The 61,716-nt window shown below is 32.2% G+C and overlaps 2 protein-coding genes across 3 annotated transcripts in view; one reads left to right on the top strand and one right to left on the bottom strand.

Annotated features, from left to right (window-relative positions):
• Nucleotides 1–3,960, top strand: part of aasdhppt (aminoadipate-semialdehyde dehydrogenase-phosphopantetheinyl transferase) — a 9,398-nt gene extending 5,438 nt beyond the window's left edge. For both annotated transcript variants that reach the window (XM_051130257.1, XM_051130256.1), the window contains exons 5-7: nucleotides 505–663; nucleotides 2,712–2,780; nucleotides 2,853–3,960. In XM_051130257.1, coding sequence (XP_050986214.1) covers nucleotides 505–663; nucleotides 2,712–2,780; nucleotides 2,853–3,017 — 393 coding nt within the window. In that variant the 3' untranslated portion in view covers nucleotides 3,018–3,960. The remainder of the gene's footprint in view (nucleotides 1–504; nucleotides 664–2,711; nucleotides 2,781–2,852) is intronic.
• A 17,029-nt stretch (nucleotides 3,961–20,989) lies between these two features.
• Nucleotides 20,990–60,399, bottom strand: gucy1a2 (guanylate cyclase 1, soluble, alpha 2). Its single transcript, XM_051130149.1, has 9 exons — nucleotides 59,687–60,399; nucleotides 55,372–55,433; nucleotides 53,804–53,919; nucleotides 50,604–51,424; nucleotides 35,878–36,033; nucleotides 34,334–34,663; nucleotides 31,717–31,860; nucleotides 24,730–24,884; nucleotides 20,990–22,931 (listed from the first exon to the last, which is right to left on the bottom strand). The coding sequence occupies exons 1-9, from the start codon at nucleotides 59,921–59,923 to the stop codon at nucleotides 22,721–22,723; spliced, it is 2,232 nt and encodes a 743-aa protein (XP_050986106.1). The 5' UTR covers nucleotides 59,924–60,399; the 3' UTR covers nucleotides 20,990–22,720.
• Between the last annotated feature and the right edge of the window lie 1,317 nt (nucleotides 60,400–61,716).

Below are 61,716 nucleotides of genomic sequence, written 5' to 3'. Positions count from 1 at the left end.
CATTATGTATTATTTTTTTATGTTATTCATAACACTAATATATGATAATACATAACTAAAAAGAATCATTTTATAAATATAATTATTCATAATTATTATTAATAATATGCTTTAAGAAATTATAACATTAATTGTATTTTTTTAAATTAAATTAAAAGTTTAAATCATTAAAAGTTATTAGTTTTACTTTATTCTTTATTATATATTAACTTTTTTATTTATATATTTACAATACTACTTTATTATTTTAAAAGCTAAAATAAGGTGGAGGGAATGGTGTTTGCTGTGCATAACCAGTCTCGAAAGTGATGCTGTCCTCACTTTTAGCCCATATAGCTAAGTAAACATTATTTTGTACACTGTTTTTCCTTGCATACTGCATACTTGTTTCTCATACTATTTTAGTATGAAATATACACACTCTAAATTATTTAAGCATTTCATTCTAAATATATATCCAGAGGCCTGATTACCTCTGATTGGTCCGTTTGTCTGTCCGTCAAGGCGCTGAAGGAGAGCTTCATCAAAGCGATTGGCACAGGGTTGGGCTTCGACCTGCAGAGGGTGGAGTTTCACATCTCGCCCAATCAGATGCGAGAGGGGCAGGTGTACCGGCAGACGCGAATGTACCTGGATGATGAAGAAGAGGACTGGACGTTTGAGGTGTGCGTTCACAATATGCAAGCATTATTAACTAGTCATTCAGCAAATGGATTCATCCTTTCAGTCCATGAGAGGACACATATGACCTGTTTGGGTGTGAAACCCAGATACAGTGGATGTGAGGCTAAAGATGTGTGTGCGAATGTGTGCGTTTCTCATGGTCTCAGTGTGGAGCCCTGCAGTGCTGCTTCATCTCTGTGTCTGTCAGAGCGTGTGAACGTGACACAGATCACAGGCGCCTTCTTGCTTCCTAGATAGAGCTCACATTCTTCATTCCTCTGGACTTTTAAGGAAAAAAGTTAGAGTTATTCAGTAGCAGGGGAAAAGAACAGATTTCTGAGAAAAAGTCAGAATTGTGAGTTGCAAAGTCCAAACTCTGAGTTTATATGTGAAAAAAAGGATCGATATTTAAAAAATTCACAATTACCTTTTTTATTCCTTAACCGAAACAGGCTTCCCTTATATGTATAGGCATATATTTAAAATATATATTTACATATTTATATTTAAATGTAACATTTTTTTCCAATTTAATACTAATTAGTTAATACCATAAATTGTAATAATTTCATTATATAATTGGAAACCTGTTTCCACCACAGAATAAAAAATAAAATCTATATTTATTTTTTGAATATATAATCTAAAATTTATACATGATAGCCCTATACAATGGTTATTTGTTCAATAAATGTTATTTTTTTTAATTTAGTATTATTATTATTATTATTAATATTTTTTTACAAAAATTACTTGTTTTGGCTTGATGTTAAGCAAATTGATGATGTTCAATAAATTATTATATTAATTAACAATTTTTAGAATTTCTTTTTATTATTATTTTTTTTTAAAGAAAAATTGTTTGGCTTAACGTGAAGCATACTGGTGATGTTTAATGTTCACTAAATTATTACATTAATTAATAGTCATTTTTAGAATTTCTTTTTATTATTAATATTGTTTTTACCTTTTTTTTTAAATAAACTTATTTTTGTGTTTGGCTTGACATGAAGCATATTGATGTTTGATGTTCAGTAAATTATTACATTAATTAACAGTTAAATTTTTTAATTATTATTATTATTATTTTTTTTTTTTTTTTTTTGAAAACTTTTTACACTCTTTTAGGAAAAATATTTTGTTTTTGTCTTGATGTGAAGCATACTGGTGATGCTTAATGTTTAAAAAATTATGACAAATTAATAGTCATTTTTAGATTTTTTTATTATTATTATTATTATTAATTTAAGAAAAAGTTTTACCCTTTTTTTATATTTAAAAATACTTTTGTTTGTGGCTTGATGTGAAGCATACTGGTGAAAAAAAAAATCCTTTATTCTACTCTTTTCCCTTTCTAGCTGTACTTATCTGAACAATGCCTGTTATATGGTATTACAAGCACTTACTAAGCCATTTTGCCTCTTTAGGACAAATCGCTTGATGTATTCCCCATCTGTAAGTCGCTTTGGATAAAAGCGTCTGCTAAATGAATAAATGTAATGTTCAAAAAATTATGACATTAATTAATAGTAATTTTTAGAATTTCTTTTTATTATTAGTAATTTAAAAAATGTTTACTTTTTTTATAAACAGAATTATTTTTGTTTTTGACTTGATGTGAAGAATATTGCTAATGTTCAATAAATTATTATATTTATTATTAATAGTAATTTTTGAATTTATTTGTATTATTAATAATTTTTGTTAAAGAAAAGATTTACCCTTTTTTAGATTTTTTTTTTTTTTTTTGGACTTGATGTGAAGAATATTGGTGATGTTTAATGGTCAATAAAATGCTATATTAATAGTAATTTTTAGAATTTTTTTTAAATATATTTTTATAATAAATTTATTGTATTATTTTATTAAAAATATTAATAAATAATATAATATTATTTTTATAATATAATATTTTTTATATTATTATTATTACTATTATTATTACATATTTTTAAAATAATAATATATCGCCTAGCCCTGATACATGATAGCCCTATACATTTATTTTTATAAAATGTACTCATAATTAACTTTTTCCTGTTTTTCAGGAGAGCTTATTGGACAAAGACCATCACGTCGCTGTGGCTCTGGGAAAACCAGATATCAGCACGTTTGAAGTGAGTTGGACGATTTTCACATGATTTTAGGGGTCAACACAGTTCATGACATCATACTTACTTGTTTCATAGGAGGACGGAAGGACCATTTGTGAAGCTCCGCCCCTTTCGTTCACACTGTTGAGTTTCAGTGATCTGGTGTCTAAAGCCACGCCCCTTCTAGAGGAAGACCCCGCCTACTGGGACAGATTTCAGAACAAAAAGGAAGCGCCTTCAAGACAAAGTGAACAGCAGTGAATAAATTACGTTTATATACAACTACTTCGTTCTTTTGGGCTCGTTCCTGTTTTGAAGTATCTTTTGAACTTCCAACTCTAAAAAAAAATTACTGTTTTGAAGATTTACACAGGATGTTCATAAAAGTAAACTTGAACTATCTTTGAGACATGGATTTCATCAAACTGATTCATTACGGCAGACAAGCCAACTATTGATGTTTATGCAGCTGTTTTCCCTCCAAAATGATGTCACTTCCTGGAGGATGATGTCATCACGGAACGGTTTTAGTTTGTTAATGAGATACAAACTTTAAAGTTTTATTCGATCCGTTTTACAGTATGAAACCATGAAAATGTACTGCACAGGAATGACCCGTTTATGTAAGAGATGAGTTTATTTTCCCAACCTACACCTCCTAAAGTCTCTCTCTCGCTCTCTCTCGTTCCCTCCATCTGCCACCGTCTATTTTTACCAGCAGTCATTCAGCAGGCCATTAGCTCTGTGTGTTTGGAAGGTCCTGCTTTTAACAAATCTCTGCCGTTCGGACGCAGGTATGCGTTTCCGCTCCTGTTGTTTTCGCTCTTGCGCCGTTATTTCATTTGCGCGGTAAAGTCCCTCCCCTCGCGCTGATCGACAGGAGCTGCAGCCACACGGCTCGTGAGTTACTGAGTCTGTCCAAACTCGTACAGTAGAGTTTAAAAGAGCAAAGTCAATTACAGATCGGTCAAGGATGAACTCATCGAAATCGCAGATGGGATCCGGTTTAGATTAAACTCTGTACCTAGATGTAATTAGATTTTTTCGAAAGTAGGAAAAGCGAGACCAAACAGATTGTTGAGCGATGTACATTTCAAATTGAAATTTTAATATAAATGAGATTTCATAATGTAATTTAATAATGCACCATCCAATTAAAGTCTTTTGGCTGCACATGATTTGCATTTTCTTGAAGATATTTATGAACCAGACAGAATATATATATATATATATATATATATATATATATATTTTTTTTTTTTTTTTTTTTTTAAGAATTTTTTTTTTCTACCATTTTTTTAGAAGTAGAAATACTTCTAATATTCAACAAATTACATCAATTAATAGTAATTATTATAATTAATTTTTATTATTATTAATTATATTTTAAGAAAAATGTTTATTTTACTTTTTTAGAAATAGAAATCTTTTTTTTTTTTTTGACATGAAGCATATTGGCAATGTTCTATGTCCAAAAATTACTGTATTAATTAGTATTTTTTTTTTAATTTATTTAATATTAACTATATTTTAAGAAAAACGTTTTTACAATTTTTTTTTTAGAAGTAGAAATACCCTTTTTGGTTTGATGTGAAGCTTATTGGTGATGTTTAATATTTAACAAATTTTTACATTAATTAATAGTAATTCTTAGAATTTATTTTTATTATTAATAATTATTTTTTAAGAAAAAAAATGTTCAGTTTTTTTAGAAATATATATATATTTTTTTTTTTTTTGCCGTGAGGCATATTGCAATGTTCCACAGATTATTGTATTAATTAATAGTAATTTTTTAGAATTTCTGTTATTAATTCTATTTTAAGAAAAATGTTTTTACCATTTTTTTTTTAGAAGTAGAATACTTTTTTGGCTTGACGTGAAGCATATTGGTGATGTTTAATATTTAACAAATTTTTACATTACTTAATAGGAATTCTTAGAATTTATTTTTATTATAAATAATTCTATTTTAAGAAAACTGTATATTATACATTTTTTTAGATACAGAAATATCTGTTTTTTTGTTGTTTTGTTTTGTTTTTTTTTTTACTTACATGAAGCATATTGGCAGTGTTCCACGGATTATTGTATTAATGAGTAGTAATTTTTAGAATTTCTTTATTATTAATTATATTTTAAGAAAAATGTTTTGACCATTTTTTTTAGAAGTAGAAAAATGTTTTTGGCTTGATGTGAAGCATATTGGTGATGTTTAATAATAATAGGAATTCTTAGATTTTTTTTTTTTTTACTAATAAATATATTTTAAGGGAAAAAAAAAACTATTTTACCTTTTTTTTTAGAAATAAAAAATCTTTTTTTTTTTTTTTACCTGACATGAAGCATATTAGCAATGTTCCGCGGATTATTGTATTAATTAATAGTAATTTTTAGAATTTCTTCATTATTAATTATATTTTAAGAAATATGTTTTTTTACTTGATGTGAAGCATATTGACAATGTTCCACAGATTACTGTATTATTTAGTAGTAATTTGTAGAATTTATTTTAATTATTAATAATTATATTTTTATTTTTTTAGAAAGCAGAATTTTTTTTTTTTTTTTTTTTTTTTTGGCTTGTTTTTTTTATATGAAGCATATTGGTAATGTTTAATGTTCAATAAATTAATTAATAGAAATTGTATTTTTTTATTATTAAAAATTATATTATAAATGCAATAAATGTATATATTTTAAGAAAAAAAAATACCACTTTCTTTAGAAGTGAAAAAAGTGGTTGTTAGTGCATTTCTAAGTAGTTTCCAGTTAACAGAATAATTCGACTGTATGCTAAATATACTACTCAATGTGCATGCATATTGCCTATTTTACAACTTCAAATGTGGTTCACCAAACAGATTTTGATGCCAAAACTATACATTTAATAATAAAATATGGCCTGAAATTTTGCATAAATACAGTCCAGTTCAATGTTGAAACATGCATATGCGCATTTATCTGCACGTTGGGCTTTACATTCTCCTGAAATGTAAAGCATCAGCCAAACGCATCCTAAATCACACACTCATAAAGGAGCGTGTAACAGGAGAACAAACGAGAGCTGCATTAAAGAGAACAGCTCTCATCCTCTGAGAATTTCTGTGAAAGATTTATCATGGAGTCCTGAGTAATTTAAGATTGAGTGAGAGAGATGCATGTGTGTGTGTCTGTTTTCTGTCTGTTTGACAGAAAGTATTCCAAGGTCAAAGGTTAAAACAACAGTATCGCAGTCCCATGAGAACCAAACTCTAAAGGGGTTTGTTCTCTTCAGAAGGTCACAAGACAAAGAGCAACTACAGTCTGTGTGATTTACTGGTTCGCTCAACAGTCGATGTGTTCTGAACGAACGCCCGATTTCTGTTTGGTTTGTGTCGCTGTGGACTCAGGTGCTCTGCCATCACACAAACACAAGCTTCACTGTCCAAACTCTTCTCCCGGACGACTTCTGTCCATCCGCCAGTTTCCTGATTTACTGCGTTAATCACTATCGCTGTGATTTTCTCTACAGCCGTGATGGAGGCCCTGCGGGAGCCAAAATGGTGCTCAGACTCGCAGTGGCCACAGATGCCTTGCAGAAACACACGAACATGTGAAACTGCAGAACGTTTACAGCACAGATGGTTCAGATGAGAAGAGGGAATACAGTTTCATTAGATCTATAGATAGATAGATAGATAGATACATAGATGGATGGATGATATAGAGATAGATAGATAGACAGACATAACACACGATAGATAGATAGACAGATAGATGGATAGAGATAGAATGATAGATATAGATAGATAGATGGAGATAGACAGAACGATAGAACAATAGATAGAACGATAGACAGACAGATAGAACGATAGATAGACAGACAGATAGAACGATAGATAGATAGATGGATAGATAGATAGATAGAGAGACAGAAATAGAACGATAGATAGATATAGAAAGATAGATAGATATATAGAAAGATAGATAGATATAGAACGATAGATAGATAGATAGATAGATAGATAGATAGATAGACAGAGATAGAACGATAGATAGAACGATAGATAGATATAGAAAGATATATAGATAGATATAGAACGATAGATAGATAGATAGATAGATAGATAGATAGAGATAGACAGAACGATAGACAGAGATAGAACGATAGACAGATAGGTAGATAGAACGATAGATAGAACAATAGATAGAACGATAGATAGATAGATAGATAGATAGATAGATAGATAGATAGATAGAGATAGATTGATAATATAGATAGATATAGATAGATAGACAGAACACACGATAGATAGATAGATAGATAGATAGATAGATAGATATAGATAGATAGACAGAACACACGATAGATAGATATTATATAGATAGATAGATAATATTGGAACAATAGATATAGATATGTAGATAGAACGATAGAACGATAGATAGATAGAACAATAGATAGATAGATAGATAGATAGATAGACAGATAGATAGATAAATAGATAGACAGACAGGATTTCATTTTTGTAAAATATTGTGTTTCAGCAACCAGGAGTGTGTGTGAGAGAGAGAGAGAGAGAGAGAGAGAGAGAGAGAGAGAGAGAGAGAGAGTGAGTTGATTTTCTCACCCATCCTCCTCTATGACACACTCTCTCTCCTGTTACCACGGCAACCATCCCAGCACAGCCAGCTTTGCCATGGCAACAAGAACACGTGTGATACAGGCAGTCATCCGAGTTAATCTAATCAACATCACTGTCTGAGCAGAGAGAGAGAGAGAGAGAGAGACGCTAGCAGAGAATCCGCATCTGGATTATGAAACTGGATTTCTGAAACACCCCATCAGAGACGGATCACGCTCAGGACAGACCCGCCACGGCAGCCATGTGAGCCACATCCCAAATCACAGCTGTGCAGCTGTTTAGTCTGTAGTGTTTGTAGGGTGAACAGCACAGGTCACATGAAATGAATCAGTCTCCTCAGATTTTTGCTTCTATTTTGCTTCTATTTAAGCTTCTATTCTATTCTATTCTTAGATTTGAAAATATGGTGGCAGCTTTTTTCACAATTTAAAATGCCTCTATATCATCATACGGTAGCGGTTACAAAAGATTTCCCAGAGTTCAGTGGGAGAGCCCACATGCAAATCTCTGATGTGCTGCAATGTGACCAATAAAAGAGCTGACAGAAGATTTCAGTGACATCACAATGATGACATCACTGCATGAAAAGACTGACTCATTATGTGTTTATGTGCATAAACACACTAAAAATAACATCCAGACAGGGTCTCTTGGTGCTGCTGTGTGTGTGTGTGTGTGTGTGTGTGTGTGTGTGTTTACCTGTTTGTGAACAGGATCCCTGTTGCCATAGTAACAGTCAGGCCTTTTTAAAGTGTCACATTGAAACCAGTGTCACATCCCTGCATAGTAAATTCCACATCATCACTATGTGCAGCGTCACCGTAGAGATAAAGAACATCACCATGGTAACAAAAGAACATTGTAGGTTAAAACTGATTGTCCTGCATTCACACACTTAAAGGGCAAGAGAAGAGCAAATGAACGTTTCAGGTTGGAAAAAAAGCAGAAAAAGAGTAATAGACAGAATTAAATTTTGCATTTAAGTTCTGTTTTAGATCAGCATTAATAATGTACAAAATAGATTTGAATACAAGACATGTTAAACATTATAGTAATATACAGTAATGTTCAAAGTTTGGGGGCAGTAATTTTTTTTTTTATTAAAATTTTATTCACCAAGGACACATTAAATTAATCAGAAGTGACAGTAAATACATTTAATATATTTCTATTTCAAATAAATGCTGTTCTTTTGATTCAAAGGATCCTGAAAAATAAAATGTACATGTAACTAGATAAAAAAAATGGTCAAGACAAACTTTAAGAAAGTTTTTTAACAAACTTTTTCTCAGAAAGTTTGAAAAGTTTTAAAAAGTGTTAAGTTTGATGGTTTTCCATTTGAAATAGTTTGAAGTTTAAAGTAGTTAGGTTAAAGTTTGAATGCAGTCTTATAGATAGATAGCTAGACAGATACATAGATAATTAACAGTATGATTTTAACATTATTAGCAAGTTACTAGCATATTGCTAGTCTGTTTCTAGCATGATTAACATGTTACTAGCATGTTGCTAGCATGACTGGCAAGTTGTTAGCATGTTTTAGCATATTTAGCCAGTTGTTATCATGTTGCTAGCTTGTTTCTAGCATGATTAGCAGGTTGCTAGTATGACTGGCAAGTTCCTACCATGTTTTAGCATAATTAGCATGTTGCTAGTCTGTTTCTAGCACGATTAGCATGATCAGCATGATTAGCATGATTAGCATGTTGCATGTTGCTAGCATGATTGGCAAGTTGTTACCATATTTTAGCATAATTAACCAGTTGTTAGCATGTTGCTAGCATGTTTCTAGCATGATTAGCAGGTTGCTAGTATGATTCGCAATTCTTACCATGTTTTAGCATAATTAGCATGTTGCTAGTCTGTTTCTAGCACAATTAGCATGATCAGCATGATTAGCATGATTAGCATGTTGCATGTTGCTAGCATGATTGGCAAGTTGTTACCATATTTTAACATAATTAGCCAGTTGTTAGCATGTTGCTAACATGTTTCTAGCATGATAACCATGTTGCTAGCATGATTGGCAAGTTGTTAACATGTTTTTAGCATAATTAGCTAGTTGTTAGCATGTTGCTAGGATGATTGGCAAGTTGTTAACATGTTTTAGCATAATTAGCATGTTACTAGCATGTTGCTAGCATGATTGGCAAGTTGTTAACATGTTTTTAGCATAATTAGCTAGTTGTTAACATGTTGCTAGCATGATTGGCAAGTTGTTAGCATGTTTTAGCATAATTAGCAAGTTGTTAACATGTTAGTCTGTTTCTAGTATGATTAGCATGTTACTAGCATGTTGCTAGCATGATTAGCAAGTTATTAACATGTTGCTAGCATGATTGGCAAGTTGTTAGCATGTTTTAGCATAATTAACAAGTTGTTAACATGTTAGTCTGTTTCTAGTATGATTAGCATATTACTAGCATGTTGCTAGCATGATTAGCAAGTTATTAACATGTTGCTAGCATGATTGGCAAGTTGTTACCATATTTTAGCATAATTAGCCAGTTGTTAGCATGTTGCTAGCATGTTTCTAGCATGATTAGCATGTTGCTAGCATGATTGGCAAGTTGTTAACATGTTTTTAACATAATTAGCTAGTTGTTAGCATGTTGCTAGGATTATTGGCAAGTTGTTAGCATGTTTTAGCTTAATTAGCATGTTACTAGCATGTTGCTAGCATGATTGGCAAGTTGTTAACATGTTTTTAGCATAATTAGCTAGTTGTTAACATGTTGCTAGCATGATTGACAAGTTGTTAGCATGTTAGTCTGTTTCTAGTATGATTAGCATGTTACTAGCATGTTGCTAGCATGATTAGCATGTTACTAGCATGTTGCTAGCATGATTAACAAGTTGTTAACATGTTTTTAGCATAATTAGCTAGTTGTTAGCATGTTGCTAGGATGATTGGCAAGTTGTTAACATGTTTTAGCATAATTAACAAGTTGTTAGCATGTTTCTAGCATGATTGGCAAGTTGTTAGCATGTTTTAGCATAATTAGCAAGTTGTTAGCACGTTGTTAGTCTGTTTCTAACATGATTTTGTTACTAGCATGTTGCTAGCATGATTAGCATGTTACTAGCATGTTGCTAGCATGATTAGCAAGTTGTTAACATGTTTTTAGCATAATTAGCTAGTTGTTAGCATGTTGCTAGGATGATTGGCAAGTTGTTACCATGTTTTAGCATAATTAACAAGTTGTTAGCATGTTGCTAGCATGATTGACAAGTTGTTAACATGTTTTTAACATAATTAGCAAGTTGTTAGCATGTTGTTAGTCTGTTTCTAGCATGATTAGCATGTTACTAGCATGTTGCTAGCATGATTAGCAAGTTATTAACATGTTGCTAACATGATTGGCAAGTTGTTAGCATGTTTTAGCATAATTAGCAAGTTGTTAGCACGTTGTTAGTCTGTTTCTAACATGATTAGCCTGTTACTAGCATGTTGCTAGCATGATTAGCATGTTGCTAGCATGTTGCTAGCATGATTAGCAAGTTGTTAACATGTTTTTAGCATAATTAGCTAGTTGTTAGCATGTTGCTAGGATGATTGGCAAGTTGTTACCATGTTTTAGCATAATTAACAAGTTGTTAGCATGTTGCTAGCATGATTGACAAGTTGTTAACATGTTTTTAACATAATTAGCAAGTTGTTAGCATGTTGTTAGTCTGTTTCTAGCATGATTAGCATGTTACTAGCATGTTGCTAGCATGATTAGCAAGTTATTAACATGTTGCTAGCATGATTGGCAAGTTGTTAGCATATTTTAGCATAATTAGCAAGTTGTTAGCACGTTGTTAGTCTGTTTCTAACATGATTAGCCTGTTACTAGCATGTTGCTAGCATGATTAGCATGTTACTAGCATGTTGCTAGCATGATTAGCAAGTTCTTAACATGTTTTTAGCATAATTAGCTAGTTGTTAGCATGTTGCTAGGATGATTGGCAAGTTGTTACCATGTTTTAGCATAATTAACAAGTTGTTAGCATGTTGCTAGCATGATTGACAAGTTGTTAACATGTTTTTAACATAATTAGCAAGTTGTTAGCATGTTGTTAGTCTGTTTCTAGCATGATTAGCATGTTACTAGCATGTTGCTAGCATGATTAGCAAGTTATTAACATGTTGCTAGCATGATTGGCAAGTTGTTAGCATATTTTAGCATAATTAGCAAGTTGTTAGCACGTTGTTAGTCTGTTTCTAGCATGATTAGCCTGTTACTAGCATGTTGCTAGCATGATTAGCATGTTTTTAGCATAATTAGCATGTTGCTAGCATGTTTCAAGCATAATTAGCATGTTGCTAGCATGTTTCTAGCATGATTATCAAGTTGAATTAATAAAATGTAATAACTGTTTTCAACATTGATAATAATCAGAAATGTTTCTTGAGCAGCAAATCAGCATATTAGAATGATTTCTGGAGACTGGAGTAATGATGCTAAAAATTCAGCTTTGACCACATGAATAAATTACATTTTAACATATATTGACATAGAAAACACGTATTTTTAATAGTAAAATATTTCAAAATTTTACCGTTTTTACTGTATTTTTGTTTAAATAAATGCAGCCTTGGTGAGCAGAAAAGACTTCTTTCAAAAACATTTAAAAAATAAAATAACAGATCCCAGACTTTTGAAGAGTAGTTTAAGTCAATATACTCAAATTTAAGCTTAATCTCTTTAAAATAATACATTAAAATGACCCAAAATGTGAACAAATAAAATTAACAACAGTTGAACAAAGAGGTTTGAGCTGAATTCATTGCAGAAGAATTGTGTAAAGCAGGTAATGACACCACTAAGATGTGTTCACATGTGTCAGTGTGTCCTAATATTAACTCGGCAGCAAAAGAATAATTAGACACATCAATAGAGCTGCTGCAGTGTTTTCCCTCAGGTAATACAGTGTAATGCGTGTATGTGTTTCTCAAAGGATCGTTCACAGCAGCACACAGAAGAACAGCACAATGTCTGTTAATAAAAGCACTCCCAAAGAGCAAAGAAGATAATTATTTAATCAAGCAGGCCTTAATGATTAAATAATCATGACACGAGCAGGTCTAATGTCCATTACACTCGAGACAAACAATAAAACACACTCGCTGGAGTGAAATGAGTGCATGTTTGGGTGTGTTTTGATGAATGTCAGGGTTTTACAGTTGAAAAATGAAATGAATAGGAAATTAGCTGAAAATGTGCTCACCCTCAGGCCATTCAATTTGTAGATCAGTTTTTTTCTTTATCATATTAGGAGAAATTTAGCATTAAATCACTTGCTCACCAATGGATCCTCTGCAGTGAATGGGTGCCGTCAGAATTCAATCACTAGTTAGCAGTAAATCGGTTACCTTAGCTGAATATGTTCGTAGATTTGTGTTGGATGTTATCTTTGGAATGTAAATATTGATATTCCAGTTGTAAACATCATACTTTTTCGCTTTTTTAAAGTTTAAGTCATAAAACTAGCGAGGTAAGTCAGGTAGTACTGACAGTGTCGTGTAAACATGGCTGAACACGCGGGAAGCGGAGGAACAGACGAACCGAATCAGTTGAGCGAGTCATTTACGATGATTGATTCAAACTCGTGACTTCGATCATTCAGTTCAAGCGATTCACTAGCAAAGGCTACAGATCAGCAAAAGAGCCATTCATTTTCGAATTGTTATGATTTTAAAAAGGCACATACTTATTGGTGAAACAGAGCTTTTCGAAACTCTGAATCAGTTAAACCATTGCGTTACTGTTTTGAAGCGCCCGAATCGGATCGCGAATCGCAATTCATTTGATCAGAACGCGGATCGCGAATCATTAGATTTAGATTTGAACTTAGGAGCGGGTTCGTGAATCACTTCGCGAATAGAATAGAATCAATTGGTTTAGATTGGCACCCTATGATCGGGACTTGGTGCGGGTTCGCGAATCATTTGATTCAGATCGGTGACTTCAGAACGCGAATCGTGAATCATTTGATTTAGATCGGGACCCTATGATCAGGACTTGGTGCGGGTTCGCGAATCATTTGATTCAGATCGGTGACTTCAGAACGCGAATCGTGAATCATTTGATTTAGATCGGGACCCTATGATCAGGACTTGGTGCGGGTTCGCGAATCATTTGATTCAGATCGGTGACTTCAGAACGCGAATCGTGAATCATTTGATTTAGATCGGGACCCTATGATCGGGACTTGGTGCGGGTTCGCGAATCAGATCAGGGACCTTGGAACGCGAATCATTTGATTAAGATTTGAACTTCGGAGCGGGTTCGTGAATCATTTCGCGAATAGAATAGAATCAGTTGGTTTAGATTGGCACCCTATGATTGGGACTTGGTGCGGGTTCGCGAATCATTTGATTCAGATCGGTGACTTCAGAACGCGAATCATGAATCATTTGATTTAGATCGGGCCCCTATGATCGGGACTTGGTGTGGGTTCGTGAATCATTTGATTCAGATCAGTGACTTCAGAACGCGAATCGTGAATCATTTGATTTAGATCGGGACCCTATGATCGGGACTTAATGCGGGTTCGCGAATCAGATCAGGGACCTCGGAACGCGGATCGCGAATCATTTGATTAAGATTTGAGCTTCGGAGCGGGTTCGTGAATCATTTGATTCAGATTAATGACTTCGGAACGCGGATCGCAAATCATTTAATTTAGATCTGAACTTCGGAGTGGGTTCGCGAATCATTTCACGACTAGAATGATTCGCGAATCATTTGATTTAGATCAGGGACCTCGGAACATGAATCGCAAATCATTTGATTAAGATTTGAACTTCGGAGCGGGTTCGTGAATCATTTCGCGAATAGAATGATTCGCGATCCGCGAATCAATTGATTTAGATCGACACCCTATATGATCGTGTGTGGGTTCGCGAATCATTTCAGATCAATGACTTCGGAACGCGGATCACGATCCATTTGATTTAGATTTGAAATTCGGAGCGGGTTCGTGAATCTTTTGATTCGGATCGGAACCACAGCAGCTGTGGTTGCCAGATCCTCGCCGTAAAAAATAGGATGGCAGCATTTTACATTTTACAAACTGAATTTAAATTTACAAAACTATAATTCATTAACTAACAAATATACCGAAGTACTAAACCCTGATTTTTACTTATAATATATTGACATGAACCTTAAAAACACAGGCAGTTAGTCTATAATAAATATTATTTTCAGCTATTATATAATGATATTTCTATAATACAAATTATTTAAATATTATAATTATTTACATTTGTATATGAAAATACCTGAATATTATAAAACTGTACATTTAACCACATTTTACTGTCAAATTAAATAAAATGTCCCAGTAGATCTATTGCAGTTTTTCACCATATATAGTAAAATTATTTACCTTTAAACAATGATATTTTTATTTTCTTCCTATATTTTGAGCATTGTGAACAGTGAGCTTGCTCCATCATGTTTTTTTTTCTTTATCACTGTCCCTCCCGAAAGTGACAGAAAAAAAAAGTAAAAAAAAAAAAAAAAAATAAATAAAAATAAATTATATATGTATATATATATATAGAAGTCATGTAGGCCTATATTTTCGGGAGCTGCTGGGACAGTGATAAAGATCGACGGGTTGGCGACCACTGTTATAAACAATGTTATGGATAAACAATTTTGTGACGGCACCCATTCACTGCAGAGGATCCACTGGTAAGCAAGTGATGCAATGCTACATTTCTCCAAATCTGATGAAGAAACAAACTCATCTACATCTAGGATGGCCTATGGGTGAATACATTTTCAGGAAATGTTCATTTTTGGCTGACCTTCTCCTTTAAGACTGTTCATTCACACAGACAGAGAAAGGTCAGTGGTTTTGGTGTGCAGTACAGCAGACGGTGAAGCGCTTTGTTTACAGGTCACCATCACACTATCACCTTTTCCCGCGGCTTTTCATCACACTCACACACACACACACACATTGTCCGTCTTTCAGAAGACGTGGACACTCCAGCGCCTCCCTCGCCTTTTAGCACCATTTTGTTTCCTCTTCGGCTCAAGATGTGCGTCGATAATAGAAAAAGAGATGGAGAAAGAGAGAGAGAGAAAGAGGTGTTGTAAATGTAGGTTCTTTTAAGAGCCTGTGTCTTGAGGACGCATCCGAGAGGTTGTTATGTGCGCGCGCCTGGGGGAAGATGTCGCATTTCTGACAGGAAGCTGTTAATCCAGTAATTCGTTTTATTTTCCCCGCTATAATCCTGAGGGAGATCAAGCGCGTTCAACACGTGTCTCTGATCTTTCTCAGGGATGAAAATAGTTCAGAATTGGGAGCAACGAGCATGTGAAGGGTTTTTTTTTAGTGTATTCTGACACTCTGACCGAAGAGTTTCATTGCTTCAGCTGGAGGAAAAATACTCTTTCAGTCCTTACTTTCCCATGAGAGCTTCGAGAGATGATCATCATGGGAAATGAGACAATGGGATTTTGTATATCTAGAGACTTTTAAATAATATTTGTGTAGTTACTAGTACACTGTAAATAAACAAAAACAAACAAATTCTTAAATAAATAAATAAATAAATAAATAAATAAATATGTTTTATATTTATGGTAAAAAGAAAACACATCTGGTTCGTGAATCATTTCGCGAATAGAATGATTCGCGAATCATTTGTTTCAGATCAGGGACTTTGGAACACGAATCGCAAATCATTTGATTTCGATTTGACCTTCGGAGCGGGTTCGTGAATCTTTTGATTTAGATCAGAACCACATTAGCTGTGGTTGCCAGATCTTTTCCGTAAAAATAGGATGGCAAAATTTTAGTTTTTACAAATTGAATTTAAATTTACAAAAGTATATTTCATTAACTAATATACTGAAATACACAGGCGGTTAAATTAGATATTCTATTATTATATAGATAGGTTTTAGAATGTTACTAACATGATTGACATGTTACTAGTGTGTTGCTAGTATGATTAGCATGTTGCTAGCATGTTGCTAGCATGATTAAAATATTGCTAGTGTGTTATTAGCATGTTGCTAGCATGATTAGCAAGTTACTAGCATGTTGTTAGGATGTTTCTAGCCTGAATAGCCTGTTGCTAACATGTTCTAACATGATTAATAATTTACTGGCATGTTGCTAACATGTTTTCAGCATGATTAGCATTTTGATGATCTTCATGGGAAAATGAGGCAGTGGGATTTTGTATGTCCAGAGACTTTTAAATAATATTTGTATAGTTGCTAATACATTGTAAATAAACAAAAACAAACAAATTCTTAAATAAATACATTTCAAAAATCAGTGAAATATATGGTAAAAAGAAAAGACAACAGCTGTGGTTGCCAGATCTTTACCGTAAAAATAGGATGGCAACATTTTAGTTTTTACAAATATTATATTAATTCAAAAATATTAATTCATTTTTGATTTATTAAAAACAATAGAATTTTAAACTAAAATTTCTCATTATTTTAAAAGCAACATTTCAGCAGTTAAAGTAAATGTCTATAATACAAATTATTAAAAGTAAAATAAAATATGATTTCATATCAATTGTATATTATCAAAAAAATATTTTAAAAAAATTATAAAACTGTACATTTAGCCGTATTTTACTGTCAAATTACATTAAATGATGAAATGTCCCAGTAGATCTATTACAGTGTTTCCACCATATATAGTAAGATAATTTACCAGTAACCAATTAACAGGTTTTACCCCTTTTTACCACTTAAATTAAGATTTTATTTTAGTTAGTGGCTAGAACTAATTAATATTCCCAAGTACTGAAATTAGGTGCATAACATGCACCACCTAGTGATGGGCCAGATCAACCTAGCAACCGCATAGCAACGTGCTTATAATATTTAGAACACCTGGCAACCAAGAAACTGCATAGCAACACTTTTGCAGCCACTGGCAACATTGTAGCATCATGCATCTGACTCTTGCACTGGCAAACATCGCTCACAATCTCTTCAGAAAATGTAAAGCTTTGAGTAGATTTCAGTGGTTAGTAATTGTGTGATGGCTGATAGCAGCAGTAACTTAGTTTCTCAGAATATAAATGTGAGTATTACATAAACAGACAGACAGCGCTCGTTGTTCAATCAGCAGCTCAAACACACGCGGCCCGTCATCTGCCATGCTCTAATTATGCGCTTAATTCGATTGGCTGAATGTGATGATGTCAGAATGAATGAGTAATGAGCTGATTACCGTAGTAATGCTATTATGGGATGTTTCAGGAAGAGGAATACGGCTGTAATCAATTTATTCTATCACAGAACATGCCAGACTATTCTAGAACACGGCAGAACAGTCTAAACGCCAATGTGTTTTTGAAACTAAAGCGTGAACTAGTGAAACCATCTCATAAACAATAGACATCAGATGTGTTTACATATATGAGGTTTTTAGTATTATATGTTTTCAAATGAAGTGTTTATTTGCAAAAACAGATAACTCTGGGTTGTTTTTTTTTTTTCAAAAATTATGTTTTTTCATTGTGCATTGCTGTTAATCTCAATCAAACTGCAGTTGGGTTATTTGATACAAAGTAAAAATAACTAAAAAATGCAGCTAACTAACACAATAAAACACAAAAACATGATAACATAATGAAAAACATGATTTTTGTTATCTGTTTTTGCAAATAAACTCTTCAGATGTAGTTAGCTAAATGTACAGCTTTAGACGTAATAAATATATATATATACACTACCGTTCAAAAGTTTGGGGTCAGTACATTTTTATTGTTTCTTTTTTTTTTTTTTTAAGAAATTAATACTTTTATTCACCAAGGATGTATTAAGTTAATAATTAAAAGTTTATTAAAAGTTAATAATAAATAATTTACATTGTTATAAAATATTTAGATTTTGAATAAACACTGTACTTTTTAAACTTGTTATTCATGAAAGAATCCTGAAAAAAAAAAAAAAAAAAAAAAAAAAAAAAATCACAGGTTCTGTTGATATTATCCAACATTGATCATTCTAATAATAAATCCGCATATTAGAATGATTTCTGAAGGATCATGTGACACTTAAGACTGGAGTAACAGCTGATAAAAATTCAGCTTTTCATCACAGGAATAAATTCTATTTTAAAGTATGTTAAAATAAAAAACATTATTTTATATTGTAAAAATATTTTGCAATATTAGTTTTTTTTCTATATTTTTAATCAAATAAATGCAGCCTTGATGAGCATAAGAGACTTCTTTAAAGACTATTACAAGTCTTACTGACCCCAAACTTTTGAACGGTAGTGTATATATATATTCTGCCAATGTAATGTTATATATTTTAGTATTTAGCATTTTAAATAATTTTATAATATGAAGTAAAACCATACATATATTAAAAATACCATTTTCAATAAAATTTGTATATTATATAAATTATTTATTTACTTAATTATTATTTTACTTACATATTGTATTTATTATTTATATATTATAATTATAATTTTGTAGACAAGCTGTATTATAAAAATATTAACATATGTGAAAAATAAAAAGTCTAATTTTAAAAATAATTTTGCATTATAATTTTTAAAATACAAAATTTTTTATCAATCATTTTTAACAATTTTTAACTAGTTTTTAAATAGTTTCTAAATGCAGAATTATAGTATTTTTAATATTAAGTACTTGCAATGATTAAATATTGTTCAAGTATAAAAATATACATTAGAAATGTATATTTTTATATTTTATTTTAAATTTGTATTTTAGTATTTTAAATATTTTATAATAAAACAATCTAATAATTATACATATATATTAGTATAATTTTCTGTATATTATGATATAAATAAAGTGAAAATGTTAAGCTATTTGTCCTGGAAGCATGGATATGTTACAAACAATCACAAAAATCTTCCAAGTCTGAGCTCTGAGAGACTTAGTGGACAAATTGTTACCAAAAAATGAACTTGACAAACTCATCAGTGTTTCAGAAATCAGCTAGAAAGTCTCAACAAGCACCACAACCTTCCTCTCAGTGGCTCTCTGATTATGAAGTAATTGATGCAAGAAACAGTGACCCTGACCATTAATGCAAACAGAACAGCAGAAATTATTGTCTCCAAACAGGTTTCCACAAACACTCCTACCGTGTTTCCACAGTCCCATGTGCAATCCACCATCCAACCGATTTCTGATGCTGTTTTCATCCGTCTTCTGTGTTGCATTTGCACACACACACACACACACACACACACACACACACACACTCCTGTTCAGTTTCAATCAGTGTTAACTGTCAAAGTAGGCGTCGTCACTCAATCATTACTGCGATTGGGCGTTTCCTGGGTGGGTGTGGTCAGTAACAGTGTTTTATAGTAACAGGACACGCCCATTTGTCACCTCTAGGCCTCCATCAACACAATCTCACTTTGTATGAGAATTCAGATCAATGTTGTTCATTAATATTTTGCATATGCAATATAACCACATGCACTGACATAAATCTCCATCCTTTTGTAAATCACACCCAGCTCATCTGGCTAATGTGACCGTCCAAACACGCCCGCATGCAAATGAAGCCACTAATCAACAAGAACATTAGACATTTGTTCCTGTCAGTAGTATATCACTGGATGTCAACTAAAATAGTCAAATAAATTCACTTTTTGAAATCTAGGTGTGTGTGTGTGTTCTAATGGTAAACCACAGATTTTTAAATTGTATTTTGTTTTAAAAGATGCCTAATTCAACTTTAAAGTTATTTCAATTTACAATTGGTCTGTACTAGTGTAAATACATACATTGATAGTATTTTTATGAAATATAAATAATATTTTATACTACGTAACATAATTTTTCATACTCAAAACCCCAACATTTAGTGGCTGTTGAGATAATAATTTAATTAATATGAAAATAAACTGATAATTTATTCATTTAGAAAACACTTGGCCTGTTAGTTTAATAATTGTAATATATGTAACTCATAATCATAATAGGATTGTACTAGTCATATGCTCACCAAGGCTGGATTTATTTGATTAAAAAATACAGTAAAATCAGTAATAATGTGAAATATTATTACAATTTAAAATAAGTCTTTTCTATTTAAATATATAGTAGAATGTAATTTATTTCTGTGATCAAAGCTGAATTTTCAGCATCATTACTTCAGTCTTCAGTGTCACATGATCCTTCAGAAATCATTTTAATACGCTGATTTGCTGCTTAAAAAAGATTTATGATTATTTTCAATGTTGACAATACTTGTGCTGCCCAATATTTGTGAAAACTGTGATGCACTATTTTTCAGAATGCTTTGATGAATAGAAAGTTCAAAAGAATGGCATTTATTTGAAATTCCATAACTTTTGTAACATTCTAAAAGTCTTTACTGTCACTTTTAAACAATTTAATGCATCCTTGCTGAATAAAAGTATTAATTTCTTTCAAAAAAAAAAAAAAAATCTTTTGAACGATAATGTATATTCTTTACAGAGCATGATAACTCCATCCTCTCATTTAATTAATGAAAAAACAATTATTTTCGTGTTGTCGCATTGAATAAATAGTCATAAGGGGCCCTCATTTTTAGAAAAACAGCTATTTGAGCACTAACACAGCAGTCTGACACCATAAAACTTCAATGAATCAACTTTATTGGCATCCTGATAAAAATGACCGACACGTCAGGATGTGATCTTGAATTAATCAAATGTGACTGAAATGAATGATGACATTGTCACATACCTTCCTGTGAACTCAAACAGTATTCACACACACACACACAACCCGTTTCACACATCTGCCATCTGCAGCATGTGATTTCTGCTGCATAAAAGTGAGTCCTGATTTACGAGTTTGTCATTCAGCATCACTTGTGAATTGTTAAACGTGATTAAGAATGAATTATTGAGAGCTATTACAAAGTTTGCATGAAAATTACATTTCCATACAAATAATAATTAACCTACATGGTTCCCAAAGTGCATCTATAATCTAGATTTAGTACCTGAAACAAAACAGCATGTAATTTGCAGCCTACAGACATTTTTTTTCAAATAGAGTTTTGTATGACTTGCATCTAAAAAGCCTGTATTGCAAAATATAGTGTTGACTAAAGAAATAGTTCAGCCAAAAATGAACATTTGCTAAAAATGTGATCACCCTCAGGCCATCCAAGATGTAGATGAGTTTGTTTCTTCATCAGATTTGGAGAAATGCAGCATTGCATCACTTGCTCTCCAATGGCAAGCGAATGGGTGCCGTCAGAATGAGAGTCCAAACAGCTGATAAAAACATTTCAATAATCCACAAGTAATCCACAACACTCCAGTTCATCTATTAATGTCTTGTGAAGCCAGTCCAAAATAAATATATGGGTGGAATTTGATGTGAGAAGACAACAGGGACTCGCGATGGTTTGACGCTAAAGCGTCTTAATGATGGATTTGTTTCTTACAAACACGCAGCTTTTGGCTTCACAAGATGTTAACTGATGGACTGGAGTGGTGTGGATTGCTTGTGGATTATTGTGATGTTTTAATCAGCTGTTTGGACTCTCATTCTGACGGCACCCATTCACATCCATTGGTGAGTTAGTGATGGAATGCTGCATTTCTCCAAATTTGATGAAGAAACAAACTCATCCTAATCTTGGATGGACTCAAAATGAGTACATTTTCAGCAAGCATTAATTTTTTTGGCCGAACTATTTCTTTAAATTAGTTAACAGTGCACCTTTCGCACAGCTACGCCTTTTGCTACAAATATGGGAGCCAAAATGAAAACATGCCGCAGATGTGAGACGTGCAAAACAGCCTCGGTCTTTACACAAACTCACACACACAATCTAACAGCGGTTAATGATAGGACACACACACACACAAACACAAGGGATCTAACAATGGTTAATAGGATTCACACACACATAAAGGATTTAACAGTGGTTAATGGCGGCGTGTGTAAAATGGCAAAGATAAATGCATGTTTGTGGAGTGTGTGTTTATGTGTGTGTGTGTTTGGGAGGTAAAGGCACCAAAGTTATGCATGTGAAATCTATTACCTGCAATGTGTGTGTTGTCTGTAGTATTTGCATGTGTACACCATGTATGTTTGGCTATGCCGTTGAGCAGAAGGCTTTATTTTAAATATATATCTATATATATATATTTGTTTTTATTGTATTTTCAGAACACAATTATCCATGGCTCCTTTAAAGGGCGGGGCCAAGGGGCGGGGCCGTCCTCTCCACCCCCTCCGTGTCACGCCTCTGGGACGAAGCTCCGGTTCGAGAGGCGGGGCAACCAGTTGCCACAGGCAACACTAGTCTACAGGACGTGATGTCGTAGCGAATGGGCGGGGCCGTCTCAGAGGCTAGTCTCCCGTAGAAACATGGTCCCAATGTTATAGGACACTTTCCGGATGGGGGCGGAGCGAGTGCTGGTGAGAGAGGCGTGGCTCTGGGCTTTCCCCGCCTCCAGGAAATAGCAGATTCCCGGGATCTCTTTGGGGAAGTTGTCGGGAAGCTCCTGCCGGGAGCGAGGGATGAAGGTGAATGCGCGGTCATCACGCAGGAGTCTGAGAGGAAAAGCAAATGAAAAGGAATTAAATATACAAGATCTGATTCTGACAAAACCTCATTTGTAAAATCAAAACAAATTAAGTAAACAAAGCTTTTATTTTTATTCTATAAATGCAATAAATAAATAAATAAATTCTGTTTAGGTTTAGTCCATAGCAAGAATTCCTAACATTTTTTGTCAGCCAAACCCCTTTGACACAAAATATGTAAATCTTAAATCACATTTTAATTAATATTTTTATAACTTAATAAGGTGCATAATACACTATTATTATATAACAAAATTGTTTTTATATATAATTTTAAAATTATATTACAATATTTGTAACTTTGTAAAATTAAAAATATATATTATTTAATAATTAAAATAATCAGCAAAGTATATTTTAAGTTAATATTTCAATAATTCAATAAAGCATATTGTTATTATTATTAATAATAAAAATAATAATAATAATAAACTGTTTTTGTATCACTAATATTTTATAATACTTTTAACTATAAAAAATCAATCTTGAAGTATTTTTTTATATTTCAGTAATTCAATAAAGTATTTTATTATTATTATTACTATTATTAATACGAATAAAAATTAATTGTTTTTAAATCATTAATATTTTACAATACTTTTAACTATAAAAATCAAGATTAAAATATTATATAATTATGCAACTAAACTAATATATATATATATATATACACATATTTCTTGAAGTACATTTTTAATTTATATTTTAATATTATATTTTTATAAGTTAATATTTTAATAATTTAATAAACCATGTATTATTATTATTAGTAATTGTTTCTATATCATTATTATCATTGTAAAACACTTATACTTATAAAAAAACAAGACAAAATATATTATAATTATTTAATTATACAATTGTACTTTAAAATAAAAAATAATATTTGATAATTAAAATAATCAGCAAGGATTCCCAATCTTTTTTTTTCATCAGTTAAACCCTTTGCCATAAAATATTTTCTTGAAGTATATTTTAAGTTAATATTTCAATATTTAAAGCATATAATAATTGTATTATTATTACTACATTTTTTATAATTTTTTAATATAATCCAAACTCTAAAAATGAAGACAAAAATATATATACAAATATATATACAAATACAAAATATATATATACAAATCTGGAAAAATCCTGAAAATGTCCTCAAAATTGTTAAAATAAAGTGATCCTGGCATACGTTGCATTCCCAAATGCACGTTATTATAAGTGAAATGCAACAATTTTTTTCTGTTTATTGTGCAGTCCTATTTAATTTATTTTTTATTATTTAAATATTTACCAGCTATCCAACAATTCACAACCCCCTGAAAATCTCATATATAGTATGCATAGTCTATTGCAAGTTTATAGCATTCCCATTTAGACATGTAAATGTGTGTTTTATATGCATATACTAGTGCACATGTGTGGGTGTATGTGTGTGTAGGCATATATGTGTGCTTGATTATTCATTTGGAGTGTGTGTTTAATTGTGCACGTGTGTCGGTTTGCCTGTGCATGATTATTCATGTCGAGTGTTTGTGCATGTCTACAAACACAGGTACTCACTGGTGCATTTTCAAACGTGTGTGTGTGTGTGTGACAGCAGATCTTCAGAGCTGCACTTGACTGCAGAGTATCGTCCTTGACGATCTCGACTGAAGCAGGTTGCCATAGAAACAGGTGTGACTGTCTCCACTGCAGCAGAGTTACACATCAGCTGAGAACACTGGCTGCCGTTTATGTGTGTGTGTGTGTGTTTATGTGTGTGTTCTCTCACTGGTATGTAGTAGGGCTGACGTTGATGCAGCGCGGGTGACTGCCCGATTCAAACTTGCTGGCCAGCGTGACATTATTTCCAAACAGACAGTAGCGCGGCATCTTCACACCAACGACACCAGCCAGCACTGAGCCCGAGTGGATACCGATCCTCAGCTACACACACACACACACACACACACACACACACAGAGAGAGAGAGAGAGAGAGAGAGACAAGGGAAAAGATTATTTATACAGCACTTTATACAGCAGAGAACGACTTAAAGCAGCTTCACAGAAATAAAAAGGCAAAACAGTGTCGCAAAACACTCCAGTCTGAAAGAATTTGCAGCAATGAGCGACAAACATTGTGAAAAGAATATATATATATATATGAAGACTTTGGTTCCAAATATTTTACAAAATTGAGTTCCTGCCAAAATCAGTATTGTGTCTGGTATTGAAAAGGCAGTTTTTAATTTTATGCAAAATGCGATATCCGCTAATATATATATATATAATCAGTTAATATTAAGTGATTAACATTGTCTAATTTTTATATTTTCTATTCATCAAAGAATCCTGAGAAAAGTATCACTGGTTCGAAAAAACTATTAGGCAACACAACTGTTTCCAGCACTGATAATAAATCAGCATATTAGAATGATTTCTGAAAGATCATATTATTTCTAAATAATATTTCGTAATTAAGTCTCTTCTGTTCACCAACCCTGCATTTAATTGATTCAAAGTACTGCAAAAACAAAAAAAATGTTGAAATATTTTTCTCTAAAATAACTGTTTTCTATTTGAATATATTTTAAAATGTAATTTATTCCTGTGATTTCAAAACTGAATTTTTACTCTTACTTCAAACTTTTGAATGGTATAGTGTATAATGTTACAAAAGCTTTTTATTTCAGATAAATGCTGATCTTAGGATCTTTCTGTTCATCTAAAAATCCTGAAAAAAAATGTACTCAGCTGTTTTAAATATTGATAATAATAATGATAATAAAAAATATTTCTTAAACAGCAAATCAGCATATTAGAATGATTTCTGAAGGATCATGTGACACTGAAGACTGGAGTAATGATGCTGAAAACTCAGCTTTGATCACAGAAATAAATTACATTTTACAATATATTCACATAGAAAACAGCTATTTAAAATAGTAAAAATATTTCAAAATATTACAGCTTTTGCTTTATTTTGGATCAAATAAATGCAGCCTTGGTGGGCAGAAGAGATTTCTTTAAAAAAGGTTAAAAATCTTATTGTTCAAAAACTACACACACAATCTAAAAATTCTAATATATTATATAATAATTGTTTTTAATAAAAGAAAATATTTTTTTTTATAATTGTTAACTACAACAAAAGACAAAAATATATTAAAATTGTATATTAATACAATTGTTCTTTCAAATTAAAAAAGTAATATTTTAATAATTACTTTATATTTTACATTTCTTAACATGTAAATGTATTTTTGTTTTGTCTGTTTAGCACACTTAGATCATTCAAGTAAATGGAATTAAGTAAAATCCACTTAACTAAGTTAAGTAAAATTCAATACAATATTTAGAAAAAATACATTAAGTATACATTAAAAATAAAATTTGTTTGTCACATACACATACACATACACATAATCAATGCAAATTTTAGACAAAATTCACTCCTGGAGGCATTTTTTTAACTGACACACACTACCAGTCAAAAGTGTTTTGTTTTTTTTGTTTTTTAATGAAATGTTGCTCACAAAGCCTGTATTTATTTGATCCAAAGTACAGCAAAAAGTGTAACAATTTTGAAATATTTTTACTATTTAAAATAACTGCTTTCTATTTGAATATATTTAAAAATGTAATTTATTTCTGTAATCAAAGCTGAATCATTTCAGCATCATTACTCCAGTTTTCAGTGTCACATGATCCTTCAGAAATCATTCTAATATGCTGATTTGCTGCTCAAGAAACACTGAAAATCTTGACTGGTAGTGTAAGTTTACTGAATAAAAACCACAAACACCTTAATTATTATTAAAGCATCCTACAACCAAACCAGCCAAAACACCACAAGCTCAACTCCAACATAAATGAACTTTAAATACTAACATGTCTATGCAAATACATTAAAAAATACATAAAACAGCACTTAATTTCAACATTTACTCTCCCAATTCAGCAAATTAATGCAAAGCATACTGGGATCTAAAAATCCACCCATGCAGTTTTAGTACATGCAACAAAAATTACAATACAAATTAAGTAAAATACAATTTGACATAATTAAGTGAACACAATGAATTTAAGTTGATAAAATGTTCATCAACTGTTACTTTAGCTCACTGCAATGAATTGAACAAGCAAAAATATTTTTTTCCAGTGCGAAAATGGACAAAAGAACAGAAATTTTGGGTAAAAGTAAGTTATTTAACTATTTTATCAATATTTTTTATTATTGTATGATATGCATAATCCATATTTCTCTCAGCACAAGCTCTTTTCTAGATTCTAGTGAGCTGCTACCTTTCCATGCAATTAAAATGGAAATATTTTAACCAATATTCATGCATAATATACGCAATATTAGAGTATTACTTATCTTAGCAACATCTCTATTGGAATTGCATGCTTTTTTAATTAGTTGCAATGCATTTTGGGATTTCCTCATGCTTATGCATGCAGAATACATGCAACGCTGCTTTACATTTTGACTAAACAATATCTTATATGGAAAAATCATTTCACTGCATCTCTTTTATAACTATTTTAGTGCTTCTGATGCCTTAAAATGCTATCTAGGTTTTGTAAGAGAGCTAATGTGTGCATCTGAGACTGGCTAACCAACAACTCATGCACACTAACATCACCAAAGCAACTCTAGAGAAGAGCCAATGCTGTCAAAAGTGCAAGACACAGACAGCAAGTGCTGAAAACGAATTCACAAGGGCAGCAGTCTGTGATTGACAGCTGTCAATCAAACTCAGGGTAGACTACAACAGATCACACATCTTATCTGCTTCTAATGTCGGATCTAATGTCAATGAAAATGTCAGAATATTTCACCCAAGACAGACTGTACTCATTCTCAGGTCATTCAAGATTAGGATGAGTTTCTTCATCAGATTTGGAGAAAACGCAGAGGCCTGTTACGTGATCTGAACCAAAGTGCTCATAAACAGCAGTGTTGTGGAAAGGGCATCTTATTACTGGCGCTCTCATGTCACGGAGAGTCCGCAAATATACACACACTCACATTTAATGATGATGCATGGGCGCCCACAGCGACGACCCTGATATTATTCATGGCCTTGTTGTCACACTGACAGTGCTGTCAATCACACAGCAGACTATAGACTACAACAGTCTCTTAGGAATACTAATGCATGCGCCTGTGTTAGTGCACTGTATTCTACTGTACTCGTGCACTATTAAAGTTTTTATTATTATTTTGAATTTGATTTCATTTTTCAGTTTTACTAATTTCAATGGTTTTGTTGTTTTTGTCATTTTTTTTTAACTGTACATATAGTTTTAATTCATTTGTATTTATTAGCTGTAGTTTATTTACTTTTAAGTATTTTATTTTTAATTAGATTTTATATTTATATTTTCATTTCATTTTTAATAATTCTTTTTAATTTATTTTATTTTGAATTTGATTTTTTTCTATTTTAATTTGAACTTTTGTTTTTGCTGTTTGTTTTCTTTTTAAAAAAATTCTATACCTTTTTATTCTTTTTTTCATTTGTTTTAATTTATTTAGTTTTTGTTATGTTATTTTGAATTTCATTTAATTTTGAAATTTTCTGTATTTTTACTTTAATTTCAATGGTTTAGTAACTTTGTTGTTTTTGTCATTTTTACTATTGTTTTTTAAATGTCCATATAGTTTTTGTTCATTTGTATTTATTAGATGTAGTTTATTTTATTTTTAATTTGATTTTATTTGTATATTTTTTGTATTCATTTTTTAATAATTCATTTTTAATTGATTTATTTTAATTGATTAATTCATTTTATTAGTTTTCTTTTTCTTAAGTCTCTCAGTTTTAATTTGTTTTTGTTTTATTTATGTTATTTTGAATTAGACTTCATTTTTATAATTTTGGTATTTTTCCTTCAATTTCAATGGTTTAGTAATTTTGTTTTTTTTTGTCATTTGTACTTTTTTTTCAAATATATCTACATAGTTTTTATTAATTTGTATTTATTAGCTGTAGTTTATTTACTTTACTATTTTATTTTTAATTAGATTTTATTTTTTTAATGTCTATGTAGTTTGCATTCATTTTTATTAAATAATTTTTATTTATCTGGTTTTAGTTATGTTATTTTGAATTCAATTTTATTTTTATATTTTCTGTATTTTTACTTTAATTTCAATTAAAGTAAAGTAGTTTTTGACATTTTTACAATTTTTTAATGTCCATATAGTTTTGATTAATTTGTATTTATTTGTCTAAGTTTATTTAGTTTGAGGTTTAATTATATTTTATTTGTATAAAAAAATCAATTTAATTTAAATGTTTTTGTCATTTTTTTAGAATTTTTTTTATGTCTGTGTAGTTTGTATCATTTTTATAAATTCATTTTAATTAATTAATTTATTTATTTTATTATGTATTAGATTTTATTTTTATATTTTCTGTTTTCATTTTAATATTTTGTTTTTGTTGTCGGTGTCATTTTTATTTGTTTTCTTTTTTTAAAAATGTCTATATATTTTTGTATTTATTTTTGTAATTAGTTTCAGGTTATTTTTTTACTTTAATTGTGTTTAGTAATTTAATTGTCTTTGCAATTATTTCAAAGTAAATCCTACACCATTTTTTCAGTGTAGCTGAAATAATATAAGATTTTATATTTTATTTCGGTTAATGTTTAAGTAATTATTTGTGGTTTTAGTTTTAGCTTATACACACTTTTAACTTATGTTTCATTTGCTGAATCATGTTCCACAATCCTGCAGTTTAAATAAACTAACGCAATTATCGCTGCATTCATTACAATATAGATATAACACAGCATGTCCAAAGATGCTTCTAAACACACACACACACACACACACACTCGAGGCTCTCAGACGCAGCGATTCGCTCGTTGACTCCCTCTAAATGGGAGAAAACAGCAACAATCTAACAATCAATTAGTGGCAAGCACTTGGAGTGTTCCGCCGTCTCCATGGCGACCAGATTCCACGCTCTCACTCCGTCGCTACGGTGAGTCCAGTGCTGTCGATGGAGCTATTAAACACAAGATCCTTAACACAACCCCACACACGAGTGTCTTGCTGCGAGAAACATCAAACCGCGGCCCTGCCATCAGCACACGACGAACAGAAGCTAACAGACAAACATTGTTTAAATCCGTTTGACAAAACCACAGGGAATCACTTGCAGGTTGTGTTTGAATGCATTCCAAATCCCTGAATCAACAATAGCTCTGTTACATTTTGGTCACATGATCTCTAATTGTTAGCCAGTCATAATATAAAAATTATATAGAGAGAGAGAGAGAGAGAGAGAAACATTTTTAATTACACACACACACACACACACACACACACATATATATATATATATATATATATATATATATATATATATACACATAAACACATATATATATATATATATATTTTTTTTTTTTTTATGTATTTAACGTAATATATATAAAATCTTATATATAAAGATTACAAATATTTTTTAATTATATTTCTTATCTATATATTAAATATATTTAATTTATATATAATATAGTTTTTGTGTGGTTGTTATATATATTAATTTATTTATATATAAATCAATTTATTATATGATAGAATTTTAATCTATATTTTTTATAATTACATATATATATATATATATATATATATAAACATTTTACATATAATTTTCATATATTTGTAAAATATTTATTTATTATATATTTATTTATTATAAATGTATTAATATATTATATTTATTTTTTACCTTTAAAAATAATTTAAATTCTTTTAATATATGTATATTTCATATATTAATTATATATTTATTTTACGTTTTTATATTATATATTCATATATTTATAATTCATAATTTTATTTATATATATTTAAAAAACATTTTACATATAATTTTCATATATTTTAAAAAAATATTTCCTTAATATATATTTATACAAAAACATTTTACATATAATTTTCATATATTTGTAAAATATTTTAGATATACATTAATTCATAATTTCATAGACACACACACACAAACATAATCTCATATAATCTTATTATACATTATATATTAAAATTATTAATTTATAATTTTTATATACAAATCACATATATATACATATACATATATATATATATATATATATATATATATATTTTTTTTTTTTTTTTTTTAATTTTCATATATTTTTAATATATTTATTTTATTTTAGATTTTAAATATAGGTTTTTTATTTAATATAAATGTATTAATATATTACTTTTTATTAATATATTTTTTTTTTATAGTTTTTAAATGTATTTCCGTTTGCAATTTTAATACATAATAACTAATAATTAAATTAGTCATTTTAATGCAATATAATGCCACACACAGTATGCATATTGCAAACAATAGTACAGTACAGAAGTCAGGGTTGCCAAATTTGTGTTTTTTCCACAGAATTGGGCTACTTTTAAACTGTCACCAGACTGATTTTCTTCCCCCATGGGTTAATGGATTGACACATTGCTTATAAAGTATATTTAAAATACTTAAATATTTCATATTTTACCAATAATAAAACTGCTGTAGATGTTACGTTTTATGAAGGAGGGCCATTAGTATGAAGCCCCTGAGCTGTGTTTATGATCACTACGATATTACTTTTTAACAGTGACTGTGAAATATGTACATTAGGTGTGGGAATTGAATGTTTTGATATTTGCATATGGTCATTGGGCTAGTTTTGGTACGCAGACCTGGCAACCCTGACAGCAGTTCCAAACATAACCGCCAACTCACCTTGATTGGCTTCCCGTCGGGTGTCAGCACTTCTTCTGACAGCTCCATCATCTTCAGGGCCATGAGCGCGATTGGCTTAGCATGGCTGTCAATCTTCCTGTGGAGCCCGCCTGCCACGCAGTACGCATCGCCGATAGTCTCAATCTGTGGAGAACAGACGGTTTACTGAGCTTTCAAGGCTCTTTTACCTTTATGCAACCATCCAGAGTGCCAAATTAACACTTATTTTTTATTATCTGACATCATCTTGTTTTATGCAAAATATATATATATCTTTGTTTGATTTTGGGGTGAAATGCAACCCAGGTGTGTCTTTGTGAGATTCACCCTGTCATGCTCCCACACACCCTGTTATCTCACACACACACACACGATAGATTCAGGCTCTTGACGCTCACCGGCGGCTGCTGTCAGAATATAAACGCTCTCTGATGAATAACACTTAACACAGAGCAGGTGAGGGACACATGAATATGAATCTGTCTCTCTCTGGAGACGCACTGATGCCAGCACAGGAATCACAACAACAGCAAACCGCATTTACATACAGCCTTCAGAAACACACAAACCATGTCTGTGAGTGTGTGTGTGTGGACCAGAGCAGGCATCAGCAGTTCACACACACACACACACACACACACACTCACACACACACGCTTTTATCTGTGGTAATGGAGGGCCGCTGTTCATAATGCCGATTTATTGACTTACACTCCCTAAGTGCCTTTTCACTGAACACATATTGTTCCACAATGTGTGTGTGTGTGTTTAAAGATCAGCTAGTAAAGTTAAAGGTTTTAAATGCTGATGGCCAGTACTTTAATACAATACAGTCTATTTAAACCAGTCAAGAACATATCACGGTCATATTTCACCCCAACAATATCAAAGGAGTAAAGTGTATCACAGTAAAAAAAGAAAAAATACTTCATTCTAAATATAGTGCTGCTATGCAGTTACTAAGGAGTTACTAGGTGGTTTCTATACAGTTGCTAGGCACTCAGGGTGGTTTCTATGTAGTTGCTAAGGTGTTCAGAGTAGCTTTTAGGAAATTGGTTTCTATGCAAATTCAAGGTGGTTTCTAGGACATTGCTATTCAGTTGCTAGGGTGTTGCTATGCAGTTACTATGGTGTTACTAGGTGGTCTCTATGCAATTACTAAAGTGTTCAAGATAGTTTCTATAAACTTTGTTTCTATGTGATTGCTAGGGTGTTCAGGGTGGTTTTTAGGAAGTTGCTATTCAGTTGCTAGGGTGTTACTAGGTGGTTTCTATGTGATTACTAAAGTGTTCAAGATGGTTTCTATAAAGTTGGTTTCTATGCAGTTGCTAGGGTGTTCAGTGTGGTTTCTAGGGTTTTGCTATGCAGATGCTAAAGTGTTACTAGGTGGTTTCTGTGTGATTGCTAGGGTGGTCAGTGTGGTTTCTAGGAAATTGATATTCAGTTGCTCGGGTGTTGCTATGCAGTTGCTAAGGTGTTACTAAGTGGTTTCTATGGGATTACTGAAGTGTTCAAGATGGTTTCTATAAAGTTGGTTTCTATGTGATTGCTAGGGTGTTCAGGGTGATTTCTAGGAGTTTGGTATGCAGTTGCTAGGGTGTTGCTATGCAGTTACTAAGGTATTACTAGGTGGTTTCTATGTAGTTAAGGTGTTCAGAATGTTTTGTTTGTGGGAAGTTGGTTTATGCAATTGCTAGGGCATTCACTGAGGTTTCTAGGAGGTTGCTATTCAGTTGTTATGGTGTTGTTGTGCAAGGTGTTACTAGGTGGTTTAAATGTGATTGCTAAGGTGTTCGAATTGGTTTCTAGGATGTTGGTTTCTAAGTGACTACTAAGACGTTTAGTGTGGTTTCTTGGGTGTTGCTATGCAGTTGCTAAGGTGTTACTAGGTGGTTTCTATGTGATTGCTAAGGTGTTCATGGTGGTTTCTAGGACATTAGTTTCTAAGTGATTGCTAGGGTCTTCAGTGTGGTTTCTAGGGTGTTGCTATGCAGTTGCTAAGGTGTTACTATGTCATTTCTATTTGTTCGCTAGGGTGTTCAGTGTGGTTTCTAGGGTGTTGCTATGCAGTTGCTAAGGTGTTACTATGTGATTTCTATTTATTCGCTAGGGTGTTTAGGATGGTTTCCAGGGTGTTGCTATGCAGTTGCTAAGGTGTTACTAGGTGGTTTGTATGTAATTGCTAAGGTGTTCATGGTGGTTTCTAGGACACTAGTTTCTAAGTGATTGCTAGGGTCTTCAGTGTGGTTTCTAAGGTGTTGCTATGCAGTTGCTAAAGTGTTACTAGGTGGTTTCTATGTGACTGCTAAGGTCATCAGTGTGGTTTCTAGCAGGTTGCTATGCAGTTGCTAAGGTGTTACTATGTGATTTCTATTTGTTAGCTAGAGTGTTCAATGTGGTTTCTAGGGTGTTGCTATGCAGTTGCTAAAGTGTTACTAGGTGGTTTCTATGTGATTGCTAAAATATTTAAGGTGGTTTCTAGGACTAAGTGATTGCTAGGGTGTTCAGTGTGGTTTCTAGGGTGTTGCTATGCAGTTGCTAAGGTGTTACCAGGTAGTTTTTAAGGGACTGCTAGAGTGTTCAGTGTGGTTGACAGTGTGGTGACAGATAGCTTTACCTTATAGACGTCCAGTATGCCGCACTGGTAGTCAAAGCGTGTGTAGAGCTCATTCAGCATGCTGATGACCTGCATTGGCGTACACTGCGCACACACGGCTGTGAAGCCTACGATGTCAGAGAACAACATGGTGACGTCATCAAACTTCTTGGCTTGAACAGGAAGGCCCTGCCACAGTCTCTGAGCCACATCACCAGGGAAAATGGAGTACAGCAGGTCGACTGTTCTCCGCTTCTCCTCCTCTAAAGCCTGATGGGTTTTCTCCAGGGTGGCTTTGAGTTTATCCATGCGCTTCTTCAGTCCGTCCTGAGCTTTGGCCTGTTCTCCAACCTACAGAAATTATCAGATAAGAATTAAAGCAGGCAGCATCAAGTAGTGTTATTTTGCTATTATTTATGTACTAGAGTACTTAATATTTTAATTACCATTTATTTTCTTATTTCCAGTTTTGATTTCAATTTGAGCTCAAGTTTCAGTAATTTTGTTATGCTCTTTTGTCATTTTGTCAGTTTTTTAACATTTCTTTTTAGCTTAAAGGTATTTTATTTCAGTATAAGATTTAGTTTCCTATCATGGAAAAAAAGGATGAAACTTTTTTTTAATATATTTACATTTAGTAATTCTGTTAGATAATTAAAAAAATATTAATGCTAAATTTAAATATTTAAAAACAAGAACTAATTAAATGACAAAACATCAAGCTTTATTTTTATTTCAGTTTAAGTTCTAGTAATTTTGTTAAATAAATAAAAATGCATAAAAGCTATATATAAATGACAAACATATTAGTAAATTACTATATATAAAAATTTGAAATGTAAAATACATTAAAGCTACATTAAGCTGAAAATGAAGATTTATTTTATATTTCAGTTTTAATTTAAGTAATTTTGTTATGCGAATAAAAATATATTAACATTAAATACAAATGTAAAAACATAAACTAAACATTAAGTTATTAAAACATTATTTTGCTTATATTTCTACTAAGCTTCCATTTATTTATTTTTTTATTTTTAGTAATTTTAGTACTTCAACTTCAACTTATTTTAGTATGTTATTTGGCAAAGCAATTTTTTAAGTTAACGTTTTTATAATAATTAATAATTAATAATTTTGCGAAAGTTAATAATTTTAGTTTTACACTGTAAATTTGGTTGTAAATAAAACTTATTGGAGTATTCTTTGCAAGAAAATATACAAGAAAATACTCAAAATTTTAATCTTCTACTTCTACACATTTCACAATTAATTCAGTGTGTTGTTTACTGTTTCTTTAAAATGAACTGTGAAATTTACTAGCAATTTCTAAGTGAAAACTATTTCTACAACATTTCTTTTAGTGTAGCTTACAATAACAACACTGATGTCCAGAACCAGAAATATCGTTCTCATAATAAAACGGTAAGAGACAAGAGGTGGCTTTTACCACAGTTAAGTTGAGGTGATAAAATATGATAAATAAATAATCAATAAATAATGACATTAACTAATAGTAATAATCACAATTCTTTCATTAAGTAACTTTTCATTGACACACCCACCAGAATGACATCACGTGTGGCATCATGAATAGGGATGTCCGACAGATGTAAGCCCCGCCCCATGAGCTCCTCCAGCCTATCAACACGCGGCGAGCCCAGGAACATGATGGAGTTGGATTCCGGGAGGTGAAGCATCTGACCTTTGAGCTCCATCACCTGAAACACACACACAGATGAAAGTAAAGCCCTGAAATAGAAAAGCAAATATGCATGTCATATTACAAATTCAATTTGTTGGTGGGGAATTAATATCAATGCAATAAGCCGACGTGTTTGTGTTGCCATGAGGACACACTCACATGAATATGTTTACATGGTTGTCAAGAAAAACAACAAAGCATATCGGATTTTAGTGCCATATATTTCAATCACACACACACACAGACTAGATCTCATCACATCGCTCGAGGAGAGAGAGTGAGAGAGAGAGGCTGTTCTTTTATTAGGATTTGGTTGCTATGGTGGAATTCTTGAGCAAGTATTCAATGTTCTCTGCATGTTTTATGAGAATATATCTAGAATATGCAATGAATCTGCATTTGTTAGGAGAATGCATTCGATTTCAGCGTGTAATTCCTGCGGAGTTTGGCCTCCAGAAATTAAGGATTCCTCAAATCATGTAACTTTAAGTGATCAGATGCACCGTTTTCTCCCACTGGACTAGAAAAACAGATGAAAAATCCCACAACACACTGCAACCACTAAGAACACCCTAGTAAAGGTAAATTTATCCCTGTGTGTTTATTTAAGTTTTAGCAATTTTGTTATGTGAATAAAAAGTTTGTTATGTGTTTGTGTCATATTTATTTGGCTGTCATTGTTGTCCACACAGTTTTTATTCATTTTATTTCAAATTAAACTAAATGAAAATGAGAAATGTTGTCTTTGCAATTAACTGAAAACAATAAGTTTGAAGTTGAAGAACTTAAATGACTAAAGATGAAATAAATTAAAGCAGAGTTATTACACTTAACTAAAACTAAAACCTTAAAAAACATTTGTTATTTCAATAAAATGAACTGAAAGAAAATATAAAATATGAAAAATAAACAATTTATTTAAGCTATTTTTATTGCATATTTTCTCATTTTCATTCAGTTTAACTTGAGGTACTAAAATAATTAAAAATAAAGATATATAAATAAAAATGTGAAATAAAAATGTATAATATATTTAATAAAAACTATTAAATTAAAGTTTTTACTTTAATTTTATTTGTTTTATTTTAATTTGTTCTTTTTACTATTTTTTCTAAATATGTCTATTTAGTTTTATTTATATTTAGTTTTATAAATAAAGGAACACATTAAAGCTAAGCATAAATATAAAAAAAAAATGAATAAAATTAACATAACATTTTTTTACTTTCAATACATTTTAGTATATTTTAGTTCTATTTTAAGAATTTTAAAACTTCAGCTTAAACTTGTTTTACAGGACGGTGCAAAGCTTACACTCATCACAGCCCGCGGCCCATTACGTAACAGAGATATCGAATTCACACACCGTCTGTCTGTTCACACGCACTGATGAAGGAAAAAGAGAATTTTGGGTGTGAATGGAAAGTTCATTAGGAAGAAGTGTGTGTATATTTACGAAAATGCATGTGTATGTGTGTGTGTTTCCTCGCCTCAGTCCCAGCTGTATAGATGTATTATGCAGAGATGGGGAGTTCTGCTTAAATAATGCAGTGTGCTGCAAGATTGGGCCGTGTGTGTGTGTGTGTGTGTGTGTGTGTGTGATTGTACACTTCTGCACTCTGTCTCATCACTCTGAAACTTCCCTGTTTCTATGGCGATAACAGGACTGTGAACCCGACCCTTTGCACAATCATCCAGCGGATGCACATACTTGTAAACCATACAGTTTTGCTTTCATGTTTCAAGTGTTCATGTCTACACACACACACACACACACACACACATACACGTGCATCTCTCAGAGGTCTCCATGGTAACTTTGTAAATTAGTAAATTTCCAATTCTCTTTACAGTGACACACCTCTAAAAGCCTGATGGATGTGTCGGACACACTTGTATATAAATGACCAGGTTAATGTTGCTATTGTTAAGTGAAATTTAAAAAATTGTTAATGAAGAGTTATTAATAAATACCATAAAAGTGTATAAATAATAAACAATTTGTTGCTATAATTTTGTGATTTTAAAAGGAGACTGAGTTAGAGATTCTGAAGACCATACCATACTTGACACTGCAGTTTTTACTAACCTTTGTACTGAATCGTAACACACACTCTAAGGGTAAATGCTAACTACTGTACTAACCATAACCAACACTGTGATTACTATTTACTCTGGGAGTAACTACTAACCACTGTACTAAAACATAACCCACACTCAGAGTAAATACTAACCACTGTACTAACCATAACCCAGACTCAGAGTAAATACTAACCAGCATACTAATCATAACCCACACTCAGAGTAAATACTAACCACTGTACTAACCATAACTCATACTCAGAGTAAATATTAATCACCGTACTAACCATGATATACACTCAGAGTAGATACTAACCACCATACTAATCAAAACAACACTCAGCGTAAATACTAACCACTGTACTAACCATAACCCAGACTCAAAGTAAATACTAACCAGCATACAAATCATAACCTACACTTAGAGTAAATATCAATCACAGTTCTAACCACAATTCACACTCAGAGTAAATACTACCCACCGTACTAACCATAACCACTGTACTAACCATAACTCATACTCAGAGTAGATACTAACCACCATACTAATCAAAACCAACACTCAGAGTAAATACTAACCACTGTACTAACCATAACCTACACTCTGAGTAAATACTAACCACTGTACTAACCATAACCCACACTCTGAGTAAATACTAACCACTTTACTAACCATAACCCACACTCTGAGTAGATACTAACCACTGTACTAACCATAACCCACACTCTGAGTAAATACTAAACACTGTACTAACCATAACTCATACTCAGAGTAGATACTAACCACTGTACTAACCATAACTCACACTCAGAGTAGATACTAACCACTGTACTAACCATAACTTCTACTCAGAGTAGAAACTAACCACCGTACTAATCAAAACCAACTCTCAGAGTAAATACTAACCATAACCCACACTCAGAGTAAATACTAACCACTGTACTAACCATAACCCACCTTTGAGTAAATACTAACCGCTGTACTAACCATAACTCACGCTCAGAGTAAATACTAACCACTGTACTGAACCATAACCCACCTCTGAGTAAATACTAACCGCTGTACTAACCATAACTCATACTCAGAGTAAATACTAACCACTGTACTGAACCATAACCCACCTCTGAGTAAATACTAACCGCTGTACTGAACCATAACCCACCTTTGAGTAAATACTAACCGCTGTACTAACCATAACTTACGCTCAGAGTAAATACTAACCATTGTACTGAACCATAACCCACCTTTGAGTAAATACTAACCGCTGTACTAACCGTAACTCATACTCAGAGTAAATACTAACCACTGTACTGAACCATAACCCACTTCTGAGTAAATACTAACCGCTGTACTGAACCATAACCCACCTTTGAGTAAATACTAACCGCTGTACTAACCATAACTCATACTCAGAGTAAATACTAACCACTGTACTGAACCATAACCCACCTTTGAGTAAATACTAACCGCTGTACTAACCATAACTCACGCTCAGAGTAAATACTAACCACTGTACTGAACCATAACCCACCTTTGAGTAAATACTAACCGCTGTACTAACCATAACCCACACAGAGAAAACACGAACCACTATATTCTCATCATAACTCACAATCGGACTAAATACTAACCAATGTATTAATCATAACCAACACTCAAAGTAAATACTATACTGACTATAACTTACACTCAGAGTAAATACTAACCACTGTACTAACCATAACCATTGAGTTTAAATACTAACCACTGTACTAAGCATAACTCACTTAACCCTTAACCGGTGGAACAGCACAAATCAAATGCGCTGACTTTAGTAAATAAGGCACAATCCATGTAACTCAGATTTACATAGAAATTAGGAATTTAAATATGTATGACACATATTAAACAGAAATGCGGGTGGTTTGTGAATAAGGTAGAGATTTTTATGCTGAAATAACACATACACAAGTAGCATGACTGTTTAATGATTTTGCCCCTCAGAGTAACAAACCCATTACAGCACAAACACTGAGGTCTGAGGGAAGCAGCTGCTGATCTCTCCCCTCCTGCGACGTGAGAGTTTCAGCACAGCAGAATCCTGCAGGAACCGTCCTGGCTCAAGTTCAAGCTTCACTGCGGTGGAACCGTTTATAGAACGATACAATAAATATATAAACAGCCCAGAGATACAGACATATGCTTCCCCTGGCTTCACAGAAACACAGATTTCCATAAAACAGATAAGGATCAATCACTCTATATAATTATCAGCCGGATCTCAAGATGTAAACACGAATAAATTAAAGCAGAAAATCTCTATTTCGCTACAGCAGTCCATATCTGCAAGGACGTTTTATTGGTTGAAACTTAATAAAAGTTTCTCACGCTGGAGTACAGCTGTTCATCATTCAGAATTGAATTGAGAATGGCTCAAACTCTGGTTTAATTCCTGAGTTTTTGCATTGAGGTACAAAAGAGGATGCAGAACTGCAGTTTGAGCTTAAGGAAGTAGATTAAAATTAATTGAAAAATTCTCCTTTACAACACAAGCAAAGTCTGTCATAAACACTAAATTAAAAAGTGTTGCTTTAAAAAGCTAAGAACAATACAGTGAAAAAAAAAAACTGTATGGACAGATGGATGGAATAATAGAACGACAGAACGATGGATGGATGGATGGATGGATGGAATGACAGAATGAACGACTGATGGATTGATGGAACCATAGAACAAACAATGGATGATGCATAGATGGAACAACAGAACAAAAGATGGGTGTATGGATGGAACGATAGAATGACAGAACAAACGACGGATGGATGGAACGATAGAATGACAGAACGAACGATGGATGGATGGAATTATAGAATGACAGAAAGAACGATGGCATGATAGAACGACAGAACTAATGATGGATGAATGGACGGATGGATGAACCGAACGGCAGAACGAAAGAATGAATGATGGATGATAAATGGATGGATAAAATGATAGAACTATGGATGAATGGATGAATGAATGAATGAATGATGGATGGATGGATGGATGGATGGATGGAAGGATGGAATGATAGAACAACAGAACAAACGTTGGATGGATGGATGGATGGATGGAATAATGGAACAACATGGATGTCAGAATGACAGAGCAAATGATGGATGGATGGATGGACAGAATGATGGAACAATAGAACGAACAATGGATGGATGTATACAAGGATGGATGGAAGGACGGAATGATAGATCGACAGAATGAACATTGGATGGATGGATTAATGAAATGATGGAACAATAGCGAACGATGGATGGATGGATGGAACGACAGAGTGACAGAGCAAATGATGGATGGAATGATGGAGCAATAGAACGAACAATGGATGGATGGATTGATAGAACAACAAAACAAACAAAGGATGGATGATGTATAGATGGATGGATGAATAGATGGAAGGATGGAATGATAGAACAACAGAATGAACACTGGATGGATGGATGGAACAATAGAACAAACGGATGGATGGATGGATGGAATGATGGAACAATAAAACGAATGATGGATGGATGGGTGGATGGATGGAATGAACGATGGAATGATAGAACAACAAAAACAAAACAATGGATGGATGTATAGATGGATGGATGAACTGATGGAAGGATGGAATGATAGAACGACAGAACAAATGTTGGATGGATGGATGGGTGGATGGATGGAACGAACGATGAAATGATACGACAACAACAAATGTTGGATGGATGGAATGATAGAACAACGTAATGAACATTGGATGGATGGATGAAATCATGGAACAAGAGAACGAACAAAGGATGGATGTATAGATGGAACAACAGAATTAACGTTGGATAGATGATGAAATGATGGAACAACAGCGAACGATGGATGGATGGATGGAACAATATAATGACAGAACGAATGATGGATGGATGGATAGATGCAAGGATGAAAAAAATGATGAAAGGATGCAACAATAGAACAACAGAACAAATGATGGATGGATGGCACGATAGAACAAAGGATGAATGGACGGATGGAACAGTAAAATGAACGATAGCTGGAAGGATGGAATAATGGAATGATAGAATGACAAAATGAACAATGGAAGGATCGATGAATGGATGAATGGATAGAACGACAGAATGAACAATGGCTGGATGGATGGAATGATAGAACAAATCGTTCCAATGGATGGATGGAGGAAACAACAGATTAACAAAACGAAAGGATGGATGGATGAATGGACTGATGAAAAAACAGATGGAAGCACAATCCAGTACTTTGAATAACAAAATAATATTCACAACGAACAACCTCTTGTTTTGGCTGTGAAATCTGTTGAGTGATAAAACAATTTACTCATAACACTAATAAAGACAGTGAGCGTCTGACACTGTTAGTCTAGTGATGGAGTCAGAAAACAGATATTTACTGAATCAAACAATTTGACGACTAATCTCAATCAGTTCGTCTCTGCAGACGCTACAGGTGCACAGATCAGACACGCTGATGCCACTGACACCTGACTTTCATTTCATCATCTGTTCTTCTGTTTAATTATTTATCTTCTGTCAGCAAAGCCACCTTGATTGCGAGCCTTCAAAAGTAGCGGCGTTTTACATGACAAGACAACAAACGGCTTTCTGTGACACAGTAAAACACGTTTACACACATCAGATCTGACGACAGCATCCTTCAGAGAACAACAGATTAAAGAGAACAAGGGCTGGAGAGGGGAGCTTTAAAAAGACATTTGCACTCCAGAGCGCGACGAGGTGCTAATCAGAGCGAGAGCGTTACAATTCATACAATTCAGGCTTCTATGCATTGAACACAAGTATTGGAAGTTTCTACCACATCAATCAATAGCACCTTGATAACATTGACCTCACTGTCACATTCAGTTTGCATCTGCATAAGGGTTATTCATTAACTAAAATTAATTTTTTTAACATTTAAAATAAATAAAATCTAAAATAAACTCTAAAAATGTTTTAAAATATATTATTTTTTATTATTTATTTTTTTTATTTAATTATTATTTAATATAATTTTTTTAAAATTATATTAATATTTAATTTTTAAATATTTTTGTACATTTAAATAAGCTGAAATAAAATAATATATAAATATTAGATTAAAAAAAATTATAAACGAAACTGTCTACCTGTAAGTGTACGTAGAAGGATTGAAATAACAATTAAAAATAAAATAAAAACTAAAACTTAAATAAAAATTAGATACAAACATTATGCTTAAATAAATTAATTAATTAATATTTAAAAAGAACAGAAACTACTAAAAATTACATAAGCATGAAAAAAAGTAACTAAATAAAATGCAAAATGAAAACATTACCATTTAAAATATTAATACAAACTATAATAGTATGTAAATAATTCTAAAATAACACTGTCTGCATTGATGTTATCAATACTAATTAAAAATGTAAACAGAAGCATAAATCAGAAATAATTTTGGCACCTTTTACATTGTATTTTTATTATTTTATGAATTTAGATGCATTATTTCTGTCATTATACACTATTTATTATGCAATGATTATGCAAACTGGTTTCCGTATTGTTGCATCAAACCAAGGTAATTATAATTATAGTTGACAATTTTTTCTTTTTTTTTTTTTTAAACAAAATAAAATTAATTGAAATAAATTATAATTTTAAAACTTATTGTGTTTCAAGTAATTGCCAAGGCAAAATTTCTCATTTTCATTTAGTTTAACTTGATGTAGTGGAAAATAGAAATAAAAAATAATACAAACTATATAGAGAAATTACAAAAAAAAAAATAAAATAAAAAATAAATAATAATAATAATAATAATAATAATAATACACAACAAAACTAGAAAGATTTCAATAAAAAAAATAAATAAATAAAAACAATTATTTAAATAAAAATATAAAATATCTAATTAAACAGTTTATTTATTAATTTTATAGTACAATACAGGGTAATTATAGCTGACAAAATAAAAAATTGTGTTTATTTAAAAAAAAAAAAAAAAGTTAACTGAAATAAAATATAATTTTAAAACACTTATTGTATTTCAGGTAATTGCCAAGGCAACATTTCTCATTTTCATTTAGTTTAGCTTGATGTACTGGGAAAAAAAAGAGAAAGAAATACAAAACAATTATTAAATTAAATAATAAAAAAAAACTATATAGACAAATTAAAAAATAATAATAATAATACAAAAGTGCACAACAAAACTACAAAAATTTCAATAAAAAATTAAATAAACAAAAATAAATAAAAACAGAAAATATAAAACAACTAATTAAACTTTATTAATGTTATAGTACAATAATATACTAAAAAACATTGTGTGATAAAACAAAACTAGAGCACGCCCATGATAACGAATGCAGCTGTTCACAGGGTTGATTATAATCTATTTTTGTCGCAGTGCATCACGCTCTCTTAGTGCTGACACGGTGTTATGCTGTTTATTCATATTTGTTCACATTTATCATCCTCAGCCCAGTAAGCAGCTTCAGGACACACAAACACAGCTTGAAGAAAAGTGCTTTGTTCCTAAGTTTCTCTTCACACAATCACCACTGTACCCCAGAGCGAGGCACTGATGTCTCCAGCAGGACGGCCTGTTCCTGCCATCAGCTCCCTGCAACTTACTCTGGGTAAAAATAAAAGCTGCGGCTAAATGACGTGGAACCGACACTAAACTCAGATTTATCACTGCTTTTGTGAGTTTCAGTTCTGATGTGACAGAAGGAAAAATTACGCTAAATGCAAATAATACATTGTCATATAATCACGCATAGTTGGGATAAATAGGAGTCAAATGCAAATAGGAAGTCAGTTGGATGGCATGTAGACGTTATTTTAATAATTTTGAACTATTTTTTATTCCTATATAATAAAAAAAAGAAAAAAGGGAGAAAATGCATCTCATCTTCTTTTGATTGGAAGTTGTAATTGAGCAAAACTATTTATGAAATAAAAGCTGAAGCTGAAATAAAATTAAATGAATATTGCCAATTTCCCTATTTAGCCTGAGTCATGTTATAAATGTTGTATGTTATTGCATTACTTAGTTCATGGAAATAAAAAAGTTTTAAGGATTTCAATAACATTTAAATCTGGGTTCTGATTTAAAAAATACAATAAAATATTGAAATACAACTTCTCATTTTTTCATTATTTCTCATTTGGTGTAGTTTAACTGTAAGTGCTAAAATAACAAAGTAAAAGTGAAAAAAATCTGTATAGCATAAAAAAATGGTTTCCATTTTTGTTGCACCATATCAGGGTAATTGTAATTATAGCTGACAAAATCTAAGACCTTATTTTGTTTTAAATAAATTTACATTAACTGGAAAAAATTATATATATATATATATATATATATATATATATAAAACAGAGAAACAAAAAAGACAAAAATTAACCTCAAAACCACTAAAACGTCAATATAACTAAAAATAAAATTAAATAAAATTAAATTAAAATTAAATTAAAAACTAAAAACAATTTAGAAATATTAATAAAAAAAAATAAGTAATAAATAATAAAAAAAACCAAAATCACTAAAACATAAACAAAATTTTAAATTAAAAAAATAAAATACACAAATAAAAACTAATTCAGAATATTAGTAAAAACTATAATAGTATCTCAGTGATACTAAAATAATACTGGATTTTAAAGTAAATTCAAAAACATTTAAATCCAGGTTTTGATTTAAAAATATAAAATAAAACTGAAATTAAACTGAAATAAAATCTATACTGTATAAAAAAAAATTGATTAAATTTTTGTTGCACTATAGGTGGTTTATAGGGTAATTATAAATATAGATGACAAAATCTAAGACCATAAAAAAAATTCTTATTTTAAATAATTTAACATTAACTGAAAAAATACATATAATTTCAAAACACTTATTGTGCCAAGTCAACTAATTTTTATTCGTTTTTTTATTAATTTTACTAGTTTAACTTGATGTACTGAAACAAACAAACAAAAAAATTAAATTAATATAAATTTTTTTTAAAAATTCAAACTATATAGTTCAAATAAAAAATGTAAATAAAAAAATAAAAACAATTCCAAAATATTAATTAAAACAATAAATATTTAATAAATAGTAAAAAAAAAAAAAAATAAAAAAAAAAAATAAATCTAATTTTTAAATTTAAACATAAAATCTAAAAATAAAAACTAATTCAAAATATGAATAAAAATTACAATAGTACTGTATCTCAGTGAAACTAAAATAACACCACATCAATTTAGTATATTATTGGATATTCTTTATTTATTATTCTTATTACTACATTTGAATGTTTTTGATTCACTAACACTTAAATCTGGGTTCTGAAGCAAAACCGGTCTTGGTTCCCATTAATTTTCTCCATAAATGCTTGCAAAGAAATTCTTCACTGTTGACAAATCAGCACGATTTTTTAAAAATGTTGAAATATCTAATTTTGCAGGGCAGATGTATTACATACATCAATATTTACCGTTAAAAATCTATTTTGTGCTCTGATATCTCACGACTCGCTTCTCATGGGATTCGAACCACCGACCTTCTGGTTAGCAGCGCTGAGCCTAAACACACAAACCAAATCTTCTCATTTCATGGCAGGTGCTGTTTGTTCCATTCTCATTCTAGCTGTAAAAACCCCATAAACCTGTGTATGTGTGTACTGTGTGTGGTAAAACTCATCTCCAGGGTGAACGACATCAGAACATAACATGCATCTTTGTCCAAATCATTTCATAATAATCTGCGCAGATTTTCGGAAATAATCCTGCGGGTTTGGCATCAGCTTTCAGCGATGGCAAACTGCATAATTAGGACACGTTCCTACTGTCTAATTCTGCCTTCGAGTCATGTCAGAACGACCGCATTAATGAGACGAGCGGACACCAACACCACCGCAATGTTGTAGTTATTAGTGGGAGACCTGGGATTTTCTTCGAGCCAATTAAAGGATTATGATGATAACTGATTTTTATATGGGTCATTGTAAATGCTGATTAGCTTTAATGCATTTGCAATCAAGTGGAGAGCTGACTTTACTCTTTATTTTGTTGCAGAAGGGCTAACATGCACTTTCTTTAGATGTGAAAATTAAAAGAAACACAAATAAGTCTGTTTAATTCTGGCCTAAATCATCTGAACATCATGTTGTTTTCGGGAACTCTTTACAATAAGGTTCATTAGTTAACATTAGCTAACGACATTAGGTAACATGAACTAAGAACGAACAATAATTCTACAGAATTGATTAATCTTAATGTTAATTTCAACATTTACTAATGCATTTTTAAAATCAAAAGTTGTGTTTGCTAACATTAGTTAACAAAGATTAATAAATACTGTAATGTATTGTTTATAGTTTGTGCATTAGAAAGAATAAGACAAAGATAGGATATTTTCTAAATTGTTTTATTTTCATTTTAGTTTTTAATTTTTATGTTTTTTGTTTCATTTTTATTTATCAAGTTTTATGTCAGTAATTCAACTTAATTCTGTTAGCTACCAATGTAAAATTGTAAAAATTGTGTTTAAAATATTTATATTTTTACTTTATTTTTGTATATTTACAAATATATTTATTTCAGGATTATTGAATTAAAAAAATGTTTTTAATGCACTTAAATTAAAATGACGACATCTGAACTCATTAGAAATTTCTAGAAGGACATGGAGGTGGCTTAAGACAAAAAAATAAAGATTTTTTGCTATTGTCATTTTTTCTTCTATTACATAAAGCTATTTTTATTTTAAGCAGCAGGATAGCAATGACGAACTCACATTATTTTTCAAACCAATTGGCCCATCAAATTATGTGTCTAGCATTTTCTGTCGGCTGGAATCAGTATTTTTATAGTATTTTAATATTTTTAGTAATTCAACTCAAACTTGTTTCAGTTAGTTGTAGGCAATATTTCAAAAACATTTCATTTAGTTAATTTTTTTAATCTATTTATATATTATTTCAACACTTTTTAGTAGTTTTATTTTTTGCGATTTTATGTTTTCAGTTTCATTTTTAGGTTTTATTTCAGTACTTCAACTTTAAATTATTTCAGTTAATTGCCAACGTAAAATTTCAAAAGTTGTGTTTCCAATATTATAATTATTTATATTTTAATTTTACTTATTTCAGGTTTATTTCATTAAAAAAAGTTTTTAATGCACTTAAATCAAAATTACAACATCTGAACTCAAAGAATAAAGATTTTCTGCTATTGTAATTTTTCCCCCCTGTTACATAAAGCTATTTTTATTTTATTGAGGTAGCAGGATAGCACTGACAAACTCACAAAATTACTTTTTTTTACAACCAAGTAGCTGATCAAATCATGTGTCTGGAATTTTCTGTCGGCAAGAATCAGAACTAACAACACCCTGTTTGCAAATGAATCATTTTTGAGTCGGTTCATTTTAATGAATCATTCAAATTAGTCTGAATCAGTGTCAAAAACATCAGTACTTCAATTTAAACTTCTTTCAGTTAGTTGCTACATTACAAAAATTACTTTTTGTTTAAATTTTTTCTAATATTTAAATTATATTTATATATTTATATATAAATATATTTATATTTTATTTCAGTTGTTTTAAAAATACTTTCTAATGTTTAAAAGTTTCAGTTTCAAGTTTGTAATTTTAGTACTTCAACTTCAAATTATTTTCTATTTATCATTATTTTTCACAAATTCTGAATGAATCATTTTTGAGTTGGTTCTTTTTAATGAATCATTCAAAAGAGTCTGAATCAGTGTAAAAACATTTATATCATTTTAGTACTTCAATTTAAAGTTATTTCAAAAATTACTTTTAGTTTTCTATTTATATTATATAATATATAATAATATAATATTTATATTATATAATACTTCTATTTTATCTTTGTTTTTCTCACAAATTCTGAATGAATCATTTTTGAATTGGTTCCTTTTAATGAATCATTCAAAAGAGTCTGAATCAGTGCAAAAAGCATTTTTAGTACTTCAATTTAAACTTATTTCATCTAGTTGCCATAGCTACATTTCAAAAATCACTTTTAGTTTACGCTTTTTTATATGCACATACATATATATTTTCGCTTTTTCAGTTGTTTTAAAAATGCTTTTAATATTTATAGTTTTAGTTTCAAGTTTGTAATTTCAGTACTTCAACTTTAACTTATTTTTGTCACCAATGCAAACATTTTTAAAATTTACATTAAACATCCATTTTATTTCAGCTTTTTTTCAATTAATGTTTTTGATGTTTTTTTTAGTTAGTCACCAATGCAACAAAATTTACGTGAATTTTTTTCAACTTCTATTTTATCTTTTTTTTCTCACAAATTCTGAATGAATCATTTTGGAATTGGTTCCTTTTAATGTATCACTCAAAAGAGTCTGAATCAGTGTAACAACATCAGTAATTTTAGTTAGTTGCCATGGTTACATTTAAAAAAAAACTTTTTTTGTCTTTTTATAATATTTATATTTTATTTTTCAAATTTATATAATTATTTTTCAGCTTTATTTCAGTTATTTAAAAAATGTTTTTAACGTTTAAACTAGTTTTATTTTTAAGTTTAACTGTAATTTTATTAATTCAACTTAAACCTATTTTAGTTAGTCACCAAAGCAACATTTTTTAATTTACGTTACATTTTTCAACTTCTATTTTATTTCAGCTTTATTTCAATTAACAATTTTTTTAATTAATTAATTAATTTATTTTTTTACAAATTCTGAATTAATCATTTTTGAGTTGGTTCCTTTTAATGAATCAGTCAAACATTTTTCAAATTTACATTAAATTTACATTAAATCTCTACTTTATTTCAGCTTTATTTCAATTAATTTTTGACATCTTTTTTTTTTAGTCGCCAATGCAACATTTTAAAAATGTACATACATTTTTTTCAACCTCTATTTTATCTTTTTTTTCCCACAAATTCTGAATGAATCATTTTTGAATTGGTTCCTTTAAATGAATCATTCAAAAGAGTCTGAATCAGTGTAACAACATCAGTAATTTTAGTTAGTTGCCATGCCTACATTTAAAAAAAATACATATATTTTAATTTTTGAAATTAATATAATTATTTGCTTTATTTCAGTTATTTAAAAAATGTTTTTAATGTTTAAACTAGTTTTATTTTTAAGTTTAAGTGTAATTTTATTTTATTAATTCAACTTTAGCCTATTTTAGTTAGTCACCAAAGCAACATTTTTTAATTTACATTACATTTTTCATCTTCTATTTTCTTTCAGCTTTATTTCAATTAACAATTTTTTAAATTAATTAATTAATTTATTTATTTATTTAATTTTTCACAAATTCTGAATGAGTCATTTTTGAGTTGGTTCCTTTAAATGAATCATTCAAACAGGTTGCAAAACAGTGTAAAAAAAAAAGTATTTTGAAAGTTAAACTGAAAGCATCGGACTTAATAAGAACATGAATTCACAAATTCACACCATTTACCCATCTGAGTCTCTTACCTTCTCTCTGCTGTCGAGTGACGATCCGTCCGGTCGTGTACGAATGGTGAACGGCGTGGACAGCCGGAGCAGAATGTTCTGGAAGGAACAGGGAATCCTGGGAGAAACCAGCTCAAAGCTGTTGCTGAAAGTGAGCGTCCGGTGCGGGTCGCTCTTGGCCTGTTTCCGAAGTCCCTCCCCGACCTGCAGGACCTCCATGTTGGGTCCCAGAACCAGATGAAAAGGAAAGGCCCGGCAAAACGTGCTCAGACCGATGCGCAAATCCAGCGGCGAGCGCGACAGCTGGCGAGATGCGGCGGCTGAGTGTGACGACGAGGATGCGGGTTGAGTCCGAACCTCTCGAATGAGGAAGGACAAACAGGCGGGAGACGAAGATGAAGGCGGAGATGGGGATGAAGAGGGGGAGGAATCCCCCGAGAGCTCGCCGTCCTCATTGGCCGTGTGCAGCCACGTGGGAGGAGCTTCCTCCACCGAAACGTCCGATTGGTAGATACGTCGGGCGGCGGCTCTGATCAAGCCCGGCATGGCCACGCCCACTGTAGGGTCGGGGTTGAAGCAGTGGAGAAGAAGAGTCCGTCCCACGTCGCTCTCCGCGTCCGTTTCTTCGCTCTCCTGAGGAGCGTCTTTGCATAGGAAAGAAGGAGCCTCGGACGACGCTCGCCGACCGCAGGACGTTCTGATGTGTTCTAGAAGAGCGTCGAAACCGTTGAAGAAGTCCTGCAGGTTTCCTCCAAGAGCTCGTAGAACCCTCTCGTTCTCCTCCAGACACAAACCGAAGAATTCCTCCCCAAATCGGCCACGTATGTCGGCAAAGTCCACACCTGTGAAAAATAATACACAAAAATGATTACTTTTAATAAAAATACATTACTGTTTAAAATGTTTTATTTTTTTAAAGAAATTAACTCTAATAATATTAAATTTAATACAGTTTAACTAAATTATTTATATAATTAATTTATATTTTCCTAAAGAAATTATTACTTTTTTTCAACAAGGATGCATTAAATTGGTCAAAAGTGACAGTTTTTTGATAATACACAAATTATATGAAAACTATATATTTTATCTTTTTTTGTATTTGTATTATAGAAATTATTTTAGTGAAACAGCTTTTGCTTTTAAAATAATTTATGAAAATTTTTTGTTAAAAACATTGTTTTTTCGCTTTATCAATATAATACTATATAACATAATATATAATATATTTTATAACCACCTGTGTTTTAAGGTTCATGTCAGTATATTATAATATTTGGTATATTTATTAGCTAATGAAACATACTTTTGTAAATTTAAATTCAATTTATAAAAAGTAAAATGTTGCCATGCTATTTTTTATGGTAAATAAAAACTAGTACTGTGATTTCTTTTTACCATAATTTTACCATTTTTAGCCATTAAACAAATTAAATTAAATTCGCGAACCGCTCATGTGAATCAAAAGATTTGCGATTCGCGCTCCGAAGTTAAAATTTGAATCAAACGATTCGCGAACCCGAACTGAATTCCCGGTCTAAATCAAATGATTCGCGATCCGCATTTCAAAGTCCCGATCTGAATAATGATTCGCGAACCATAATTTCAGATCAGGATCCGATCTGAATCAAAATATTCATAAACCCGCGCCGAAGTTCCTATCTACATCAAATGATTCACGAACCTGATCAAAAGTCCCGATCTGAAACAAATGATTCGCGGCACGTGATTCGATTCGAGCGCTTCGAAACAGTGAATCATTTTGCAACACAATGGTTTAACTCAGGGGTGCCCAACCCTGTTCCTGGAGACTGACTTTCCTGCAGAGTTTAGTTCCGACCTTAATCAAACACACCTGTCTGTAATTATCAAGTTCTCCTTGAGATCCTAATTAGCTGGTTCAGGTGTGTTTGGTCAGAGTTGGAGCTGAAAACTGCAGGAAAGTCGATCTCCAGGATCAGGGTTGAGCACACCTGGTTTAACTGATTCGGAGTTTCGAAAAGCTTCATTTCACCCAAGCGATGTCCAAATTCGAAAATTAATAGCTACTTTGATCCGGTTTTTGCTAGTGAATCGCTTGAACTGAATGATCGAACAGAATGATCTCAGTTGATTCGGTTTATCTATTCAGCCGCTTTTCACGTCTTCACCCATGTTTATACGACACTGTCAGTACTACTACTGGCTTAGCTCGCTAGTTTTATGACATTAACTGAAAAAAAGTCAAAATAGAGAGATATAAATTCAGAATTGTGAGATAGAAACTCAACTTGCCAACTTGCTATTGCAAGAAAAAAAGTCTGTGGCATAAAAAGTAGTAGGATGTGAGATGTAAATTCACAGTTGCAGGAACATGACATAAAAAGTAATCTTTTTTTTTTTTTTTTAACCTTTTTAATTTTTTTAAATTCTATTAAGAGACTAAAAACATTTTACCAAAACATTTTTTTAATGTTACCAACTCCAAATGTTTGAACACGTGTATATTTAAATGAACTCATATTTGTATTATGCAGTAACCTTTAAGTAAATGCAATGCAGCTCTTGGCACGCCATTGCATTTTAATATGGAACGTACAGTCACTGATTAATCACAGACATTTACATTGGATTGAACACGGCTCATGCAGTCTGTATTTAGTTAAACTATCTGTTTTATAAACATGCATTTACATAATGATGGAAAGTTTAAAGGTCTGCCCCCCAGCGAAACCATCGATTACCGAAATAATCAATCGCTGCAGTATAAGCGCGTCGTGAAACGCTGCGGCTCTGCTGCATAAAAGCGAGATGCGCAGTAGGTTTAGCTGGGCAGGGCTCAGTTCAAATGGCTCATTGCGGTTTATTTATAAACGTGTTCTCGTTAGGGATGGCAGAGTTAGTATCTTAGCAACAGCTCGGGAATGGAGACTGCAGCAATGGAGGGAGTTTTTAGGAAAGTGTCAGCGAGTGTGTATTGAGGTCAAAGTTTTGCGTTTCGTGCGTGTGCACACTAGAGCTGCACGATTCGGTCAAAAAATCATGAGAAATATTGCATTTATGATGCAAAATGAAGCTAGAGCACTTTGTGTTGTCAGTGCATGCTAAAAGTGACCACTTTGCATACAAAAAACAAAATATTGAGACAAAGTCACATGCATTTTTAAGTACATACACAATATCACTTTGTGTTTATTAAATTAAATTGCAGCATTGACTAAGCAGCCCTACTGTGTACTTACCTAAAATAGTTGCTGTGTATTTCAGTATTCCTGAGATGTCAGTCTGGCTGTCACAGCGAGAGTTCTCAAACAAACACTTCTGCTCGTCTGACAAGCTTCGTACAAACTCTTGTCCACTGCAAGAGAAACAGAGTTTGATTAACATTTACCAGAGTTAGAAAGGGTAACCAAAATATCAAAAGAACATATTATAGTTCAGAGGTTTTATAAATGCATTTTATAAATCACATTTATTTGTATTACGCTTTTCACAATATACCTTGTTTCAAAGCAGCTTTACAGAAATTCATAATGTTTAAATGAATTAATATCTTCATGTCTTTTAGTTGCATTTATCAAATTGGAGCTGGATGATAATATAGTTACATTTTATGACAATATAAACAATCTAGCAGATGAGATTTGGCATTAGTATATATCGCCCTACATGAATATACTGTATGTACGCACCACCTAACTTATAAAGAGCTGGATGATAGTATAGTTACATTTTAAGACAAAATAAACAAAATCAGGCAGTTGAGATTTGCTATACAGTATATTGCTTTACATGAGCGTACTGTATGAGAATAAAGTTAGACATACTTCTATATTCAACTTTATATAAAAAACTGGCCAATAATGTAGATACAATTTAACATAAAATTAAAAAAATCAGGCATTTGAGATTTGCTTTATAGTACACAATGTGTGTCATTGCATTTGTACAAAATTTCAAACAAAGTGTCATTTATTGTAAAGAAAACAGCACATTACAAACTTTTGACAAAAACCGAAAACGTCTTTTAGGTTTGAAAGAATTAATCATTAGATCTAGTGTTAAAAATTGGTTATTTTGTTTTGTTATTTTGCATCACAGGCAGTGAAAATTCATTTTAAGTGTGAATTATATATATATATTGCAAGGCAGAAGTAAACTATTTCAGATGAATATGTGCAGTGTTGCAAATTAACACTGTTGCCAAGGGTTGTTTTTGATGTGTGCGGGTTGAAGCAACCCCAATAACATCATATGCCAGGGGAAACCGACAAAAAAAGTGTATTTTATTCCTGGAAACATGATTTTTAATGGGGGACCCCTTCTAAATGCAATTAGGCTCATTTGGGGCTAGTTTTGAGTAGCAATTGGACTATTTTGTTGTGAAAACCTGGCAACCCTGAATATGCAAGACATTTGCCGCTAGAGGTAAATACTAGAATAACAAAGCGCAATAATGAGTAAAACTATTTGTGCTACAAACCAGTATGTTTATAAATATGATAATACGTTTAAATTATATGATAATAAATACCAGTTTGCAATATCGGCACAACGGACTGTTATTGTGCAAGTAAAATAACTAGAAATGACTGAGACCGGAAGTCGCGCACATTCAAGTTACTTGCTTTAAAAATAAGGTGATCAGAGTTATAAAATGATGTGGAATGCACAACTCAGATAATATATGACTTAATATTTACATTTCAGTATGTCTTTTGATTTGCAAAACTTAGTATCTTGGCATAATTTGAGATAGTCTAGAAGAAACAACAGAGATCGCATTTCTCTCCGGCATTAGTGGATGTACCTGATTTCCCTCTGTCTGTAAAACTCCACTGTTCTCTGCAGGGCCAGCTGAATTGTCTGGGTCTAAAAAGAAGAAAAACAATGCAGTCAGAAGTTGTTCGACCCAGATTCATGAGTGACTCTACAAAGACACAATTTAACTGGTAAACAACAGTACTCTCATCGCACTTGTCCAAACACTGCTCTGCTTCGAGAGCTCCTTTCACAGAATCTAATTAAAACGGATTCAAAAACATCTGACACAACAAATTCTAAAGTTAAAGCAACTGTATTTTTTCTACCTGAAAAAGCAGTTTCAAAATCGTTCCAATTTCCCCCAAACATCTTTTCTGGCAGTGTAAAAGTTTGACGAGCGGGTACGAAATTCCGCGAAAAGTGCGGATTGCTTTGCTGCAACAACAAAAGCACGTGTACAGGCACGTGACATATTTAAGAAAGCGAATTCCAGTCGCTTAACTGTAGGGGGCTCCAAAGTCACAAAAATACATAAAACTACACTCATGTGAAATTGACTAGCAACTTCTAATTGAAAATACTCAACTACTTTTTTTTCAGTAATAAGTTCCACAAGGCTGCAGTTTAAGTTCTAACTAATTAAACTAAGTTCTGCATTTTATGAATGGAATAAAAGGTGAAGGTAAACCGATAGTTTCTATTGGATTTGTCTGTTTGTGCCGTGTTTGTGTGATTTGGCCCTTTTTAAGGGGATTTACACGGCGGATCTACCTGTAATAGAATACACCCTTAAGCCTTATCCAATCAACTGCCTTTATCACGGTACCACGGCAACAATATTCCAATCAAAATCCTCCTCATTTCAGCAAAGCTCTTAATAGCTCAAATCCAGCTTTACCTGGCCAAATCTGCTTTAGTGACCTCACAGCAGTTTCTCACTCTCTCTGGAGAAACTAAACCTGATTTATACTAACGTAACTCCGCAGAGAATCGTAAGAATTATAATAAAACGCATTATGGTAATGAGAAGGTGGGGGGAAATTACCTTGATTGTTGTGAAAAATAATCTTTATGAGCTTCATTTTCTTTATGCTTTGTGCAGTCATCTGAAATTATTTCTTTTACTCCGCAAGGATGCATTAAATTGATCAAAAGTGATTGTAAAGACATTACAAGGTTTCAAATAAATGAACTTAAATATCATATGCATATGCATCATAGTTTTCACATAAATATTCAACAGCACAACTGGTTTCAGCATTGGTAATAATCATAAACATTTCTTGAGCAGCAAATCAGGATATTAAAATGATTTCTGAAAAATCATGTGACACTGAAGACTGGAGTAATGATGCTGAAAATTCAGCTTTGATCAGAAATAAATTACATTTACAATATATTCACATAGAGAACACTTATTTGAAATCGTAATATTTCACAATATTACTTTTTTTACTGTATGTGTGCTCAGATAAGTCTTAGTTCAAAAGCACAGTGTTTTCCAGCAATGCATGTTGGGATTGCCTTCATGCAACAATATTTTAGATTTTGGCTTAGAAACTAGTAATAGAAAGCATCATGAGGTCACTTTGGTGTTTGCATCAGGAGGAGTATCTATGTTGCCTAAAATGTAGTCTATGTAGGCAGTTCATTAGTTTCTGAAACAGAGCTTTTCGTTGTCAGAGCTCTATAAACTCAATATAAATCTCTCTATCACACACACACAAAAACAAAGGATCAATGTTATCTTCTAAACAGCGTGTTATTTGTTTTGTGTAATCCCCAAATACAGACATGATTTCAACTGACATGCAAACATAATCCGCTGTTTACAGGAGTGTGAGTGAGAAACTACAGAAAATACTGATGATCAGACAGTGCAGACACCATGTAAACACTGTAATAAATAATAAGAATATAAGAATATACTCTTTTACAAGAATACTATTTTGGTCTCTCTGTTTCTAAATTTTGCTTAATTCAGTGTGGTTTGCTGTTTCTTTGTAATTAAATGTGAATTCACTAGTAATTTACGAGTGAAAATTGTATTTTTTCATTGTATGCAATAAAAATACATTGTAAGTTAATTAAATAATTTTTTTTATTGAAGAAAAATACTATTTCAGTCATTCTACTTCAAATTTTCATGCATAATTAAATGTTACTTGCTATTTCTTTGTAATTAATTCTAAAATTTGAGAAAAAAAATAGTTAACAAAAGGTTCAGTTAGTTAACATTAATTAATGCAATTACCAACAATGTGTTGCTCATGTCAGCTCAGGTCCATTAAATTAATTTTTGTGAATGTTCGCATTAACGCTAAGTACATGCTTTAGAAGGCTTTTTCATGGTTGGTTCATGTTAACTAATGTAGTTATGTAATGTTAACAAATGAAGGTTTATTGTAAATTCTTAATGATTTTTCTATTCAACATTAAAGTTTAATGTGTTAAATTGAATGCATGTGAAAATGTGTACTGTAATTGAAATCTACAGATGCAAATAGACCAAAATTAATAAAATAAACACTTAAATGTGTATTTTGGATGTTTTCTGTCCACTAGTCTGAAAGAAGACATGCTATGGAAGCAAAATAGCCCTAAATCTCAAAACTGACCAGTGCATGAAAAAACATGCATGCATGTCAGTATACAGCCAGTCTGAGTGTTTTATATATAATCCAGCTAAAACACACACACATTTTGGATTTATGCCATTAGAGCAGTTGGTTTGCTATGAACCACATTTCAAGTGCCTATCTAGTACAACACACACACACAGTAAATCTACTGGAGTGAATCTCAGGACAGGAACATTCTGATGCAGAGATACATGCGCTATCGCAGCTCTGCGGTACAGTGTGTGTTTCTTTGAGACCCAGATGCACCAGGGACCAGTGTACCGGGAGGTTATCCTGCCCTTTCACACACACACACCCACCCATGTGAACGTGCTCAGCACTGTTCTGCTCAACACATGAAACATGATGAATATGTAAGAATACATGCTGACACACACACACGCACACGTAACACAGCAAGGCCTGAACAACCACAGCACGCTCTACATTGAGTCTCCATTCACACACACACACGCTATAAATGTAAGACGGTTTGAGGGATCGGGCTCTCAAACATCTGCACCGTCACCGGTTCTACTGTTCGAAGGAGATTTACGAGCCATATAATCCGCTCTCATGCACCAAGTCAAATCCATCATCATCATCAGTACTCAAACAGCATATAGACTAGTAATACTGGTGTAACTGGCTAGAGAGAGCAGATGTATTTCGCTGTGATGGTTCATGTATGTTCTCAATCCTTTAAGTAACCATGAATATTCTTCATGTGACAATAGATAGATAGATAGATAGATAAACACCACCAATCCATCTATGTAACTATACTATACGCATAGTCTATCCCATTCTATGATTTTTATCTATTTAACAGGAAAACATGTGCTTTATGCCTTAAAATCCTATCCTATCCTATATATACACTGTGTATGTATAGCCTACTATCTATCCATCCATCTATACATAAGCGTACACTATATACCATCTGTCATGTATATATGTGACCCTGGACCAAAAAAAACAGTGTTAAGTAGCACGGGTATTTGTAGCAATAGCCACCACTACATTGTATGGGTCAAAACCTTTTTTTTTTTTTAATGCTAAAAATCTTTAGTATATTAAGTAAAGATCATGTTCCATGAAAATATTGTGTAGATTTTGTACTGTGGACATATCAAAAGTTAAATTTTGATTTGTAATATGCATTGGTAAGAACTTAATTTCGACAACTTTAAAGGCAGTTTTCCTCAATATTTTGTATTTTTGCACCCTCAGATTTTAGATTTTCAAATAGTTGTATCTCAGCCAAATATTGTCCTCTCCTAACAAACCAACAATCTCAATTTAAAAAAAACCCAAAACAAACAAAAAAAACATTACGACTGGTTTTGTGGTTCATGGTCATATATAGATAGATAGATAGATAGATAGATAGATAGATAGATAGATAGATAAACACCGTCTTCTCTTCAGAAACATACATAATTTACATATTTACAGTATTTCTAGTAATATGTGTGTATACATATATAAAGAACATATGCTAGATGTACACTGTGTTTATAGTAATATACATACAGTATGTATATATATATATATATATATGTGTGTGTGTGTGTGTGTGTGTGTGTATTTGCATATATATATTTCTGACAAAAAAACAGCAGGATAGATAGTGAGGAACACATCTGCATCAATCTATCTATCTCAGAGCAAATATATATATATATATATATATATATATATGTTTGTTAATGTTGAACGTAAGGTAAGGCTCGGTACCGTCGGTGAGGTGAGGCGTCTCAAACTCTCCCCGAGCGAGTCCAGATTGACGCGTTTACGCCGGGCGACCCTCCTGCTGACGGCCGCGTCCTCGAACGGACACGAGAGCGTCTCCACGGGGCTCCTGCCGTTCCAGAAGACGCGTGAGAACGGGCACTCTCCATCCTCCCCGGGGCTCTCCAGGTAGTCCGAGCCCATGGAGCTGAAGGATTCGGAGGAGATCTTCCGCGAGGACATGCTGCTGCCGATGCGGGCGGACTCATCAGACGCGCAGGTGACACAGAACCATCGCGGAACCGGGACGTTCTCACTCACTCCAGAATGAATGCAGCAGCAGCAGCAGCGCTCGGAGGGACCGCCGGATCACCAAGTGCGCAAAACCCAGATTCTGTCCGCGTGGGTGTGGGGTGGGATGAAGCGGGGTGTTCGTATTACCGAATCCCGTCTGTGACCCAGCAGCTCCGTAGACCGATGAAGACCCCCGGAGACCTCATGATCCGTCCGTCCGTGCGCGTCTCTGCGGGTTTGACGCGGGGAGAGTCGCGTCCAGATGCGCGTAAAGACCAGAAATATTCCACCGTTACAGGGCGCGCAGAACTAAGAAACAGCCAATCGCTTAACATACAGCAAAAAGCCTCTACACCCTCCCATGAGAGAGAGAGAGAGAGAGAGAGAGAGAGAGAGAGTATGCAAAGCAATGCTGTTCACACTTAATATCACAGTGGCCATATTAAACATTGCAAGAATAGGCACTGTAATTACTCAAGAGATTTTAGGGTACACTAACCATGTCATAATGGCATGTTAACTGTTATTTCCAGAGATCAAAACAGACCTGCATGAATCAGAATTTAAATCTGAAAGCTGTGAAAAATGCATGTTTTGGAGTGCTGCAGAGATGTTTTGTTTACAACCAGTAAATGAAAAGAAAAAAATCAATACTAAGATGGAGCAAAGCACCCTAGGAATTTTCTGACCTACATTTTTGCCCTTGCATCTGCTGTTGTCAAGGGCAGGAATGAGGATTAAGGAGTTAATTCCATTAAACATGATGCTTTTTTAACCAATGGATCCTCTGTAGTGAATGGGTGCCGTCAGAATAAGAGTGCAAACAGCTGATAAAAACATCACAATAATCCACAAGTACTCCACACCACTCCAGTCCATCAGTTACCATCTCGAGAAGACAAAAGCTGTGTATTTGTAAGAAACAAAGCTATCATTAAGACGTCTTTAAACTTTATTCAAACCATTTCTTTTGGCCAAAATAGTCCATAATCCATAATCCATTTCCTCCACACTGCAAAAAACACGATTAGTTGAGTCAACTTCAAATAATTTGTTACCCTTCAAATTTAAAATTTTAAGTTCAGTCAACTCAAAAAATGTTAAGTTGTACTAAGTGAAAACTTAAATATTTGAGTTGATTAAACAAAAAATTTGGTTTGTTAAACTTAAAAACTGGGCTTGTTACCCAGCTGCCTTAAAATTTTAAGTTGAATGAACTCAAATATCTAAGTTGTCACTTAGTAAAATTTAACATTTTCAATTGACTAAACTTTTTTGAGTTGACTGAACTTAAAATTTTAAGGCAGCCAGGTAACAAATCATTTTAAGTAGAATCAACAAATCGTTTTTTACAGTGCAGTGAAGTCATCCTGTCTGAATCAGGAGAGAAATCTGCACAGATCAAGCACCGTTTACAAACAAATATGTGGCTGGATTTTGATGTGAGAGACAACAGGAGATGGACTTTTTCCACTGGAGAAAGCGTTATTATGGATCATGTATTCATATTTTAGCCGGAAGAGATCGTATAAAGACATCTTGATGGATTTGTTTTCAAACAAACATGCAGCTTTTGGCATCTCAAGATGTTTACTGATGGACTGGAGATATCACTTGTGGATTATTGTGATGTTTCTAATCAGCTGTTTGGACTCTCACTCTGACGGCACCCATTCACTGCAAAGGATCCATTGGTGAGCAAGTGATGCAATGACGCATTTCTCCAATTACAATAATATAAT

This window comes from Labeo rohita, chromosome 15 (assembly GCF_022985175.1).
Source record: "Labeo rohita strain BAU-BD-2019 chromosome 15, IGBB_LRoh.1.0, whole genome shotgun sequence".
Taxonomy (NCBI): Eukaryota; Metazoa; Chordata; class Actinopteri; order Cypriniformes; family Cyprinidae; genus Labeo; species Labeo rohita.
The sequence above is the reverse complement of the archived record's forward strand: the minus strand, read 5'-3'. Positions and strand labels throughout refer to the sequence as shown.

Coding starts and splice junctions, on each gene's coding strand:
- gucy1a2 (XM_051130149.1), bottom strand. CDS start 59,923: ATGTCCTCGCGGAAGATCTCCTCCGAATCCTTCAGCTCCATGGGCTCG. Junction 51,425..53,803: donor ATACACAGCAACTATTTTAG/GTAAGTACACAG, acceptor TATTTTTCACAG/GTGTGGACTTTGCCGACATA. Junction 34,664..35,877: donor CCACACGTGATGTCATTCTG/GTGGGTGTGTCA, acceptor TAATTTCTGTAG/GTTGGAGAACAGGCCAAAGC.